The 72,089-nt window shown below is 40.6% G+C and overlaps 1 protein-coding gene, 1 long non-coding RNA gene and 2 pseudogenes across 2 annotated transcripts; 2 read left to right on the top strand and 2 right to left on the bottom strand.

Annotated features, from left to right (window-relative positions):
• The first annotated feature begins 2,160 nt into the window (after window positions 1–2,160).
• Window positions 2,161–3,569, top strand: LOC141408586 (protein FAM90A5-like; annotated as a pseudogene).
• Window positions 3,570–30,845: 27,276 nt separating this feature from the next.
• On the bottom strand, window positions 30,846–59,105 carry LOC135967335 (uncharacterized). Its single transcript, XR_010581356.2, has 5 exons — window positions 59,039–59,105; window positions 52,781–52,954; window positions 40,031–40,096; window positions 33,994–34,227; window positions 30,846–32,336 (listed from the first exon to the last, which is right to left on the bottom strand). It is a non-coding gene; the product is annotated as an uncharacterized lncRNA (long non-coding RNA).
• On the top strand, window positions 35,760–37,390 carry LOC135967536 (ubiquitin carboxyl-terminal hydrolase 17-like protein 6). The gene has a single exon (XM_065531063.1). The coding sequence runs from the start codon at window positions 35,807–35,809 to the stop codon at window positions 37,388–37,390; it is 1,584 nt and encodes a 527-aa protein (XP_065387135.1). The 5' UTR covers window positions 35,760–35,806.
• Window positions 59,106–61,733: 2,628 nt separating the features above from the next.
• LOC135967535 (putative zinc finger protein 705B) lies at window positions 61,734–66,698 on the bottom strand (annotated as a pseudogene).
• Between the last annotated feature and the right edge of the window lie 5,391 nt (window positions 66,699–72,089).

The raw sequence follows: 72,089 nt of genomic DNA, 5'->3' as shown, positions 1-72,089 counted from the left end.
AGACACTGTACACCTCCGTGTGATACTCTTCCTGATATCCAGAATAGGAGAAGATGGTTTTAATGCCCATATCGCAGGAGGTGAACACCCACTCTGTGATATCTTTCCTAGTATGCAGGGGGAGAGAGGATAATATTATTCCCAATATTGCAGAAGATGTACACATGTCCACCCGTGATATTGTCCTTAATAATCCAAGGCACAGATGATGATGTTACTCCCAATATCACAGAAAGTGTACACCACCCAGTGATGTTGTTCCTATGATCCAGGATGGGAGAGGATGATATTACTTTCAATATCGCATGGAGTGTACACGCCCCTGGTGATACTGTTCCTAATTTCCACCAGGGAGAGGATGATACTAGTCCCAATATCACAGGGATTAAAAACATGGGGGTATACAGTGTCTGTGATACTAGGAGTAATATCAACCTCTCGGCCTTGGAATATAAAGAAGAATATCACAGGGTGGATGTACACCCCCTGCCACATTGGGAGTAATATCCTCTCCCTTCCAAGATATTAATAACAATGTCACAGGGCCAGTGAACACAGCCTGCAACACTGGAATTATTATCATCCTCTCCCCCTCCGGATATTAAGAATCATAACACAGAAGAGCTGTACCCTCCCTGCGATACTGGGAGTAATATCATACGCATATTCCGTGAATATTAGGAGCTATATCACCGGGTGGCTATCTATTCATTGCTATGTTGGGAGTCATGTCATACTCTACTACACTGAATATTAGTGTAGCATCACAGGGTGAGTGTACACTTATTGTGATATTAAAACTAAAACCATGCTCCCCCTCTCTGATATTAGGAAAGACATCACAGGTAGCCGTATACACACTGCAGTATTAAGAGTAATAATATGATTAATTATTAAACATCAATGACTGATTTTAACAATTATTGATGATACTAATAATTAATAGGATACCATTACTAATTATGGATAATTATTTTAAATATATGATTATGCATGCTTAAAATTAATTATGAATATTAATGTCACTTAGCAATGCTAGTAGTTCATAAAATTAATCATTATTTTATAAGCAACATCACTTAGTATTGACTTAAGTAACATTAATTGCTGATATCATTAATTACTAACAGTGATATTGCTATTAATTATTAATACTAATCATTAACATTTTTAACCAGTATTAATTTTTACTATCTTTATTATGATTATTATTATCGATGATTCCTATTAATTTCTATTATATTTAATAATAATAATAATTAACAGACTTGTTCCTGATATCGAGCTGCGGGAGGACGATGTCAGGTGGGGAAGCTTCGTGCAGGTTCCCCATGACAGGGGGGAAAGCAACGGAATCCAAATACTGGTCCTTACTTGGGAAGCCAAGAAGGCCACTGGGAGAATCGGAAGGTTGGCACATGAGGGAAGGTGCAGAGGCGGAAAGGGCATAAGAGTTCCGTTTATTTATGACAAAACACAGAACAGGACTGGGCCAGAGACTGAATTATTCCTGTCTCCTGGGGAAAACCGGATACATGGCCTGAACTTTTTCTCTTCTGCAGGCAACAAGACCCGCAGAGGAAGGCTCCCTTCCAGACCTTTTCTGGGAAACCTTTAGAGAAGCCGCTGCCAAATCGAAAAGAATCCATGGAATCTTGGATTTATCTGAGGGTGAGTGTCACCATGGGTCCCTGTTCTTTGCTCCACTAGGTCACGCTGGTTGATTTTCTTTCAGGTTCTCGTGTGTGTGAGGGGATCGGGGAACCCTTCTTCCCTGCCTTCTTGGGGTCAGGGACTCCACGATCCTTCCAGGTCCATTTGATTCCAGGTGAAGGCATCTGAAGATGCCATATTTCCTGTTGCTTTCTTTCTGTGCAATGATGGCAAGCCTGTCAACAACATCTTCCTAGCAGCATGAGGAAATTAGTCCCTCAGGGACCCCAAACATGGAGGAGGCTCACCCTAGGAACATGCATGTTTTCAGAAAAGGCGTCCTGGGAACCCTTGAGCCACCAACCTGCCTTCAGAAGGGCATTAGTCCGTCCCACTTCATGGAAGGCTGAGTGGAGGCGCTTTGATCCAGTGAATGCCCAAGACACAGTCTTTAGAAAAATGGTATTCTTAGATCATAGCTCGAGTGCACTTTTCATGGGTCTTGTCCCGATCAGCACTCACGTTAAGGATCTGTTCCTACTTCCAAGGACCGCCTGTCCATACCGTATTAAGAATTTCCTGCTGTGTGCACCTTGTCTTTGGATGTGGTTGATTTCCATATTGGCTCCATGCTGACGAACTTCTAACGTGTGTGGTCTCCTTTCTTTCAGGTTGTAAGCAGGCCAATGCCGGTCCACACAACCAATAAGAGGCCACGCGTGGACCCTGCCCTCACTGATGGCTCAGCTACGAAAATGTCTGACACGGTATCCGTCTTGGCTTCACTGTCTCCCCTCAGAAAAGCCAGTCCGAGCTCCTCGTCAAGTCTCTGACCAAAGGAACGACAGACAGGGGCTGTGGCCGACATCCCTCAGCCTGGAGTCAGGCAGCAGGGCCCGGAGCCTCTCGTCGTGGTGAAGCCGACACACAGCAGGCCTCAGGGTGGCAGTCGAGAAGTTTCCCAGGCTGCCTCCAAGCCCCATGGCCTGATCCGGGTCATCAGCCCCCAGGCACAAGACAAACGCGCTGCGGTGACCTCACAGTCCTGCCCACCAGCCGACACACACAGCTTGGGCCTCGGCTCCAATCTCAGTTTCAGGCCAGGAGCCAAGAGAGCTACCCAGACTCCGACTCAGGCTTGCCTGAACTTCCCCAAGAAACCGAGAATGGGTTCCTTCCAGATGCCAGAAAATGCCCTCCAGGGAGGTGAGCTGGGGGTCCCGGAGACTCTCCAACCTCCGCCAGCTGCAACCGAACTCAGACCAAGTACATCGCCCCAGATTAGCAGGGGGACACCCGCCCAGGTGCCCAGCACCAACCGGCAGCCTCTGCACAGCAGACCTTGCCTGCCTACTGCCCAGGCCTGCACCATGTCCCATCACCCAGCGGCCAGCCACGATGGGGCCCAGCCTCTCAGAATGCTCTTCTGGAGACTGGAAAACGGATGGTGGAGCTCCAGCCTCCTGACAGCTCCCTCGTTTCCCTCTCCTGAGAAGCCGGGAGCCTTCCTCGCTCACAGCCCTCATGTCTCAGAGAAGTCTGAGGCTCCCTGTGTTGCTGTCCCCCTGAGTGTCCTCTATGAGTACCTTCAGGTTTCCTCCTCCTCAGAGAACAGCGATTCTGACCTGGAGTGAGACTACAGGTGGCCGGGGCTCCATTGCATCCAGCTCCCGTGATTTGGAGGGGTCTGTGGGACTGAGGAGCACAGAGCAGAGAGCAGACTGTGTGTGGTGACTCCCAAGCTCCCCGGCTGGGGTGCTTCTGTGGATGTTGGAGCCCAGGCCAGGCAGGGACCAGATGCAAAGACTCTGCCTCATCAAATTCTGGTGAGGGACATTGTAGTTCGCCGGGATCTCCGGAAACCCGCCACCAGAAGCTTCTGTGCCAGTGATTCATTGCCTCAGAAACTGGGTGACGGTGACGCGCGGGATTCAGACTTCCGCTGTGATGTCAGTAGGAAACCGGGGAATGACTGTGTGTTTGCTCTCTAGATGACTGAATCAGGGAACAGTTAGGCAACCCTGAGAGATGCAGGCCTTCAGCTGTGTCCCGCCCTGACAGCAGTGTTTTGGACGCTGTGAAGCGTTCTGCGCAATGCGTTCTTGGGGTGTTTCCTCAGCCTCGAAAATTGGGCTCTGGAATGCCATTAGAAATAGGTGTGTTTAATTTGTTTTGAAGTGAATAAAATTCTCAAAAAAGATGACGTACTCTCTTTTGACTTTCATTCCGTGTTTGTGTGTAACTGATTTTCCAAGGGCTTGAAAATTTCTTGACTTGTCAGCAATCCAAGTCATTATGTCTCCGAAACAGAGTTGATTGAAGGGACCACAGGTCTTCGCAGGACCTGTGACTTCTTAAACATCCACAGGGGCAAGAGAACCTCAGCCCCACTCTACCAACACGCACCTAGTCAAATTCTGCCAAGTGAATCTCACGCACGCTAACACGTGGGGAGGGTTGCTTGCACCACGAGTCCCCATTTGGCTCACGGCGATGCCACGTGTCGGGTTTCACACATATGTGTTGCACCGTAGTCCATTTCACAGTGGTAGAATAAATGTATTGGCTTTCTGCCGGTTTGTTGGAGACAAAAACCTGTGATGTTCTTGGTTTTTGGTGGGAGAGTTTCACTCTGGAAAAGAAAATATTCTGAAAATGGAGGTTGTCCTAGATTGTATTTCAAGGTGAGTCTACTTGATGCCAGTGAAGCATATTTTGGCATATAATACATATGGTTGTATTATATTTTGTCTCTATTACCTCATTTTAAAAAACCATTTTGTGAAAAATGTCAGAGTTAGATATACCAATGTTAAATTTCTGATCACGTGTCCAGAAGCACTGGAAAATGCGGCCTAGAATGCAAAATTCCCAGCCACTTCTTTGTTGAACTCTCTGCAGAGCGGCATTACATCCAGGGGTTTTCAAGGTGCACTAGTGTGGCATGAGCTGGTCTTTGGCTTCCTGTTGTAGTTGGAATCGTGCAGATTGTTTAGGGGTGGTGTCTGCTTGTCCCATCTTTCCAAATCATCATTAACCTTTCCTCAGCACCCACATGGACTCAGAACTTACCTAGAGTCACAGGCAGGTCTGGGAAGCTGCCCTTGAGCCTTTGTGCAGTCCATGATGGTTCCATCCTCTGATCCGCTGGGGCACATTCTGCAGAGGGATAGGCTGGCATAAGCTGTCCCTACCTTTCTGAAAATCATGGAGATTCCTGGTACCTGAAGCCACATAGAAATATCTGTGGAGTCTCAGGCAGGCCATGGATGCCATTCACAGGCTCCTGTTCTTCCACTTAATGGCAGCAAGAGTGATTCCTGAATTTTCTAATTGACGTCAAAACATTTTGGTGACTTTGTTGTGTCAATGACCGCTCCTGTTTCTGTGGCATCCAGTTCACCTGTAAGGTTTTTGGGGATTATGTGGAAATTCGTGCATTTTTTCAGAGCCTCACTTCATCCTGGATGCTCTCAGGCATGCACAAGCAGATTCCTGCCTTGGTGGCATCTTGGAGCATTGCAGGAGACCCCTTAGGTCTAGGAGGCACTAGGAGGTCCATCAGGAATTGGGAGGGCATGTGTCTGCCCATCTGTAGTGTGAACTTCTATTCACCTTCAGAATGCAGATTCTTCCTGAACTAATAAATTATCTTCATCTTGGTGTAAGTAGCCACAAAAGAATAATTCATACTAACTCCATTAATAAAAATAACTGAAAATCAACAATGAAGTTAATAATGACAATGTTAATTATTATAATATTGATAGTAATAATAAAACAAAGGCATTAGAGATTAGAGATTCCCTTAAGTGAAGGACAATGTGAAGATATAGGGATACATGAGTTGTTTGGACTCAGAGTCCAATGAAACATGTTCCTCAAAGGCAAAGACAAGAAGCATAAGGAAAATATAAAGTTCATGGATGACCACCTGGGCTACTTTGGAACCCATGTGGGAACACTGCAGGCAAAGTGTACCTTGTCCTGGGACTGCCCACCACCCAGCCCCCACTCACCTTCATGAGGTAGGACAGCAGGATAACGGGGAAGGAGTCCATGCAAGGGATGCAAGACTTGTGTCACACCTGATTCAAAGAAGCACTGCTTATGACAGATGTTTCTCTCCTAACACTGTGTCACCTCTAACTGCCTGGCTGCATGTCTGCCATCTGTTCTTCTTAGGTCACAGGAGGGACAGACATTACTGTCCACCTATCTGCATACAGAGCCGTTGGAGGACATTACCCTTGTTGCTTCCTCTTTGAAAAAGGGCAACATACACGGCAGATGCCATTCTCTGTCTCTTTGGAAAACTTTGCCAGCACATTTAAGGTTTTCTTCAGCCACAGAAAGCCACCTGCTTCAAAGTCTCACCCTCCACAAGTGGCAAGCACACAATTATTAATGGAGGCAAGGGATGCATAGGTTTTGCCATTTGATTCAATTGGGACAAATAGGGGAGGTCTTCTTAGCTGAACAGCTCTGTCTGTGCGGCCAGTTGACAAAGTCAGGCTGCGTTGCCATTAGACTTGTCCCTTTGCACATAAGGCTTCCCTCCAATCCTTTCCACAGATGTGGATCCTGACATTACTTCCTAATAAACATCCTGCACACTAAACTTCATCTATATCCAGCTCCCTGGGAACCAAACCTGTGACAAAAGTGAAAAGTTTCTAGGGAAAATATGGTTTCCTTATCAGACAGGGATCAAATTCTGCTGAGCTAGAAAATAAGGTAAAGTCTGATGCCATCTCATGATGTTTTTTATTAGGACATTACCACTGCCAGCAAGAATTATGTGCATCAATTCATGGGGACAAAAATCATATTGGAGTGGGATGAGGTTGTTGTGAGTTGAGGAGAAATTTTGACGAATGAACTTTACCCTCAACTTGAGTTCAGGAGAGGAGATGAAGATGAAAACAGCTGGAAATAAAAGGTGTCCAAAAATATTTTTCTGGTTTTTCAAAAATCAAATTTCAGGTTGGGAGACACTATGTTTAAATTCTAAAAGGATGTAGCATACTGAGAGGAAATAACTATAGATAAATTGTCCTTTTTGTAAATAATACACTTCATGATATGACAGGAGACCAAGGGACACAACACAAATTTGGAGTTAAAGAAACGAACAGACATTCTCGATATTCAGCTGTTATGGCAGAGATGCCAGAATGATGGATGTCCATGTAGCAGTCTTTTTTTTTTTTTTTTTTTTTTTTGAGACGGAATCTTGATCTGTAACCAGGCTGGGGTGCAATAGTGTGATCTCAGCTCACTGCAACCTCCGCCTCCTTGGTTCAAGAAATCCTCCTGCCTCAGCCTCCCAAGTAGCCAGGACTACAGGTGCGCACCACCACACTCAGCTAATTTTTGTATTTTTAGTAGAGATGGGGTTTCACCATGTTGGCTAGGATGGTCTCGATCTCCTGATCTTGTGATCTGCCCCCCTTGGCCTCCCAAAGGGTTGGGATTAGAGGTATGAGCCACTATGCCCAGCCCATGTAGCAGTACTTTTGAACTTAATGGCTGAAAGCATCCACCTCCAATTATTATATTTGCAAAAGAGTACAAACCATGTAATGAATTTTAAAGGGAAGACAAGCCTGTAGGGGCTCAACAGCCATGGCAATGTTTTGAACTTCTTTTTATTAAACACGTAAGAAGTAAGTGAAGTTCTAAACCTAACAGAATTGCCGGGAATTATTTGAAGAACTACCAAGATGACTTAGACACTATGAAATCCTTACGATGCCCTCTGGTGGAGTTTCCTCCTGGAGCCAGTGATTTTAAGCCAGAGGCAAATGTCTCTGCAGGCATAAGAATTCGACCCAAATGTACTATTCAATTTTAAATGAGATGACAATAAAATTATCTGCTATATAGTAACAACTTTTTTTTTTTTCTTTCGGACAGAGTCTTTCTCTGTTGCCTAGGCTGGAGTGGAATGGGGCACTCTTGGCTCACTGCAATCTCTGCCTCCTAGGTTCAAGTGATTTTCCCACCTCATCCTCCTAAGTAGCTGGGATTATAAGCATGTGCCATCATGTCTGACTGATTTTTGTATCAGCAAAATTATTTCTGGGGTGGAGAGTTAGGGACCTTTATTCTCCCACATCCAAAAACATGTTCACCAAATGATCTGTCAATAGAAATAACTGATACCTATATTTGCTAACCTATCTTTTTCTTTCTTTAAATTCAGAACTAGAGTGTGGCAAAGTTATATTAAGAAGGTTCTCTCAATTTTCAACACAAGTGATGGGCTAGGCACTATTCTAGGTGCTACAGATACACATTCACATACCCACAATAGTTTTGCCTTATTACCTCCTACATTCTAATAATGCATCAAAAGAAAAGTATAGATTAGCTTTTTATTTTTTTTTGATGAAGGTTAATTCTGTCACCCAGGATGGAATGCAGAGGCAGGATCTCAGCTCACTGCAACCTCTGCCTCCTGCGTTCAAGCGATTCTCCTGCCTCAGCCTCCTGAGTAGCTGGGATTACAGGCACGTGCCACCATGCCCAGAAAATTTTTGTATTTTTCAGAAAGACAGCTTTCATTATGTTGGCCAGGCTGGTCTCAAACCCCTGACCTCAACTGATCCATGCACCTCGACCGTCCAAAGTGCTGGGATTATAAGCATGAGCCATAGTTCCCAGTCAAAGAGAATAGCTTTAAATAGAAAGCATGAAACCAAAAGAAATGTATGTCCATCAATTTTATACTGTATTTGGCCAGGTGCAGAAGATCGACTTGTAGTATTGTAAGGGAATAAGGTCAGTTCACATCTAATTGTTAGGACAAGTCGCCAGAAACCAAAAGTTGGAGGAGTTGTATCTTTTGAGGTGGGTTGCACAGGCAAGCAGCAAGTTGCTATCTCTCCAAAGTCCTAAGCTGTTCTATTTCTCCTACTGTGGAAAAATACATCTCCTACTTGATTTCAATTTATATAGGAAAATGCTTAATAAAACTAATAAGGGGTACATTCTAGGGACACAGCTAGACCACACATATACTGAATCTTGATTCTGGAAACACATCTTGTTCAATGTAATTGGATTTTCATGACAACAAAAATGTAACCCTGACACAATATTGGAGAGTCAAAAGGAAAGGACATTTTGTACTGAAATTTTTTATTTTAAAAATATGTCCTTGAGTTCTATTAACAATAGCCAAAACCTGGGAACAACTCAAATGTCTATCGAGAGGAAATCAAGAAACAAATTATATGCATATTATAGAGCAATATTGGGCAATAACGGGGGATAATCCACTCTATTAATCAATAACTTGGATCAATATAATCTTTCTCACCCTGAGTGGGGAAGGCTAAGCTAAAAAGTGTCCTGTAATATAAATAAATGTACACAAAATTCTAGAACAGACAAACCTAATATAAGCTAAAAAAAATTTAGAAAAGCCAGGTGCAGTGGCTCATGCCTGCTATGCCAGCACTTTGTGAGGTGGGTGGATCACATGAGCTCAGGATTTTGAGACCAGCCTGGCCAACATGCTGAAGCTACTCCGTCTTTACCAAAAATACAAAAATTAGCCCAGTGTGGTATTGTGCCCAGGAATAGAAAACCAAATACTACATATTCTCCATTGTAAGTGAGAGCCAAACATTGGGTTATATGTTGTTTAGCTCTCACTTATGTGGAAACAATAGACACTGGAGATTCTTAGAGGGAGGAGGGAGGGTTGAGTACAAGGACTTAAAAACTGTCTATTGAGTATTATGTTCACTAGGTGTGTGATGAGATCATTCATACTCTAAACCTCAGCGTCACACAATACATCCATGGAACAAACCTGCACATGTATCCTCTGTGTATAAAATTAAAATTAAAAAACTAAAATGAACAAACAGATACGAGTAGGAATTTCTCAAAAGAGGAGATACAAATGGACGACATATATATAAACAATTCTTACCCTCTCTAGTCATCACGGGAATGCAAATGAAAATTACCATGAAATATCACTTCACACCTGTTAGAATAGCTATTATCAAAAAGATGGATGATAACAAGTGTTGGTAAGGATGTGGAGAAAAGGGAGCCTTTGTATACTGGTGGTGGGAATGTAAATTAGTATGGCCATCTTGGAAAATAGTATGGAGGTTTCTCAAAAAATTCACAATAAAAATACCACTTTGTTCCAACAATCCCACTTATTTTATTTATATACATATATATATATATAAAATGGTATTTTTATATGAAGTGGTATATATATATATATATGAAGTCATTGAAATCAGTATGTGAAAGAGATATCTGCACTCGTATATTCTTTTCAGCACTGTTCACAACAGTCAAGATATATGAAAACACATATGTTATCATTCATTCATGGACGGATGAATTAACGTTTTATATATATATATATGTATGCACAATGGAATATTATTCAGTATTATATAATAATGAAACCCTGTCATTTGTGACAGCATTGATGGATCTGAAGGGCATGAAGTCATGTGAAATAAACCAAACACAGAATGACAAATATTGTATGATTTCACTTGTATTTGAAATCTCAAATAAACTCAGAAGCAGAGAGTAGACTGGAGGTTGCCAGGAGCTGTGGTGCAGGTAAATGAGTAGGTGTGATTATAGTACAAAGTTTTAGATATGCAAACATAAATAAGTTCAGGAGGTCTAATTTACAGCATAGTGCTTTTAGCTATGAATGCTGTATTGCATACTTAAAATATAATAGGAGGGTGAATTTTTTGTTAATTGTTCTTACTAATACAAATAATAATTAGAATGGGAGGGAGAACTTCAGGAGGTGATGATTATGTTTATAATCTTGATGGTAGTGATGCTTTCACAACGTATCCTTATCCTCAAACTCACTGAGATATACACATTAAATAGGTACAGCTTTAAATAGGGAGGTTGGTTAAAAAATGTAAAAAGGAAAAGTAGATGTTCCTTTGCCCTTCTCCCACGCCTTTTTTCTCCCTGATGTCTAGAATTCAGAAATAATAGGTGGAAATTTAGCAGCCAAACTAGGGTATTTTCTAAAGTATAGCAGAGCAGATACCTGGAAGGGACCAGCATCCCTAATGACATTAGAAAGAATCTGTACTAGCCCTGAATGGTGTAACTACAGGATAATTTTGAGTGAAAAAGAAATCAACTTCTGTCTTGTTTAAGTAACTTCATTCAGGCATTAATTTTATAAACATGTAGAGAATACATACTCCTTATGAGTAGAAACAATGTTTATAAATAAAACAATGGTGATAAATAAAAGAAAATAAAAAGCCTTGAAAAAAAGTGGTTTAATAGCTATACATAGTTATTTTGTTGAAAGATTCTGCTGCTAATATTATTCAATATTTTTGCACGCTGGTGCAAGTAAGGAAATTTACATTGTCTAATAAAAATTATTTATCAATTTATAAAACAGTAAACATTTCATAGAATGGGGCTAACAATCTGCATTGCAAAATAACTTTCAGTTGATTTTATGCACAGTAATTATTGAGAATCCCAACAGATCTGGACCTACATAGGTGCTATCAAGACTTAAGGAAGAAAATTTTCCTGACTCAATCCCTACCTCCAGTTATTAACAGATCTAGAGATTCAGAACTCAAATCCAGACCTCCTGCTTCCATGTGCAGTGGCCTTTCACTGTCCTGTTTCGCTTCACTTGTTGAAGAGGATTTGAGAATAAATGACCACGTGATTCAACTCTCTCCTCAGCTCTGAGGAATATAGCCCTGTCCTGGCAAACAAGAAGCTCACAAAGTAGTAGAGGAGGCAAATAGACATTCACTAATCTAGCATACAAGCAGTAGGCACTGTACCATAAACAAGGCACTGTACCATAAACAAGGCACTGTAGGGGTTCAGACCAGGAGCAAAGCAGGGATTAGCAGGGCTAGTAAAGTCTGGGAAGTGTTCACTAACAAAATGTCTAATCATTAACTAAACCAAATTATTTCTCAACATGGCCTAATTAATTGTAACTTAATATAAATGGTTGGTTGCTCATAAACCTTAATCTTTTGCCAAAATATTTGTAGCTTATGTTCCCATTTAACAAGGTTTTCTGGTCAAAACTATGCACCCACATCCTTCTAATGAACTTAGTGTCCAATAAAACATGGACTTTCAGTCATCCCATGAAGGTGATTTTATGTGCATAGTACATCTCTGTCTGCGAATATGCCTAATGAGGTATGGAAGGACACTTATTATCCAAACAAAGACATTCCACTGGTGCTAGAGAGCTACAGACGGAAGTTTTTTCTGCCTACTGGAAATAAAGCCAAGCTTTCTTCTTCCTTCAGCAGTGAGGATTGCTGTCCTCCTCTTTATCATTCTCTCTCTCTCTCTTTTTTTTTTAATGGGCCAAACTCTACCAAATAACAAGATAAACTTTGTGTAAGCCTTGGTAAGAGCAGAGTGTCTGACACCTTATGACCTTATGGTGCTATAATACTCAAAGCAAAAGCAAAATCACGTATGACCAGAAAAGGGAGTCACAGGAAATCTAGAAGACTTATTGGCCAAGAGACCTGCAGCCTCATAGTTCCTTAGCTCTCCAGAAGAACTCTCACGTGAAATGAAGTCAGTGGTGGTTCAAGTGCTTGAAACCCTCGTTACTCTACCTCTAAATGTGAATTAATTAGGCAAGTTTACTAGCAGTTACTAGACCTCAAAAGCAAGATAATCAGGCATTATTCTACTAAATATTGGTCTCCATAACTCCTCTATTTTCTTTAGGAAAAGTTAGTTAGCCTAAGACATTTGGCATAAGGCCTATGCCAAAGCTATGTTGGGGTCAGCCAGGAAGGATTCCTGGGGGTTTCCTTGAAAATATTACAGTAATCAAAGAAATCTTCAACCTATTGCCCTTTAGTACTGTTGGTCCCTTGTACTTGATTTTTCCCCTTAAGTTTTATTCCAATTTCTAACATTACCATTCCCTCTTCCTTCTCAGCAACTAGTCCTTCAAAGTAGAACTTAAACAATGACCAGACATGGCCCTGCAACAGAGCGTATCCTTCTACGTTTAGCATGCAATCATGAATCACAGGTATAAGACCCCTTGAACAGACGTGGTTTTGGTGACTACATGTAGGACTTACTGCTTTTACCCAAGAAGAGGATCAGACATCCTAAGTAGCTCAGAAATTTTTCTGGAGCTCTTGAATGTGTAGAGGCAAGAAAGATTAAGCAACCTGTTGCCTTACATGAGGCATACTATCTTCTTATGTTTTCTTTTGAATTCAGGATTTCAAGGTTGGGGAAGGAGTGGGAAAGTAGCCATGGACATGTGAGAATGTGGATGATCCTTTTACATAGTCAGGAACGGTCAAATTCTATGCTTTATGTTGTTTGCTAAAAGACACTTTCCAAAGCTTTCAACAGAAAATGTAATGGCACACATGCCTATTCTTGGTGAACCCAGACTTTTTGTCTAGTCTGTGATAGTCAATTTTGAAGGACTGCTTAGGGTAATGAATCCTTCAAGTTGTAAAGATGAAGGGCAGTTTTTGGACAATTCCCATTTTGCTGTAGGAAAACTAATCTGGAAGAAGTAAAAGGGAGAGATTGAAGTGGGAGAGAATGGAGGTGGAAAATGAGTTCAGTTAATCAAATATTTGTTAAGCACCCACTGTATGTCGGGCCCTTACAAGGAAGCAAGCAAAGAACAAAAGCATGTGATGGCCTTGCTCCTAAGAAGCTAGAGACCAGTAACTTGGATTGCTATAGAGCAGAAAAACGTCCACAAGCCCCTACAATACAGCACTGGCATAGGATGAAGAAGAAGTTTCTTTCTATGAGATAAATAGCATACAACCAAATAAGAAAGTCAAAAGTTACACAAAGTTCAAAAACCTAAGGCACCAACCTTTAAGAGATCTGAGTGTTGGTGGTGACTTTGGAAGGAAAGTTATTATTAGGATTATTTTAGTACTAAGAGTTTTGAGCTGTCTATCCAATATTTTCATCTGCACCTCTGCTTTGGTAATACTGTGTGTATGTGTGCGTGCGTGTGTGTGTGTGTACGTGTGCCTTTTCATGTGTTTGAAATATATTATCTATCCCACACTCCACATTGGTTTGGGGGTTAATTACATACAGGCTGATCTGAATCTATACTCTTAGGAACGGGGTTAAGCTACTCTACCACATTGTGAAGAGTTGATATGTAAGAGACTATGAACATCTTATAAATTATCTTTAAAATGTTTCCTTTTTCGTGAAGGGAAGAATAAGTATTTGTAAACAAATGCAAAAATTTCTTTAACTAAATGAAAGAACAGTTAGTTAACCTTGTTGTGATTAGCAGAGAGGATAGCTGCAGACACTATAAAATCACTCAGCAACAAGATTTGACAAAACGTTAAAGATGGCTCTATTTTTCCTGTTTTATACAGGAAAATATTAAGGCCTTGGGAATTGAAGTACTTTTCCCAACAGTGGAGTAAATGTCAGAGTCAAGGCTGTGTTTTACATCTCGGTTTCCCCACACATCCCACCCTATGGTTCTGTTGTGCTGTTCCTTTGTGTGACTCCTCAAAGCCTGGTTAAAGGTGATACCGTATCAAATTGTATTAACTCAGTAGCACAAAACACCAGGGAATTGATTTATAAGAGTATTAACCTTGTGGCATTACTGAAGACCCATCTGATTAGTAGTTATCGAGTAGTCACCCTGGCTAAATATATGGGTTTGATTTTTAATTTTGAAAATGAAAAATATTTTAAAATCTATGTCTTACATCCATATCCCCAGGAAATTTTAATCAAGTTTTAAAACTTCCAAATTTAGATAAACTCATGTTTTTTGTTGTTTTAATTTTCACTCAATGAAAATAGAAAAAAAACTAATTGGATAGAACAGCACAGCAGAAGCATTACTTATCGCCAAAAATGGGATGCAACAAGACTGAAGAAGAAAATGCAGGACAGTGCTTAAAAAAGCAGTCTAATGAAAAGTGGGGTCTCTTCAGGGTGTCCTTAGGTAGACATTGCAGCAGAACTGCAAAGTTTTCTTTAGAAGGCTAGGGAAGAGAGGAGGAAACAGAGAAGGGGCAAGAGTGGAAAATAGAATGAGGCTCAGAATACCAAGCGTTAGTGCTGTCCCTATCACCTTCCTCACTTGATCACTGGGTGATCTTGGGCAAGTTTCTTCCTTTCCCTCAGCTCATTTCCTCATCTGGAAGGTAAGTCACTAGACAAGATAGTCTTTGATGTTCATTGTAACTCTAACTGATCTTCCCCAAGCAAATAGCTGGGAAAGACACTGTACCCACAATATGCAAGACACAAGGTTTACAAGCAAAGAACAAATCAAAACAAAAGATGTTTTAAAACCCCTAATGTCACTTGAATTCTTACAAATAAGCAATGGTACATCATACTTTTACAAAGCCCTTCTGTGATTTCATTTTTAAAATCATTTCAAGTTTTATTTTACTTCATATTAAGATAATGGGAGATAAAGTGTTACATGGGTTCATGCAGGAATATATGTAAGAGACACAAAAATCCACAATAGGTAATTGTTATGTTAGTAGTTCCCTTTACTGAGGGGGAGCAGACAAAAGAATGTTAGAAAAAGCTTCATAAAGTGGATTATACAGAATGTGCTTTAAAAGAGTTTGGTATTTTATTGAGTGGGAAAGAGAAATACGAGGAGTTATTGTTCAAGGGTTAAAGCTATGCAAAATGAGTCAATTACAGAGATAGGCTCTAAAACATAGTACCTATAGTTATTACTGAGGTATTTTGTATTTAACAATTTGTTAAGAAGGTCGATCTTAGGGGTTCTGACAACAACAACAACAACAATAAAGGGACATAGGAAACATTTGGAGGTGATGGATATATTATTACCTGGATATTGGTTGTGGTAACAAGAGTAATATCTATGTGCAAATTTGCCAAACTGTATGCATTAATTACGTACAGTGTTTGTATAACAATTTTACTTCAGTTCCTACTATATTACCTGGCAAACAATACTTTATACTTAAAGTAAGAGCAATGATTATTGCATGTGCATGTTGAAAATAATAAAGAAAGCAAGTGACAGTAAGACATCCTGAGTCTTTTGGAAATAAATAGCATTCACCTGCTTTCTCATCCATTGAGATATCACCAGATTTATGTACTTGTGTGTCCCTGGAAGTTTCTTGTGGGAGATTTAGGTATTCTCTTTTCGTTAGGCTCTACTAACCAAGAACAAATCACAGACTCAGACAGCATCATAAAAAGGCCCAGACCCACGATGTCCAGAGACTCCAGGCTCAACCCACATTGATGCTGGCCCTTCAGCCATGAGACTCCATTTGCTTCTTCTTATTCTCCTTCTTTTTTCAATTCTTTTATCCCCAGGTAATTTGGTAGCTGATTACTACAAGGTTCTGCAGATTAGAAGGCTATATCCCTGGCCAGACAAGATCCTAGAATCAGTCCTGTGGGTTCAAGAACCTAATATTTACAGCTTCACTAGGACAATAATAGGGAAAAATAGAAAAGAGACTCATTTAGCAGTAGTTCCTGTTGATAAGATTCCATCCATGTTTTTTGATCTAGTGAGTGGATATAATAATGGATGCTGCTGAAATTCAATCCTGTCAGATCAAACGGCATACATATAAATTTCCATGTCCCACCAAGGCATCTCAAGATACAAAGTAAGAATACAACAGAATGTGACCTCAATGAGATGTCTTTGTGGGACCTCGAAATTTATATGCAGGCAGTTAGATCTGACAGGATTGAATTTCAGCAGCATTTATTATTATATTTGCAGAGGTTACAGTGAGACAAGATCGCGCCATTGCACTCCAGCCTAGGCGACAGAGTGAGACTCCAGAGAGAGAGAGAGAGAGAGAGAGAGAGAGAGAAAGGAAGGAAGGGAGGGAGGGAGGGAGAGAGGAAGGAAGGAAGGAAGGAAGGAAGGAAGGAAGGAAGGAAGGAAGGAAGGAAGGAGAGAGAAAGAAAGAAAGAGAAAGAAAGAAAAGCAAGCAAGCAAGCAAGCAAGCAAGCAAGCAAGCATTAGTGAGGGAGAGTGAGTGAGAGTGAGTGTGTTTGGGCCCCTACTGATGATGCTAAACTATCACAAGCCCACACTCAGCCTTTCAACATTTGCTGGAGATTCACTTGTTTCCTTGTTATCTCCACCAAGGGCAGCTTCCTCCTGCTTCTGCTGCTGCAACTCAGCTAGGCACAAAGCATCTGTGGATCCGTTCTTTTTTCAGCAGGGCTTCATCACTCTGAATTTAAGTTAATTAGCTTTTTTTGAGACCTCAGTTCTGTGTTTTAAAATGAAATCTATGATCTATAGATTATCCAGCTTATTCTCTTTGTCAGGGCAAGAGCATTTTTCTATAACTTTCTAAATTCTTTTTTTTTTTTTTTTTTTTTTTGAGACTGAGTCTGGCTCTGTCGCCCAGGCTGGAGTGCAGTGGCCGGATCTCAGCTTACTGCAAGCTCCACCTCCCGGGTTTACGCCATTCTCCTGCCTCAGCCTCCGGAGTAGCTGGGACCACAGGCGCCCGCCACCTCGCCCGGCTAGTTTTTTGTATTTTTTAGTAGAGACGGGGTTTCACCGTGTTAGCCAGGATGGTCTCGATCTCCTGACCTTGTGATCTGCCAATCTCGGCCTCCCAAAGTGCTGGGATTACAGGCTTGAGCCACCGCGCCCGGCTAACTTTCTAAATTCTAAACAAAAGTAAAAGTTCACTTCTTTTCAGAATCCCCACGTGTCAGAAAGTGTTACTATTATCATCAGTTTAGTGATATTTATGGAATACCAAGTTGACTCTAATATCAGCTTTTGGGTTAAATTCTTTCTTTCTGATATGTAGCCTTTGAAATTTTATTTGCTGCAGATCTCTTGGTAGTGAACAATTTTCATTTTTATCTGTCAATTTCATATTGTGATTTTTGATCTTGAAAGACAGCATTACTGAGTACCCAATTCTGTATTAACAGTTATTTGCTCTCAACATTTGTTGATACTAGTTTACTCATTTTTAGTTTTTGCTTTACTATAATAATCAGATAAATATTATTTCATTATAAATTATCCTTTTTTTCAATGTTTGTATGGTCTGGTGTTTGGTTTTAATGTTTTATAATTTAACTAAAGTGAGTTTATTTTTATATCATCTGTTAGAAATATATTCTTTGAATCAATGGATTTATACCTTTTCTTAATTTCTTTTTGAGAATCTCTTGAAATGGTGAATCCTTTTACACTTCTCTCCCCCCATATTTGAATTAAATAAATGTTAGACCTTGTGTTTCCATGTTACATTCTGGGTATATCATTGAAACATTTTTTTCTTCACTAGTTATCCTCTTACCTGTGTCTAATATATCATTAATAACTTGCATTTATTTTTAAATTTTTTTTTGGAGATGGAGTCTCGCTCTGTTGTCCAGGCTGGAGTGCAGTGGTGCGATCTTGGCTCACTGCAACCTCCACCTCCCGGGTTCAAGCGATTCTTCTATCTCAGCCTCCTGAGTAGCTGGGACTACAGGCACCTGCCACCATGCTCGGCTAATTTATATATATATATTTTTTAGTAGAGACAAGATTTCACCATCTTGGGCATGCTGGTCTTGAACTCCTGACCTCGTGATCCACCCATCTTGGCCTCCCAAAATTCTGGGATTACAGGCATGAGCCACCAAGCCCAGCCAGACCTGCCCGTTTTTTCTATCATCTATATTGTTTTACTATTGTTTTTACATCTTTGTAATAGTAGATTGTTTCTTTAAACAATTGATACATACCTGCTTAATTATTTCTCCACATTGACGATTTCAATACATCTAGTTTTAAAGGGTTTAGATATGCTATTCATTTCATTAACTTTTATTCATGGTGTCTTGCTTACCTGATCATTTTTAATACTGAACTCATTGTTCATCCTTAACCTGACATCATTTTATGGTCTGAAATGAGAATGCTATTATCCAGACTTCCTCTGTGAAGCTGACTCAATGCTTTAACTCAATATAGAAGTTTCAGCATTAACAAACTGGAACTTCTGATGGCCCAAGAGTCAGTAGTACCATCATTAGCATTACTGATCATAGCAGATCTTCCCAGAAGATCTGGGAAACCCTCACCCCCTCCATCAGCTATCCAATACAAAGTGCCCACTGCTCAAGCTCCAGTTCACAGACTATTTTTGTGTTTGAAAGAGGAGATATTTTAAGAACTTGCCTAACCATTTTCAGGGATAGAAATGTTTCAAAGAGATCCTCTACTATATATATGTTCTATAGCAGCAGTCACTTGAGAGCAGCTCACTTGCAGTCATGGCCAAAAGCCTAAATCTTTCTTTCATTCTAGTCACACCTATTTTGTATCTTTTGGGGATATCTCAGATTCAGATGCATTCATAGTATTCTATGATTTGCGACACTACTATAGATTCTTCAAAATGTTACAACATTCCAATGGTAAGTTGGGAGGTATAGAAGGAGAGGAAAAACAATGGGCTCAAATCTCCTCTGACTTCTCTTCTTACAATATGTTTCATTGTTCAAAACTTTTACAACTATATTAATACAGCATTGACAGTGGGCATTCTTCTTTTCCTTCTGACTTTAATAGGATTGAAGGAAGTGTTTTGCTATGAAATTGCTATATGGGTTGTATTCAGATAAATTTTGACTTTATAAAGCCAATATTCTCCTCATTATTTTTAAATGCTTACCAGGATTCACAGTATTATTTTCAGTTCTCCCTGTTTAAAGGCATATTTAAATAACTTGATGACTTGGGAATAGTATATATGTTACTGTGCTACAGAAACAGAAAAACCACCACCATATTATATTCTAAGATACTTGGTACACCAATTGCACCATCTTTTTTTCATCTAAGACATTCAATTCTTCCACAGGTGGGAGCACATGAATTAGCATCATTTACTACTCGTAGCTTTCACTACAGACTTTCAGACTTATGGTGCCTAAAAGAAATAGAATACTTCTAGCTGGGTTTAAAAGCTACAAATAAACATAGAAAATATACACTATTTTGAAAGTATCACTTGAGTGTTATGCATGTATTTCAATATTATATTGCTAATTTTAATTGTTCAAAGTTAAAGAGCTTAAACCTCCCCCTCATGCATTCCTGAATCACCCATTATTCCCACACATACATTGTTTGATACAGCATAAACCTAAGTAAATAAAGATGTGGCAAAATGAAAAAAATAAAATAACGTTATACCATTCTCATCTGTGAATGGCATCAGTAGACAAATGTGAATAAAAGTAATGTGATTATAATTTTAAAAATCATATTTAATAGGATCCATTTATTATTAAATGAACATTAGGCTACTTAATGAATAATAAATCTTTGACACAATGAAAACTCTTAATGCAGAGTGAGACCAAAATGAAAGTAATAACTGTTTTTCTCCTAACCCTTGCTTTAGTTGGTCTTTCCACCAGACTGTCACTTTAAGGATATTATAATAGCACAAAGCCACCAGCTTTACCATTAGAGAGATCTTCATTAAATTATCTTTGTTGTAATAAAGGTTATCTGGAGGAAATACTGGTCTGGACACAATAATAAATGTCAAGCTTTCTAATATTTTCCACTTTTAGACACAAATTGAAAGGATCATTTATAATGTCAAAAATATACTTTTTTCTAACTAATCTATCCTATGACTAAGACGCTATTAGCAATTAAAGTAGATAGAGCAAATCTAAATGTAGAGAGAAAAAGTAATTTCCACTTGTTTGAACAGATGAAAGCACGAATAAATTGAAAGCCTGAAATATTAGCTTGGGGGAATAAAATCACTCGGGGGAGCAAAAGCAGGATATACCAGCCTTTAACTCTACACTTCCCCCAAGAAAAAATTTATAGATAGCTGTGTACAAACCAAAATAGCGCTGGGAGGGTTCAAGGGACCACTTAAGAAACTATAGCAACACAGTGAAGCCAAAAAAAAAAAAAAAAAAAAAAAGAGAGAGAGAGAGAGTGAAAGAAAAAACAAACAAACAAACAAACAAACAAAAAAAATGAATAGCCATATAGAAAAAACAACTCCTGAAATCAGCATACCTGAGACAGCAGAAACATCTTTTTTGGCTAGGAACGAAAAAAGCAGAAAGGGACTATCAGTATCAGCCACAAGGTGGAACCACTATGGCCCTCAGTAACCCTCTCTGGCAGAAGACACTGGCATTTTTGCCCTGCAGTAAGCAACAGCCATTTCTGAGAGAAAATCCATAGGAAAAGATGAAGATGTACCATCCCCGCCCACATCCCTTTTCCCCCACCAAAAATACCGTGACTGTTGTGCCAAACCAGGATCGGAACTACTACCTTTCTTAATCTGCATGTGTCTCTGACATATGAGCAGCAACCATTTCAAAAGCTCCCACATAGAAATGCTCATACTAAATTTATTCTGTTACTTAAGAGTGTTTATGGATTTACATTCCATTTGTGGACTATCTCACTGGATCTTCTTTCCTGCAGTAAGAGGTGGTTTGGGTGCTGCTGAAGGTCATTGTCTCAATTTGTCTGGTGTTTGCAGAAGAGATGTCTGCAAAGTAGTAGAAGATCAAATTGGTGCCTGCCGAAGAAGGATGAAGTGCTGTAGAGCATGGTGGATTCTAATGCCAATTCCAACACCACTTATCATGTCAGATTATCAAGAACCCCTTAAACCTAAGTTGAAATGAAACTGATGTAAAATAAAAATACATCAAAAGTGAAGTTATTTGCATCTAAGAATATTGAAGCATACATATTAAGTACTTCCATCTTGATAACCATCTTGTGTTTTCACTTATCAACATAAATGAATAAATACTAATTTCAAATATACCCAATACTATTTCTTTGTGAGTCATTAACAGATCTTAACAAAACCTTTAAAAATGAGAAAACTGTTACTTTTGTTTTCCAAGATGGTGGATTGAAGGCATTGTTAGCCTGCCTCTTGCACTTGGAAAGACAAAATGGTGTGTAGAGATTCACACTGAACTTTCTTTCAAGAAGCAACACAGGAACTTAACAGGAAAATTGAAATAAGCCACAGACCATTTGAAAGAAGCAGCAGGATGCAGCTTACACCATAAGCTAGGCAGAAAATTTTGAGTTTCCAGGGTGTGAGAGGGGGATAAACTGACTGTAAGATATACACTTCCATTGGGAAACCTATCAATCTAGGCCATGGGGGAAGGCCTTAATCGTACTCACGGCTGGAGTTGATTCAATGAAGAGTGACGAGTATATGAGGAGTGGCATTGGGATGTACTTTGAGTCTCCAGCACGTTCCCAGTTTCTGGCAGGATGGAGGGAAGCCATTTCTGATTCTACCTCAGAGAGGACCTCCCAGAAGTCTGCCAGCTAACTCAAATGGTGGTCACAGGTTGAGAGAACCTCCCAACTGAAATGTTTGATATAATTTTCTGTGGGGACAAACTCCCCAGGCCAGAACTGAGAGGTGAGTGGGACGTGTGATGCAGCAGCAAGCACAGGAGCTGGATGCCCCTGCTCTGCAGGTGGATCAGGAGGGGTTTGGCCTGAAGGCTGCAGTTACTGTCTCAATAGGAGAGGCTTATGGTATGGGTCAGTTTTGAGCTCTGAGTTTAGACTTCTTGAAACTTAGCTAACTACTCCCAGTGGAACACTGTGGGTGTGAGACCTGCCTCGCCAAGGATGTGGGAGCTGGATGGGGCTTACTGCCAAGCTGTTACTCCCCATTCTTCATATGGACTCTCCTTGTACAGAGGCAGAGGCAGCTTCACTTCTCTCTGGAAAATTACCCCAGTGGCCTAAGAACTGTCTTCCAATTCCCACTGGAGCCACTGCTTGTCCCACACGTAGAGAGCCAGAGCATCACTTTACCTGACCTAGTTCCCACTTGGTTTTGCTCAACCACCTACCCTGGTAGATTAACACAAATAACAGAAGAAACTTTTAGAAGCCCTTTGGCTCTATCCGTTCCCTGAGACACCAGAGTACCTCCCATGGGTAACATAAGGCAAGTCCAAATCTCACCACTACCACCACAGCTGGCAGTCTTTTGCAAGCACCACCTCCTGGCTGAAGGCCAACTGACACAGTCCATTAGAGCATCTTGAATTCAGAACATACAATGTCATGACAGGCCGGGGAGCCTCCTCTGCCCTAATTTGGCTCTCTATCACACATTCTCACACACACACACACACACACGTCACACACACACATCAACCTACTGACAAACCGAGGTAAACACACACACACACACACACATCACACACACACATCAACCTACTGGCAAACCGAGGTAAACGCACACACACACACACACACACACACACACACACCCCTGCTCAATTCAGGCCATTATCCCTGATGAACATCGATGCAAAAATTCTCAATAAAATACTGGCAAACCGAATCCAGCAGCACATCAAAAAGCTTATCCACCACGATCAAGTGGGCTGCATCTTTGGGGTGAAAGGCTGATTCAACATACACAAATCAATAAATGTAATTGATCACATAAACAGAACCAAAGGCAAACACCAGACAATTATTTTGATACACGCAAAAATGCCTCTGATAAAATTCAACATCCCTTCCTGTTAAAAACTCTCAATAAACTACGTATTGATGGAACATACCTTAAAATAATAAGAGCTATTTCATACAGCCAATATCATAAAGAATAGGCAAAAGCTGGAAGCATTCCATTTGAAAACCGGTACAAGACAAGGAAGCCCTCTGTAACCACTTCTATTCAACATAGTATTGGAAGTTCTTGCCAGGGCAATCAGGCAATAGAAAGAAATAAAGGGTATTCCAATAGGAAGAGAGAAAGTCAACTTGTCTCTGTTTGCAGATGACATGACTTCCTATTTAGAAAACCCCATCATCTCAACTGAAAAACTTCTTGAACTGATAAGCAACTTCACCAAGGTCTCAAGATACAAAATCATTGTGCAAAAATCACAAGCATTCCATTACACCAACAATAGTCAAGCAGAGAGCCAAATCAACAATGAACTCCCATTCACAATTGCTACAAAGAGAGTAAAATACCTAGGAATACAACTAGGAGTACAACGGATGTGAAGGACCTCTTCAAGGACAACTGCAAACCACTGCTCAAGGTAATAAGAGAGGACACAGACGAATGGAAAAACATTCCATCCTCATGAATAGGAAGAATCAATATTGTGAAAATGGCCATACTGCCCAAACATTATAGATTCAATGCTATACCCATCAAAATACCGTTGACATTTTTCACAGAATTAGAAAGAACTATTTGAAATGTCATATGGAATCAAAGAATACCCCATATAGCCAAGACAATCATAAACAAAAATCACAAAGCTGGAGGCATTACGCTAACTTCAAACTGTACTAGAAGGCTACGGTACCAAAACAGCAGGCTACTGTTGCCAAAACAGACATATAGACCAATGGAGCAGAGCAAAGACCTCAGAAATAACACCACACATCTATGACCACCTGATCTTTGACAAACCTGACAAAAACAAGCAAGGGAGAAAGGATCTCCTATTCAGTAAATGATGCTGGGAAAACTGGCTTGCCATATACAGAAAACCAAAACTTGACCCCTTCCTTACACCTTATACAATAATTAACTCAAGCTGGATTAAAGATTTAAATGTAAAATCCAAAACCATAAAAACCCTAGAAGAACACCTAGGCAATATCATTCAGGACACAGGCAAGGACAAAGATTTCATGACAAAAATGTCAAAAGCAATTGCAACAAAAGCCAAAATTGGCAAATCGGATCTAATTAAACTAAAGACCTTCTGCACAGCAAAGAAACTATCATCAGCATGAGCAATCAACCTACAGGATGGGAGAAAATTATTGCAACCTACCCATCTGACAAAGGTCTAATAACAAAAATTGACAAGGAACTTAAACATATTTACAAGCAAAAAAAAACAAACAACCCCATCAAAAGTGAGCAAAGGATATGAACAGAAACTTATCAAAAGAAGACATTTATCTAACCAACAAATATATTTTTTAACAGCTCAACAATACTGATCATCAGAGAAGTGAAAATCAAAACTACAATGAGATACCATCTCACACCCATCAGAATGGTGATTATTAAAATGTTAAGAAACAATAGATGCTGGTGAGGCTGAGAAGAAAGAGGAACGCTTTTACACTGTTGGGGAAACTGTAAATTAGTTCAACCATTGTGGAAGACAGTATGGTGATTCCTCAAGGATCTAGAACCAGAAACACCATTTGACCCAGTAATCCCATTAGTGGCTATATACCCAAAGGAATATAAATCATTCCACTATAAAGACACATGCACATGTAAGTTTATTGCAGCACTATATACAATAGCAAAAACATGAAACCAACCCAAATGTGCTTCAGTGCTAGACTGGATAAAGAAAATGTGGTACCTATACACCATAAAATACTATGCAGTCATAAAAAGGAAATGAGATCATGTCTTTTGCAGGCACATGGATGAAGCCATCATACTGAGCAAACTAACACAGTAACAAAAAAATCAAACACCGCATGTTCTCACTAATAAGTGAAAGTTGAACATTGAGAAAACAGGGACACAGTGAGGGGAACAACACACAACACGGCCCGCTGGGGACTGGGGGTGAGGGAAGAGAACTTAGAGGATGAGTCAATAGGTGCAACAAACCATCATGGCAAAGGATACCTATATAACAAACCTGTACGTTCTGCACATGTATCCCGTATTTTTTAAATTTAAAAACAGGAAATACTTATGGACATACATACATACATACATACACACACACTTTCTTCCCGGATCTTCATTCCTGGTAAGCCAAGGAACCTGGAGAAACACCAGAATTCTGTCCCTCTGAAAATGCAGGACAGGTCTACTTTCATCAGCATAAAATTTTGGACCAAATGTGGTAACTGCAGGTCCACCCCACAATGAGTAACTGAAAATTGAGGCAGTATTTCAGATCCAAAAAAACTGATGAAGCAATTCGTGACACATTTGGGTTGTTTTTGCCTTTTCCTACTATGAGGAATGGTAGTAGGAAGAAGGAAGAACGGTGTACAAATATCTGTTTGATTCTCTGCTTTCAGAATCCTTTGCTTGTTTGTGTGTTTGTTTGTTATTTCTTGAGACAGGACATCACTACAGTCAGCCAGGCTTTTCCAGTCTGTAATTTTTGTTCTTTCCTTTTGTCAAGTTTTAGATTTTTTTTAATTTCTATTGAATTTTAAGGCATTTTTAGATGTGTATTAAAACATTATCTCACATGCTGTGTGTTACATTTCATTTATTTTCATCGTCCCTTTTTTATTTTATTATTTTATTTTATTATAGTTTATATTCTAGGGAATATATGCACAAAGTGCAGGTTTGTTACATATGTATACATGTGCCATGTTGGTGTGCTGCACCCATTAACTCGTCATATACATTAGGCGTATCTCCTAATGCTATCCTTCCCTCCTCCCCGCACCCCACAACAGGCCCTGGTGTGTGATATTCCCCTTCCTGTGTCCAGGTGTTCTCATTGTTCAATTCCCATCCATGAGTGAGAACATGTGGTGTTTGGTTTTCTGTTCTTGCAGTAGTTTGCTGAGAATGATGGTTTCCAGCTGCATCCATGTCCCTACAAAGGAAATGAACTCATCCTCTTTTATGGCTGCATAGTACTCCCTGGTGTATATGCGCCACATTTTCTTAATCCAGTCTATCATTGATGAACATTTGGGTTGGTTCCAAGTCTTTACTGTTGTGAATAGTGACGCAATAAACATATGTGTGCATGTCTTTATAGCAGCATGATTTATAATCCTTTGGGGCTATAGCCAGTAATGGGATGTCTGGGTCAAATGGTATTTCTAGTTCTAGATCCTTAAGGAATCGCCATGCTGTTTTCCACAATGGTTGAACTAGTTGATAGTTGACAGTTCCACCAACAGTGTAAAAGTGTTCCTATTTCTCCACATCCTCTCCAGCACCTGTTGTTTCCTGACTTTTTAATGATCACCATTCTAACTGGTGTGAGACGGTATCTCATTGTGGTCTTGATTTGCATTTCTTTGATGGCTAGTGATGATGAGCATTTTTTCATGTGTCTGTTGACTGCATAAATGTCTTCTTTTGAGAAGTGTCTGTTCATATCCTTTGCCCACTTTTTGATGGGATTTTTTTTTTTTTTTTCTTGTAAATTTCTTTGAGTTCTTTGTAGGTTCTGGATATTAGCCCTTTGTCAGATGAGTAGATTGCAAAAATTTTCTCCCATTCTGTATGTTGCCTGTTTATTCTGATGGTAGTTTCTTCTGCTGTGCAGAAGCTCTTTAGTTTAATTAGATCCCATTTGTCAATTTTGGCTTTTGTTGCCATTGCTTTTGTTGTTTTAGACATGAAGTCCTTGCCCATGCTTGTGTCCTGAATGGTATCGCCTAGGTTTTCTTCTAGGGTTTTTATGGTTTTAGGTCTAACATTTAAGTCTCTAATGCATCTTGAATTAATTTTTGTATAAGGTGTAAGGAAAGGATACAGTTTCAGCTTTCTACTTATGGCTAGCCACTTTTCCCAGCAGTATTTATTAAATAGGGAATCCTTTCTCCATTTCTTGTTTTTGTCAGGTTTGTCAAAGATCAGATAGTTGTAGAAGTGTGGTATTATTTCTGAGGGCTCTGTTCTGTTCCATTGGTCTATAGCTCTGTTTTGGTACCAGTACCATGCTGTTTTGGTTACTGTAGCCTTGTAGTATAGTTTGAAGTCAGGTAGTGTGATGACTCCAGCTTTGTTCTTTTGACTTAGGATTGTCTTGGCAATGCGGGCTCTTTTTTGGTTCCATATGAACTTTAAAGTGGTTTTTTCCAATTCTGTGAAGAAAGTCACTGGTAGCTTAATGGGGATGGCGTTGAATCTATAAATTACCTTGCACAGTATGGCGATTTTCACTATATTGATTCTTGATTCTTCCTATCCATGAGCATGGAATGTATGGAATGTTCTCCCATTTGTTTCTGTCCTCTTTTATTTCATTGAGCAGTGGTTTGTAGTTCTCCTTGAAGAGGTCCTTCACATCCCTTGTAAGTTAGATTCCTAGATATTTTATTCTCTTTGAAGCAATTGTGAATGGGAGTTCACTTATGATTTGGTTCTCTGTTTGTCTGTCATTGGTGTATAAGAATGCTTGTGATTTTTGCACATTGATTTTGTATCCTGAGACTTTGCTGAAGTTGCTTATCAGCTTAAGGAGATTTTGGGCTGAGAGGATGAGGTTTTCTAAATATACAATCATGTCATCTGCAAACAGGGACAATTTGACTTCCTCTTTTCCTAATTGAATACCCTTTATTTGTTTCCCTTGCCTGGTTGCCCTGGCCAGAAGTTCAACACTATGTTGAATAGGAGTGGTGAAAGAGGGCATCCCTGTCTTGTGCTAGCTTTCAAGGGGAATGCTTCCAGTTTTTGCCTATTCAATATGATATAGGCTGTGGGTTTGTCATAAATAGCTCTTATTATTTTGAGATATGTTCCATCAATTCTGAATTTATTAAGTTTTTAGCATGAAGAGCTGTTGAATTTTGTCAAAGGCCTTTTCTGCATCTATTGAGATAATCATGTGGTTTTTGTCTTTGGTTCTGTTTATATGCTCGATTACGTTTATTGATTTGTGTATGTTGAACCAGTCTTGCATCCCAGGGATGAAGCCCACTTGATCATGGTGGATAAGCTTTTTGAAGTGCTGTGGATTTGGTTCACCAGTATTTTATTGAGGATTTTTGCATGGATGTTCATCAGGGATATTGGTCTAAAATTCCCTTTTTTTTTGTTGTGTCTCTGCCAGGCTTTGGTATCAGGATGGTGTTGGCCTTATAAAATGAGTTAGGGAGGATTCCCTCTTTTTCTATTGATTAGAATAGTTTCAGAAGGAATGGTACCAGCTCCTCCTTGTACCTCTGGTAGAATTTGGCTATGAATCTTTCTGGTCCTGGACTTTTTTGTTGGTAAGCTATTAATTATTGCCTCAATTTCAGAGCCTGTTATTGGTCTATTCAGGGATTCAACTTCTTCCTGGTTTAGTCTTGGGAGAATATATGTGTCCAGGAATTTATCCATTTACTCTAGGTTTTCTAGCTTATTTATGTAGAGGTGTTTTTAATATTCTCTGATGGTACTTTGTATTTCTGTGGGGTCGGTGGTGATATCCCCTTTATCATTTTTTATTGCATCTATTTGATTCTTCTCTCTTTTCTTCTTTATTAGTCTTGCTAGCTGCCTATCAATTCCGTTAATCTTTTCAAAAAATCAGCTTCTGGATTCATTGACTTTTTGAAGGGTTTTTTGTGTCTCTGTCTCCTTCAGTTCTGCTCTGATCTTAGTTATTTCTTACCTTCTGCTAGCTTTTGAATGTGTTTGCTCTTGCTTCTCTAGTTCTTTTAGTTGTGATATTAGGATGTCAATTTTAGATCTTTCCTGCTTTCTCTTGTGAGAATTTAGTGCTATAAATTTCCCTCTACACACTGCTTTAAATGTGTCCAGAGATTCTGGTATGATGTATCTTTGTTCTCATTGGTTTCAAAGAACATCTTTATTTCTGCCTTCATTTCGTTATGTAACCAGTAGTCATTCAGGAGCAGGTTGTTTAGTTTCCATTTAGTTGAGCAGTTTTGATTGAGTTTCTTAATCCTGAGTTCTTGTTTGATTGCACTGTGGTCTGAGAGACAGTTTGTTATAGTTTCTGTTCTTTTATATTTCCTGAGGAGTGCTTTACTTCCAACTATGTGGTCAATTTTGGAATAAGTGCGATATGGTGTTGAGAAGAATGTATATTCTGTTGGTGTGGGGTGGAGAGTTCTGTAGATGTCTATTAGGTCTGCTTGGTGCAGAGCTGGGTTCAATTCCTGTATATCCTTAACTTTCTGTCTCGTTGATCTGTCTAATGTTGACAGTGGGGTATTAAAGTCTCCCATTATCATTGTGTGGGAGTCTAAGTCTCTTTGTAAGTCTCTAAGGACTTGCTTTATGAATCTGGGTGCTCCTGAATTGGGTGTATATATATTTTGGATAGTTAGCTCTTCCTGTTGAATCGATCCCTTTACGATTGTGTAATGGCCTTCTTTGTCTCTTTTGATCTTTCTTGGTTTAAACTCTGTTTTATCAGCGACTAGGATTGCAACCCCTGCCATTTTTTGTGTTCCATTTGCTTGGTAGATCTTCCTCCATCCCTTTATTTTGAGCCTATGTGTGTCTCTGCACGTGAGATGGGTCTCCTGAATACAGCAAACTGGTGGGTCTTGTCACCACCAGGCCGGCCCTATAAGAGCTCCAGACTCTTTATCCAACTTGCCAGTCTGTGTCTTTTAATTGGAACATTTAGCCCATTTACATTTAGGTTAATATTGTTACATGTGAACTTGATCCTGTCATTATGATGTTGGCTGGTTATTTTGCTCATTAGTTGATGCAGTTTCTTCCTAGCATCGATGGTCTTTACATTTTGGCATGTTTTTGCAGTGGCTGGTATGGGTTGTTCATTTCCATGTTTAGTGCTTCCTTCAGGAGCTCTTCTAGGGCAGGCCTGGTGGTGATAAAATCTCTCAGCGTTTGCTTGTCTGTAAGGATTTTATTTCTCCCTCACTTATGAAACTTAATTTAGTGCTTCCTTCAGGAGCTCTTGTAGGGCAGGCCTGGTGGTGACAAAATCTCTCAGCGTTTGCTTGTCTGTAAGGATTTTATTTCTCCCTCACTTATGAAACTTAATTTGGCTGGATATGAAATTCTGGGTTGAAAATTCTTTTCTTTAAGAATGTTGAATATTGCTCCACCCCTCCCTTCTGGCTTGTAGAGTTTCTGCCGAGAAATCCACTGTTAGTCTAATGGGCTTCCCTTTGTGGGTAACCCGACCTTTCTTTCTGGCTGCCCTTAACATTTTTTCCTTCATTTCAACTTTGGTGAATCTGACAATTATGTGTCTTGGAGTTGCTCTTCTAGAGGAGTATCTTTGTGGTGTTCTCTGTATTTCCTGAATTTGAATGTCAGCCTGCCTTGCTAGGTTGGGGGAGTTCTCCTGGATGATATCCTGCAGAATGTTTTCCAACTTGGTTCCATTCTCCCCCTCACTTTCAGGTACACAAATCAGACGTAGATTTTGCCTTTTCCCATATTCCCACATTTCTTGGAGGCTTTGTTCATTTCTTTTTACTCTTTTTTCTCTAAACTTCTCTTCTCACTTCATTTTATTCATTTGATCTTCAATCACTGACGCCCTTTCTTCCAGTTGACCGAGTCGGTTACTGAAGCTTGCGCATTTGTCATGTAGTTCTTGTGTCATGGTTTTCAGCCCTCTCAGGTCATTTAAGGACTTCTTTACATTGGTTATTCTAATTAGCCATTCAGGAAATCTTTTTCCAAGGTTTTTAGCTTCTTTGCTATGGGTTCGAACTTCCTCCTTTAGCTCGGAGAAGTTTGATCGTCTGAAGCCTTCTTCTCTCAACTCGTCAAAGTCATTCTCTGTTCAGCTTTGTTCCGTTGCTGAAGAGGAGCTGCATTCCTTTGGAGGGGGAGTGTTGCTCAGATTTTTAGAATTTTCAGTTTTTCTGCACTTCTTTTTCCCCATCTTTGTGGTTTTATCTACCTTTGGTCTTTGATGATGTTGATGTACAGATGGGGTTTTGGTGTGGATGTCCTTTCTGTTTGTTTGTTAACTTTCTTTCTAATAGTCATGACCCTCAGCTACAGGTCTGTTGGAGTTTGCTCAAGGTCCACTCCAGACCCTGTTTGCCTAGGTGGCAGCAGTGGAGGCTGCAGAAGAGTGAATATTGCTGAACAGCAAATGTTTCTGCCTGATTATTCCTCTGGAAGCTTCGTCTCAGAGGGGTACCCGGTTGTGTGAGATGTGAGGTGTCAATCTTACCCTAGTGGGGGTGTCTCCCAGTTAGGCTACTCCAGGGTCAGGGACCCACTTGAGCAGGCACTCTGTCTGTTCTCAGATCTCAAACACCATGCTGGGAGAACCACTACTCTCTTCAAAGCTGTCAGACAGGGACATTTAAATCTGCAGAGGTTTCTGTTGCCTTTTGTTTGGCTATGCCCTCTCCCCAGAGGTGGAGTCTACAGAGACAGGCAGGCCTCTTTGAGCTGTGGTGGGCTCCACCCAGTTTGAGCTTCCCCACCACTTTGTTTACCTACTCAAGCCTCAGCAATGGCAAGCGCCCCTCCTCCAGCCTTGCAGCCTCCTTGCAGTTAGATCTTGGACTACTGTGCTAGCAATGAAGGAGGCTCTGTGGGCCTGGGACTCTCCAAGCCAGATGCGGGATATAATCTCCTGGTGTGACATTTGCTGAGACCCTTGATAAAGGACAGTGTTAGCGTGGGAGTAACCCAATTTTCCAGGTGCTGCGTATCACGGTTTCCCTTGGCTAGGAAAGGGAATTCCCTTCCCCCTTGCACTTCCTGGGTGAGGTGATGCCTCGCCTTGCTTCGGTTGTTGCTCTGTGTGCTGCATTCACTGTCCTGCCCCCACTGTCCAACAAGCCCCAGTGAGATGAACCCGGTACCTCAGTTGGAAATGCAGAAATCACCCGTCTCCTGTGTTGCTCACGCTGGGAGCTGGAGGCTGGATCTGTTCCTATTCGGCCATCTTGGAACTGCCTCTCATCGCTCCTTTAAGGAACAAAAGGTTTTAGCTTAGATATCTTCCTGTTTGTCAAGTTTTTCTGATTTTGACTTTTCAAAATATGCTGTCATATACAAGAAACCCTTGGATATAAAATTCCATGAATATTTCTCTTTTCTTGCAGTCATCACTTCGGTGGATGTCATCAATTAATCTCTGGGTTATAGCATGTTTTCTTGAAAGTGTTCTGCAGTCTATTTTGGGCATTGAGAATTTCAGCAAACTTAAGTGAATATTTCTACAAATTGAACGCATAGTCCCTTTTGATGCTTTATTATTTGCATATATTGCTTCCACAAGACCATTTCATGCAAAGACTTGTCTTGTCCCCACAGCCAGATCATTGCAACATGATATAGAATCAATTGGTCAAAAATGGGAAGGTTATCTCTGGAGTGTCTATTTGACTCCATTGATCTCTCCATTTTAATTAAGACACAATATGCAGTGTTAATTACATAACATCGCTGCACATTCTCAAATCAGAAAGTGTAGTTCCAACTTCTTGTCGTTCAATCGCGGAAAGAATGATCTTATCTCCCAGATGCACATGCTTGGAAGTACTTCTCAACACACACACACACTCTCACATCCAGACACAAAGATACAAATACACACACAGACACAAACTGTTTAATACGTACACAATTGTTAACTGGCATTGTTTTACATGAAATAAGGCAAATGTGTAGCCACTGTCCTAACTCAGTTCCACTCCTATCATATTTGCCCATAACACTGATTAGTAAATCTGATTCAACTGTTCTATAATCACAATTTAAGCTGTGTCCATTAAATTCCCTGAGGAATGCAAAAGGATACAACCTAAGACACAAAACTTAATGGACTGCTGATATTTCATTGTTAAATTGGGTAATTGATGGGTAAATGTAGTGGAACCGGTGGGTGGGCATTAGTTATATAAGGGGTGAAGCAGCAAGATACTTCATTATTAAAAGGTGTTTGAAAGAAATTGAAACACAGGAGTGTGTGTATTCAGCTGAAATAATATTAGAAAACCCGGAAATAAATCTCACTTGGGGTGTTAAAAAATGGCATTAGGGGAGATTCTGGGTCAATCGTCCAACTGTGCAAACTGGATCTTGGAAGCAGGATCCCTTTCCTGCAATGAGACTTGTTTATTGGTGGTGGTGTTTCAGTGGAAACGATTTTAGAGAATGGCCCCTTCCTTTTGTGTATCTGCTGATTAGATTTCATGGCTGATTAGATTTCATGGGAAATCTGGGGTTTTAAACTCTATTTAAATGTTAACATAATTCATTCAAATGGCAAAAAATCAACAGGTTCTTTGATGTGGAATCATCACAGATCCCTTTCTTCTTAGGTACAGTTATTAAAGTTGACCTACCAGAGTGAAACAATTATGGAGAATGGCCCCTTCCTTTAGTGTATTTGCTGATTAGATTTAATGGTACATTTATCATTAGGTATAGTGATCAAAGTTGACCTACCCAAGAGTAGAGATGTCCAGGACAGAACTCAGGACTCTGTAGAATCACAGAATCTTGGATGCAACACTGTTCAAGCACATAAATATGCTCATTCAGAGTGTTTCGGTGTGACATGTGTGTGAATTGCAGTGTAATGAGCATGACACGCAGACAGGTTATCAAGTGGACTCACCTCAAAATCAGTTATGGGCATTACAGAACAATGATGCCAAGTTCCCGGATCCAGAGGAAAGAAACTCCAGCATCCTGTGTAAAGCCACGGCATCTGGATTTCTCATGCTTCTGGGGATCATGCTCCTGAAAATAGTGACTCCTTCCTCCTTGTGGAGCATCTTTCTCAGCAGCGCTCATTTCTTCTTCCAGGACTCTGTCCAACAGAAAGGGGAAGCCTTCTGATAGAGCACACCTGACCCATGAAAAGAAAAGGGAAAGAAAGGAGGCCAAAGGTCACACTCTCCTCATTCCACCATCCTCCCTAAAATCATCCTGATTTCATGGGCCCTGAGACCGGGGATGCTTCTGTACACCTCGAGGTCTTGCCACCTGGCCTAAATTCTATTCTCTTTCTCATTATCTGAAAAATTTTAAGAAAATCCCTAGAGCCAGGACCTTTATTCCTAGTAAGCCAAAAGTCCCAAAGAAACACCCAAATTCTGTCCCTCTTAGTTTGGGAAACAAGTCTACCTTCATCAGCATGACATTTTCCACCAAATGTGGTAACTGCAAGTCCACCACACAATGCTTAACTGGAATTGGAAGCAACATCTCAGACGATGAAAAATACATGCAACAATCCCTAAGACAAATGGTTTATTGTTCCCTTTCTTACTAAAACAACCGCCAGTTTTAACAACGGTATGCAAATCTCTTTTAGACGCCCTGCTTTTAAATCTCTATGTTTCCTCCTGAGACATGGACTCACTCCCATCACCCAGGCATTTACAGTGTTTAATTCTGGTTATATGCTATTCTCAAATTTACAACTATTTATTTCATCTCTCTCAAATGTTGATCCATTATCACATACGTATTAAAATATTATCTCCCATGCTGTGTGATATGTTGTTTTTATATTCATCCTTTCTTAAATGAACCAAAGGTTTTAGTTGGATTAAATTGTGACTAGTCAAGTTTTCTGATTTCATGATTTCTTAAATTGCGGTCATAGGACCTCAATCACTGGAAATAGAATGTCATGAGTATTTCTCTTTACTTGCAATCATAAATACGGGGAATGTCATCAATTGGTATGTCGGTGATTGCATGATTTCCTGAAAGTCTTTCACAGTCTAATTTGGGCACTGAGTATTTCGTCTAAGTTCAGTGCATGTTTCCAACACTTGATTCTTTATGATTTCGGTATATAGCTTCCACAAGAGCATTTCCTGCAAAGACATGCCTTGGTCCCCACTGGTAAGTCATTTCACTTGAACACAGAATCAATAGGCTGAACATGGAAAGGTTATCGCTAGAATACTTATTAGACTGCACGGATTTCTTCTTTGATATTAAGGAAACAAATACACTATGTTATTAACTGTACTTCATTGATGATTCTCAAGTCAGAAAGTACAGGTCTGACTTCCTGTCCTTCAATGCCTGAAAGGATGATCGTAACTGCCAAAAGCACATAGTTAGAAGCACATCGCAGCTCAAACACACACACACCCAGACATATAAACAAAAACAAAGAAACACTCACATGGGCATGATTCCGCATGCCCACAAGTTCACGCAAGCAAACACATACACACAAACACACACATTGTTTGGTAAGGACAGAATTCTTCCCTACCACTGTTTTAAGTAAACTAACGCATTCCCCAGGAGTTTTAAGTGAACTCCCTGGGGAATATAAGGGGACATACCCTATGACTCATTCTTTAACTGAGCGCTGATATTGGATTGGTGGACCGCGTACCTGATGGGTGGGTGGGGTGTTCGCGGTAGGCGGGGGTGAGTTATATAAGGGCTGATGCAGCCAGATGGCGCGTCATTTGAAGACTCTCTCGGAAGAGATAGCGTCTTTCTGCAACGTGTGGTCCCAGCAGAAAAAGCTTGTGATCCTTGCTCCTGGCGACATGGAGGCCGATTCACTCCACTTGGGAGGTGACTGGCAGTTCAACCACTTTTCAAAACTCATATCTTCTCGGCCAGATGCAGCTTTTGCTGAAATTCAGCGGACTTCTCTACCTGAGAAGTCACCACTGTCATCTGAGACCCAAGTCAACATCTGTGATGATTTGGCTCCTGTGGCAAGACAGCCTGCCCCCAGAAAGAAGCTTCCTCTCAGTAGCAGGAGACCTGCTGCGGTGGGGGCTGGGCTCCAGAATATGGGAAATACTTGCTACTTAAATGCTTCCCTGCAGTGCCTGACATACACACCACCCCTTGCCAACTACATGCTGTCCCAGGAGCACTCTCAACTTTGTCAGCGTCACAAATGCTGCATGCTGTGTACGATGGAAGCTCACATTACATGGGCCCTCCACTGTCCTGGCCATGTCACCCAGCCCTCACAGGGATTGGCTGCTGGCTTCCATCGAGGGAAGCAGGAAGATGCCCATGAGTTTCTGATGTTCATTGTGGATGCCATGAAAAAGGCATGCCTTCCCGGGCACAAGCAGGTAGACCATGACTCTGAGGACAGCACCCTCATCCACCAGATATTTGGAGGCTGCTGGAGATCTCAAATCAAGTGTCTCCACTGCCAGGGCGTTTCGGACACCTTTGACCCTTACCTGGACATCGCCCTGGATATCCAGGCAGCTCAGAGTGTGAAGCAAGCTTTGGAACAGGTGGTGAAGCCCGAAGAACTCAATGGAGAGAATGCCTATCATTGTGGTCTTTGTCTCCAGAAGGCGCCTGCCTCCAAGACGTTCACTCTACACACTTCTGCCAAGGTCCTCATCCTTGTATTGAAGAGATTCTCCGATGTCACAGGCAACAAACTTGCCAAGAATGTGCAATACGCTGAGTGCCTTGACATGCAGCCATACATGTCTCAGCAGAACACGGGACCTCTAGTCTATGTCCTCTATGCTGTGCTGGTCCACGCTGGGTGGAGTTGTCACAACGGACATTACCTCTCTTATGTCAAAGCTCCAGGAGGCCAGTGGTATAAAATGGATGACGCCGAGGTCACTGCCTGTAGCATCGCTTCTGTCCTGAGTCAACAGGCCTATGTCCTCTTTTACATCCAGAAGAGTGAACTGGAAAGATGCAGTGAGAGTGTGTCAATAGGCAGGGAACCAGGAGCCCTTGGCGCCGAACACAAAGACAGGCGAGCAACGCAAGGAGAGCTCCAGAGAGAACCCTGCCTCCAGGTACCCGACTTGGAGGAGCACTTGGTGGAAAGAGCCACTCAGGAAAGCACCTTAGACCATTGGAAGTTCCTCCAAGAGCAAAACAAAACCAAGCCTGACTTCAACGTCAGAAAAGTCGAATGTACCCTGCCTCCCAACGTGCTTGTGATTCATCCATCAAAATACAAGGGTGGGATGAACAACCATCATCCTGAACAGCAAAGCTCCCTGCTGAACCTCTCTTCAAGGAACCTGACACCTTAGGAGTCCATGAACACTGACACACTCACTTCTCTGCAAGGGAGGACCAGGAGATCCAAAGGGAGGAACAAACACAGCAAGAGGGCTCGGTTTGTGTGCCAGTGATCTCAGGAAAAGTCTCCACCCAAACGCAGGAGTGCATGCGCACACACACTGACACACACACACATACACGTACACACACACACCCCCACGAGGGGGTTCACGCACGCACACACACACACCATCACATCACATACACAGTCAATCCGACATAAAGTAATGAGGAGCCCAGGTTTCTGTCTACACAAGAGGGACAACTGGATAGTGATGGCTGCGTTTCAGGATGAGCCCAGACATGGGAAACATCGAGTTTTGCAGTCGTGAGTCTTCTGAACCTGTGGAGGCAGTGTCTGTGTGTTTGTGTTCATGGTAGATGACATTCAGTGTGAATTTCTGAATATGACATATTGCGGTGTAAGATTGCGCATGAGGTTATTGCAGGGGACGGGGTTGACTATTTTCTCTTGGGGTGTGTTTCATTCGTCAGTTGTTGGTGAGCACCAGAAGTTGAAATTTTGCGAACGTGGGACTTCTGTGGATCCTTCTCCCTACCTTGAGTAGTGGAAACTGGGACGCATTTGAAGAGAGGAAGGGTGTTCTTCTTTTGAACCTGCCTCGCCGTTTTTACATTGCTTGTTGAATGGATGTCAGGCGCCCTAGGACTTGTGCCCTTGGTGGAACCCACAGAATGCTGGAGACAGACAGACAGACACACTTGCCTATTGAATGCTCTCCATTTCCAATGAATTGAAGCAGAAAATCATCCCACTGGTATGTGAGTCATTTGGAAGTAAGTCGTATTGATAATAAAGGAAATCAAACACAGGAGCGTGTGTGTATTCAACTAAAATAAAATCAGCAAGTACTGAAATAAATCTCATTTGGTGTGTATCAAAATGGCATTTGGGAGATTCCGGGTCAATCGTCCAGCTGCGAAAGGTGCATCTCTGAAGCACAGTCCCTAAGCTGCAATGAGACTTGTTCATCCGAGGTGGTGTTGCAGTGGAAATGATTGTGGGAAATGGCCCCTTCCTTTTGTGTATTCGCTGATTGGATTTCAGGCTCCGTTTCTCGTTCGGTACAGTGATCCAAGTTGACCAACCCGAGAGTAAAGATGTCGAGGGCATAACTCAGGGCTCCGTACAACCACAGAATCTTGGGTGCAACCCTGCTCAAGCACACAAATGTGCGTATTAACAGTGTCTCTGTGTGACGTGTGTGCAAAGTACAGTGTGATGAGCATGACTGGCAGACAGTATGTTGCCATCATATGTCCCCAACCACCGGAAATAGAATGTCATGAGTATTTGTCTCTTCTTGCAATCATAAATTCGGGGAATGTCATCAATCAGCAGGTCGGTGATTGCATGATTACCTGAAAGTCTTTCACCGTCTAAACTGTGCATTGAGTATTTCGTCTAACTTCAGTGCATGTTTCCAACACTCGATGCTTTATGATTTGAGTATCTAGCTCCCACCAGAGCGCTTCCTGCAAAGACTTATCTTGTTCCCCACTGGCAAGTCATTTCACTCGGATATAGAATCAAGAGCCTGAACATGGAAAAAATCAAGAGGCTGGAATGTCTATTGGATTCCCCGGATCCCTACACACACACACGCACACAGGTGTACAGTCATTTCTACATAACATAATGTGGTCCTCAGGTTTTTGTCTATGTAAAAGGGACAACTGGTTAGTGATGGCCGCATTTCAAGATGATCCCATATCTAATATGTTGTTGTGGAGTTGTGAGTATTCTGATCATGTGAAGGGACTGTCTCTGTGCATGTGTTTTCACAGTAGATGACATCCTGTGTGAATATCTGTAGACTACATTTTGAGGTGTAGGTTTTCCCCTCAGGTTACTGGATGAATTTGAATTTATTGTTCTGTCTTGGTTTGTTTTGATTAGTCAATTGGTAGGCGAGAGTAGGTGAAATTTTGCTAAAGTGGGATATAGGTGAATCATTCTCGTGAATGTGAATAATTGAGACTGGGATGCATTCGTAACATTTGAAGGGTGTTCTTACTTTTTATTCCAACTTTTTTGCGTTTGTTTTCAACTGATCTCAGGTGCCCTGGGTAGAACCTAGGTAATTCTTGGAACAGACAAACAGATGCTGCTAATTTTATGGTGTGAGTTTAAGTTTAATTTAAAGGGAAAATTTTCTCACCAGTATGTAATTCATTTTCAAATAAGTTATACTTATCATCAATGGAATAATACACAACACACTGAAATGTGTGAGTATGAAACTACAGTCAAATTAGAAAGTTCTTAAATAAACTGCATTTCATGAGTAAGGGATGGAATTTTCAGAAATTCGAGATCAACCATCCAGCTGTGAAATCTGTGTCTTTGAAGCAGTATCCCTGTCCTGAGAGTTGTTTTTCTCTGGTGGTATTTCAGTGGAAACTACTTTGGGGAATAGCCCCTTCACTTTTTATATTTGCTTGTTACTTTTCATTGTAAATCTGCGTTTTTAAACTGTATTTAAATGTTAATAGAATCCATCCCAATAAAACATAACCAACAGATCTTCTCATTTTTAATCATCACAGATCAATCTCTTGTTAGTTATGGTGATCAGTTTACTTACCTGAGAGTAAATGACACCTGGGCAGAACACAGGGCTCCATAGAAGTACAGAATCTTGGGTCCAACCCTGTCAAGCATCAAAATGTGTATATTAACAATGTGTCTGTGTGAATTGTGTGTCAAGTAAACTGAGTTTAGTAAAACTTCCAGTAGATTATTAATTTGGCTCACTTAGTAATCAGTGAATGAGCTTTAAAGAGTATCAATGACCAGTGCCTACCCCTTAGAGATAAGAACTTCCAATGTCTTGTGTGAAACCATGGCATCTGGATTGCTCATGATTCTGAAGATAATTCTGTCCCCCATGGTTTCAGAATCACTGCAGGAGGTGGAAACAGATAACACATCAGTCCCTTGCTCTCTCTGCTCTCTTCACTCAGGAAAAGTCTCACTGGGACCAAGGAAAATCCTATCGTTTCCTAGGGAGAAGGATTTTTCTCAGGAGAGAAAATGGTGACTCCTTCCTCCCTGTTGAGCCTCTTCCTCAGGATTGCCCCTTTGTCTCTCCAGGACTCTGTTCATCAGACCTGAGATGCCCCCTGGTTGAGCACATCTGGCCTATGAACAAATAAGGGGAAGGAATGGTTCCAAAGACTGTACTATGCTCACTCCACCATCCCCTCTGAAACTATCCTGACTTCATGAGCCCTGGGTCAGAAGCTGTTTCTTTATATCTCTAGGCTTTGCCTCACAGCCTAAATCCTGCCCCATTTCCTACATCTTGTAAATTTTGACAAAACCTGTAGAGTCTAGATCTTTATTCCTGACAGGGCAAAGGGAGACACACCAGAATTCTGTCCCTCTGAGACTGCAGGACATCTCAGCTTCCATCAACATGAAATTTTGCATCAAATATAGTTACTGCGGGTCCACCTCACAATGAGTAATGGAAGTTGAGACAACATCTCAGACCCTGTACAGTTTTTGACCAAGCTCATTTAGTTTGGCAATGCTTTTACTCTATAAATCAGTTGTGAAAACACTTAGGATTCATGTTATTTAGTCTTTTAATCAGTCTGTTATTATTTTCAATGTATTTACTACACATTAGCTTAATATTTCTGATAAACTTTGTTGCAAAATTCTCAATATAATAGTGGCAAACCAAATCCAGCAATACATCAAAAAGCTTATCCACCAAGATCAAATCGGCCTCATCCCTTGGGTGCAAGGCTGGTTCAACATATGCAAATCAATAAATGTAATTCACCACATAAACAGAACTAAAGACAAAAACCCCATGATTATTTCAGTTGACTCAGAAAAGGTCTTTGATAAAATTCAACATTCCTTTATGCTAAAAACTCTCATGAAACTAGGTATTGATGGAGCATGCCTCAAAATAATAAGCGCCATTTATGACAAACCCACAGTCATTATCATATTGAACAGGCAAAAGCTGGAAGTATTCCATTTGAAATTTGGCACAAGGCAAGGATGCCCTCTCACCACTCCTATTCAATAAAGTGTTGGAAGTTCTGGCCAAGGCAATCAGGCAAGAGAAAGAATAAAGCATATTCAAACAGGAAGAGAGGAAGTTGGACTTTCTTTTCTTGCAGATGGCATGATCCTATATCTATAAAATCTCATCATCTCAGCCCAAAAGATTCTTAAGCTACAAGCAACTTCAGCAAAGTCTCAAGATACAAAATCAGTACGCAAAAATCTCAAGCATTCTTATACACCAACAATAGACAAGAAGAGAGCCAAATCACAAATGAATTCACATTTACAATTGCTACAAAGAGTATAAAATACCTACCTAGGAATACAGCTAACAAGGCAAGTGAAGGACCTCTTCAAGGAGAACTACAAACCACTACTCAAGGAAATAAGAGAGGACACAAACAGATGGAAGAACATTCCATGCTCATGGGTAAGAAGAATCAATATCATGAAAATGGCCATACTTCCCAAAGTAATTCGTAGATTCAGTGCTATTCCCATAAACTACCATGGACATTCTTTACAAAATTAGAAAAAACTACTTCAGAATTCATATGAAACGAAAAAAGAGCCCATATACCCAGGACAATCCTAAGTAAAACTAACAAAGCTGGAGGCATCCTGCTACCTGACTTCAAACCATATTACAAGGCTACAGTAACCCAAACAGCATGGTAGTGGTACAAAACAGACACATACACCAATGGAATGGAATAGAGATATCAGAAATAAGACTGCACATCTACAACCATTTTATTTTGGATGAAAACAAACAATGGGGAAAGGATTCCCTATTTAATAATAAGTGGTGCTGGAAAAACTATCTAGACATATGCAGAAAACTAAATGGACCCTTCCTTATACCTTATACAAAAATGAACTGAAAATGGATTAAAGATTTAAATGTAAAACCCAAAACTATAAAAATCCAACCCCATATAAAAGTGGGCAAAAACTGGGTGCAGTAGCTCATGCCTGTAATCCCAGAAGTTTGGGAAGGTGAGGTGGGCAGATAACTTGAGGCCAGGAGTTCAAGATCAGCCTGGTCAACCTGGTGAAACTCAGTCTCTACTCAAAATACAATAAATTAGCCAGATGTGGTGGCAGGTGCCTGTAATCCCAACTACTCAGGAGGCTGAGACAGAAGAACCACCTGAATCTGGGAGGTAGAGGTTGCAGTGACCCGAGATTGTGCCACTGAACTCCACCCTGGGTGACACAGCAAGACTCTGTCTTAAAAAGCGAAAATAAAAATATTTTAAAAAGTGGGCAAAGGATATGAACAGACACTTATGCAGCCAACAAACATATGGAAAAAAAAGCCCAACGTTACTGATCATTAGAGAAATACAAATCAAAACCACAGTGAGATGCCATCTCATGCCAGTCAGAATGGCGATTATTAAAAAGTCAAGAAACAACAGATGTTGGTGAGACTGTGGGAAAACAGGAACACTTTTACACTGTTGGAGCGAATATAAATTCAAACTCTGTGGAAGACAGTGTGGTGATTTTTCAAAGACCTAGAATCAGAAATACCATTTGACCCAGCAATGCCATTACTGGGTATGTACCCAAAGGAATATAAATTCTCGTATTATAAAGATACTTGCATGCGTATGTTCATTGCCACACTATTCACAATAGCAAAGACATGGAATCAACCCAAATGCCCATCAGTGACAGACTGGATACAGAAAATGTGATACATATACACCATGGAATACTATGCAGCCATAAAAAGGAATGAGATCATGTCCTTTGCAAGGACATGGATGAAGCTGGGAGCCATTATTCTCAGCAAACTAATGCAGGAACAGAAAACCAAATACACATGTTCTCACTTACAAGTGGCAGATGAACAATGAGAAAACATAGACACAGGGAGGGGAACAACATACACTGGAGCCTGTCTGGGGGTGAGTGACGAGGGAGTGCGTCAGAATAAATAGCTAATCCATGTGGGGCTGAATACCTAGGTTACGGGTTGATAGGTACAGCGAACCAACATGGCACACACTTACCTATGTAACAAACCTGCACGTCCTGCACATGTATCCTGGAACTTAAAATGAAATAAAATAAAATTTTTAAAAACTTTATTTTTTCTAAGTCGTGTTTGCAATTTTCAATGTGAACTTTCTAGTAGACATTTATCATATATAGAATTATATAGTTGATTTTTGAACAACTATGGGTCTGCCATTATTTAAAATGCAGATTCTTTATGAGTGTGTGTATATGTACACATATGTGTGTATATATATTTGTGTGTGTATATATATGTGTACGTGTGTGTGTGTGCAGATAGATAGATAGATAGATAGATAGATAGATAGATAGATAGATAATGCTCCTGGTCTTCTGTTTGAGTAGGCTGAGAAGGAGGAGGGGGAGGAGTGATTGTTCTTGCAGTCTCAGAGGTAGCTAGGTGGAAGAGAATCTGTACAAATGAACAAATGAAGTTCTCATTTGTAAGTGTGATTTAAATAATTGTACACCTGGACATAGAAGTGGAATGATAGACACTAGAGATCTGGAAGGGTGAGAGGGTGGGAGGGGCAAATAATAAACAATGGTTCAGATATCTGGATTCCTTGATCCCAAATGGTGTACAATTATTTCTCTTTAATTTGTGTCCATTTACCAGCAAGTTTGAGAGGAGTGAGCCAAGCTCAGAAAGGCATTCAGCTCTAAAATCAGATGTGCATGGCAATGGGCAGAAGTACCCTCTCCCTTTCTCAGAACAAATCCAAGCTTCCTTTATACCCCTTATGTACAGGAAAGTCATGTTCCAAAATGTATTTCTGCTGGAGGCAAAACATTTTATATTTTATGAAAAAAAAAACTTGTAACTTGGTAAAACTTAGAAATTAATATTGGAAAAACAGTAGGGCATTCTCTTTGGGACTTAATCTTTGAGACACTTCAGCAGCATATACAGCTTGTAATTCGTCCTGAGAAAATCCAGATAGTATAAACTTGAGAATGTTCATGAGGAACGGAAAAGTACACATTTACTCACATATTTTACATTAAAGTTTATCAAGGGTATAAATTCAAAAATCTGTTTTACTATGAACGTTCATATGAAAGTACAGACATTCACCTAAATTTTCCTGAAATTATTTAAAAATTAATTTGTCATTGGTAACAGAAACTTCCAAACATCTCCTTTTTACAAGTTTCATTATCCATATTTTCTCTAAAATATTCAGAAGTAGAAAAAAATATATAGATTAAAATAGCTCATATTTTTCAAATTTAAAATAATTGTTCAGTAACTGGGAAGAAAGGTTTACACAAATTGGAAATTCTGTATGTATATAGAAATTAATAAGATGAGAAAATTATGGCAAATAATAGGGGGCTTTAATAAGTTCATGCAAAATAACAATTATGAAAAAACTATGCATGAACTTTTAGCTTTAGCATCAAAACACACATATGCTAGTTTATTTTAACTTTTTTTAATTTTTGAGACAGGGTTTCACTCCTCTCACCGAGCTTGCAGTGCAGTGGAGCAATCTTGGCTCAAAGTAACCTCTGCTTCCCAAGTTGAAGCGATTCTCCTGCCTCAGCCTTCCAAATAGTTGGGACCTTGTCTGGTTAATTTTTGTGTTTTTTGTAGAGGCTAATTTTTGTATTTTCTGTCGAGGCAGGGTTTTGCCATGTTGGCCAACCTCCCAAAGTGCAGGGATTACAGGCATGAGCCACCATGCCCGGACCTGTTTTAACATATGTGAACAGGATTTAAAACATCAGTCTGAAAAGAGCCACATGAATTCTGCCGAACTTGAATTCTGCCAAACCTGAAATAAGAACAAACATCAAATTTATGGTGAAGCTACAAAAAACGGTGAAATAAATTATTCTTTATGAAAAGTCTATGGGAAAAATGACCTGAAGGATCAGTCGTATACAAACGGATACCTGATTCTAAGAAGAGGTAAGACAATGTTGAAGATGAAGCCCACAGAGGAGGGGCACCCATTCCAATTTTTGAGAGAAAAAAAAAAATGTTTCTATGCCCTAATTGAGGAGAACTGACAATTAACGAGAGATATTATAGCCAACACCACAGACATCTCAATTGGTTCAGCTTACACAACACTGACTATAACGTGAAAGTTGAGAAACTTTACATTTGATGAGTCCCGAATACCCTTGTGCCTAGATCAGCTATGGACAAAAGCAGAGCTATTAGTGACTATTTTGAACAAGCAGAATCAAGATCCTGAAGCATTATTTTGAAAAATTATAACAGGGAGTGAAATTGACTTTATCAATAGGATCCTGAAGGCAAAGCACAATTAAAACAATGGCTACCAAGAGGTAGAAGTGCTCCAGTCAAAGCAAAAGCAAACTTCTCAAAAGCAAAAGCCATAGAGGTTTTGGGGATGCTCAAGGCATTTTGCTTGTTGACGTTCTGTAGGATCAAAGCACCATAATATTTGCTTAGTAGGAGAGTTCTTAGAGAAAATTAGCAAATACTTTTGCAGAAAAGTGCCCTGTAAAGCTTCACTAGAGAGTCCCTCTGCACCACAACAACACTTCTGTTCCTTCCTCTCGACAAACACCAGTAATTTTGAAAGAGTTTTCATGGGAAATTATTAGGCATCAACATTACAGTCCTGATTTGGTTTCTTCTGACCTTATTTTTCCTAATCTTGAAATAACTGTAAAGGGCACCCATTTTTCTTTAGTTAATAGTAGAAGACTGCATTGACATGGTTAAATTCCCATGACCCTCAGTTCTTTAGCAATGGACTGAATGGTTGGGATCATCCCTTAATGCAGTGTCTTGACCTCAGTAGAGATTATATTGAGAAATAAAGTTGATATTTATATTTTTATTTTTAATTCCATTTTCACTGACATTTTTAAATCCCTTCACAATTCGCGTTTGTCTCAAAGGTATTTAAATTTAGAAATCATATCAAGTGAGGTTGGTGCCACAATGGCCGAATAGGAACAGCTCCAGCCACCAGCTGCCAGCGTGAACAACACAGAAGATGGGTGATTTCTGCATTTCCAATTGAGGTACCGGGTTCATCTCACTGGGGCATGTTGGACAGTTGGTGCAGGACAGTGGGCGCAGCCCAACGAGTGAGAGCCGAAGCAGGGCAAGGCATCACGTCACCTAAGAAGTGCAAGGGGGAAGGGAATTCCTTTTCCTAGTGAAGGGAAACTGTGACACAGAACACTGGAAAATTGGGTCACTCCCACCCAATACTGTGCTTTACCAAGGGTCTTAGCAAACAACACACCAGGAGATTATATCCCATGCCTGGCTCGGAGGGTCCCAAGCCCACAGAGCCTCTGTCATTGCTAGCACAGCAGTCTGAGATCTAACTGCAAGGCGGCAGTGAGGCTGGGGGAGGGGTGCCCACCATTGCTGAGGCTTAAGTAGGTAAACAAAGCAGCCAGGAAGCTCGAACTGGGTGTAGCCCACTGCAGCTCAAGGAGGCCTGCCTGTCTCTGTAGACTCCACCTCTGGGGACAGGGCATAGCTAAACAAAAAGCAGCAGAAACCTCTGCAGATGTAAATGTCCCTGTCTGACAGCTTCGAAGAGAGTAGTGATTCTCCCAACATGGAGGTTGGGATCTGAGAACTGACAGACTACCTGCTCAAGTGGGTTCCTGACCCCCGAGTAGCCTAACTGGAGAGCCTAACTGGGAGTAGCCTACCGGAGTGGACCTCAAGCAAACTCCAACAGACCTGAAGCTGAGGGTCCTGACTGTTAGAAGGAAAACTAACAAACAGAAAGGACATCCACACCAAAACCTCATCCATACATCAACATCATCAAAGACCAAAGGTAGATAAAACCACAAAGAGGGGGAAAAAGCAGTGCAGAAAAGCTCAAAATTCAAAAAATCAGAGCACCTCTCCCCATCCAAAGGAACGCAGCTCCTCACCAGCAACAGAACAAAGCTGGATGGAGAATGACTTTGACAAGTTGAGAGAGGAAGGCTTCAGTTGATCAAACTTCTCAGAACTAAAGGAAGAACTATGAACCCAGCACAAAGAAACTAACAACCTTGAAAAAAGATTTGACGAATGGGTAACTAGAATAACCAATGCAGAGAAGTCCATAAATGACGTGATAGAGATGAAAACCATGACACAGGAACTACATGACAAATGCACAAGCTTCAGCAACCGACTTGATCAACTGGAAGAAAGAGTATCAGAGATTGAAGATCAAATGAAGCAAGAAGAGAAATTTAAAGAAGAAAGAGTAAAAAGAAATGAACAAAGCCTCCAAGAAATATGGGATTATGTGAAAAGACCAAATCTACATCTGATTGGTGTACCTGAAAGTGATGGGGAGAATGGAACAAAGTTGGAAAATGCTCTGCAGGATATCATCCAGGAGAATTTCCCTAACCCAGCAAGGCAGGCCAACATTCAAATTCGGGAAATACAGAGGATGCCACAAAGATACTCCTCAAGAAGAGCAACTCCAAAACACATAATTGTCAGATTCACCAAAGTTGAAAAGAAGGAAAAAATGTTAAGGGCAGCCAGAGAGAAAGGTTACATTACCCACAAAGGGAAGCCCATCAGACTAACAGCAGATATCTCGGCAGAAACTCTACAAGCCAGAAGAGAGTGGGGGCTGATTGTCAACATTCTTAAAGAATTTTCAAACCAGAATTTCATATCCAGTCAACTAAGTTTCATAAGTGAAGGAGAAATAAAATCCTTTACAGACAAGCAAATGCTGAGAGATTCTGACACCACCAGGCCTGCCCTACAAGGGTTCCTGAAGGAAGTACTAAACATGGAAAGGAACAAACAGTACTAGCCATTGCAAAAAGATGCCAACATGTAAAGACCATCAATGCTAGGAAGAAACTGCATCAACTAACGAGCAAAATAACCAACTAACATCATAATGACAGGATCAAGTTCACACATAACAATATTAACTTTAAATGTAAATGGGTTAAATGCTCCAATTAAAAGACACAGACTGGCAAGTTGGATAAAGAGTCAAGACCCATCGGTTTGCTGTATTCAGGAGACCCATCTCACGTGCAGAGACACACATAGGCTCAAAATAAAGGGATGGAAGAAGATCTACCAAGCAAATGGAAAACAAAAAAATGGCAGGGGTTACAATCCTAGTCTCTGATAATACAGACATTAAACCAAAAAGATCAAAAGAGACAAAGAAGGTCATTACATAATGATAAAAGGATCAATTCAACAAGAAGAGTTAACTATCCTAAATATATATGCACCCAATACACGAGCATCCAGATTCATAAAACAAGGCCTTAGAGACTTACAAAGAGAGTTAGACTCCCACACAATAATAGTGGGAGAATTCAACACCCCACTGTCAACATTGGACAGATCAACGAGACAGAAAGTTAATAAGGATATCCAGGAATTGAACTCAACTCTGCACCAAGCGGACCTAATAGACTTCTACAGAACTCTCCACCCCAAATCAACAGAATACACATTTTTCTCAGCACCACATTGTACTTATTCCAAAATTGACCACATAGTTCGAAGTAAAGCACCCTTCAGCAAGTGTAAAAGAACAGAAATTATAACAAACTGTCTCTCAGACCACAGTGCAATCAAACAAGAATTCAGGATTAAGAAACTCAATCAAAACCACTCAACTACATGGAAACTGAACAACTTGCTCTTGAATCACTACTGGGTACATAACGAAATGAAGGCAGAAATAAAGATGTTCTTTGAAACCAATGAGAACAAAGATACATCATACCAGAATCTCTGGACACATTTAAAGCAGTGTGTAGAGGGAAATTTATAGCACTAAATTCTCACAAGAGAAAGCAGGAAAGATCTAAAATTGACACCCTAACATCACAATTAAAAGAACTAGAGAAGCAAGAGCAAACACATTCAAAAGCTAGCAGAAGGCAAGAAATAACTAGGATCAGAGCAGAACTGAAGGAGACAGAGACACAAAAAACCCTTCAAAAAATCAATGAATCCAGAAGCTAGTTTTTTGAAAAGATCAACAAAATTGATAGACCGCTAGCAAGACTAATAAAGAAGAAAAGAGAGAAGAATCAAATAGATGCAATAAAAAATGATAAAGGGGATATCACCACTGACCCCACAAACTACCATCAGAGAATACTATAAAAACCTCTACGCAAATAAACTAGAAAACTTAGAAGAAATGGATACATTCCTGGATACATACACTCTGCCAAGACTAAACCAGGAAGAAGTTGAATCCCTGAAGAGACCAATAGCAGGCTCTGAAATTGAGGTTATATACAAAATTAATGTGCAAAAATCACAAGCATTCTTATACACCAATAACAGACAAACAGAGAGCCAAATCATGAATGAACTCCCATTAACAATTGCTTCAAAGAGAATAAAATACCCAGGAATCCAACTTACAACACATGTGAAGGACCTCTTCAAGGAGAACTACAAACCACTGCTCAATGAAATAAAGGAGGACACAAACAAATGGAAGAACATTCCATGCTCATGAACAGAAAGAATCAATATTGTGAAAATGGCCATACTGCCCAAAGTAATTTATAGATTCAATGCCATCCCCATTAAGCTACCAATGACTTCCTTTACAGAATTGGAAAAAAACCACTTTAAAGTTCATACGGAACCAAAAAAGAGCCCGCATTGTCAAGACAATCCTAAGTCAAAAGAACAAAGCTGGAGGCATCACACTACCTGACTTAAAACTATACAGCAAGGCTACAGTAACCAAAACAGCATGGTACTGTTATGAAAACAGAGCTATAGACCAATGGAACAGAACAGAGCCTTCAGAAATAATACCACACCTCTACAACCATCTGATCTTTGAAAAACCTGACAAAAATAAGAAATGGGGAAAGTATTCCCTATTTAATAAATGCTGCTGGGAAAACTGGCTAGCCATAAATAAAAAGCTGAAACTGGATCCCTTCCTTACTCCTTACACAAAAATTGATTCAAGAGGGATTAGAGACTTAAATGTTAGACCTAAAACCATAAAAACCCTAGAAGAAAACCTAGGCAATACCATTCAGGACATAGGCATGGGCAAGGACTTCATGTCTACAACACCAAAAGCAATGGCAACAAAAGCCAAAATAGACAAATGGGATCTAATTAAACTAAAGCGCTTCTGCACAGCAAAAGAAACTACCATCAGAGTGAACAGGCAACCTACAGATAATATCCAGAACCTACAAAGAACTCAAACAAATTTACAAGAAAAAAACAAACAACCCCATCCAAAAGTGGGCAAAGGATAAGAATGGACACTTCTCAAAAGAAGACATTTATGCAGCCAACAGACACATGAAAAAATGCTCATCATCACTAGCCATCAGAGAAATGCAAATCAAAACCACAATAAGATACCATCTCACACCAGTTAGAATGGCAATCATTAAAAAGTCAGGAAACAACAGGTGCTGGAGAGGATGTGGAGAAATAGGAACACTTTTACACTGTTGGTGGGACTGTAAACTAGTTCAACCACTGTGGAAGACAGTGTGGCGATTCCTCAAGGATGCAGAACTTGAAATACCATTTGACCCAGCCATCCTATTACTGGGTATATCCCTAAAGGATTATAAATCATGCTGCTATAAAGACACATGCTCATGTATGTTTACTGCAGCACTATTCACAATAGCAAAGACTTGGAACCAACCCAAATGTCCATAATGACAGACTGGATTAAGAAAATGTGGCACATATACACCATGAAATACTATGCAGCCATAAAAAAGGATGAATTTGAGTCCTTTGTAGGGACATGGATGTAGCTGGAAACCATCATTCTCAGCAAACTATCACAAGAACAAAAAACCAAACACCGCATGTTCTCACTCATAGGTGGTAACTGAACAATGAGATCACTTGGACACAGTAAGGGGAACATCACACACTGGGGCCTCATGTAGGGTGGGGGGAGGGGGAAGGTATAGCATTAGGAGGTATACCTAATGCAAATGCCAAGTTAATGGGTGCATCACACCAACATGGCACATGTATACATAGGTAACAAACCTACACATTGTGCACATGTGCCCTAGAACACAAAGTATAATAAAAAAAATCATATCAAGTGTGAAATAAAGAAAATTATATATAGAGAGGGAGAACAGAATCTATAAATATGCATATTTGTGTACATACATCCATATACATACATATGTGTGTGCATGCAGTAATTTTATTCTCCTAAAGCAATGCCTCTGCCTTCCACCCCCACTGTACATGTCCTAGTCCTGTGATGTCCCTAGAACTGAGCACCTGATTTCCTTTTCTGCCTCCCACATGAACAGGGAATAGAAACGGAAACTACACTCTGTGGTTACTGTTGTGAAAATCCATGTCCCCCACAGGCTAGTTTGGCATCTTACATTCCATTTCCCATTGTGAAAAAAGCAAGCAACAAACAAAAACTACAAAAGAAAAAATGAAATATTTGAAAGTCTAGAGCCACAGAGGTTCCGGATTCACCCACCACCCACAATGACCTCCGCCGCCCTCCAGACCTGAAGGCAGTTGCGCCTGAACAGCCTGCCTCTTCACCATCCATGAAAAGAGGTGACCTTAAACTTCAATAGATTTTACTGTGTTCAAAAGGAACCAGGTCAACATTCAAAGTCAGTGGTCTAGCAACTCTAAACTTTGGCCAGAAAGTATTGGAAACATTTAACGTGCAGTGGATGAAGCAGCCTGGCCCCACTGCACACAACACACTCGTGGGGACTCAAAGGAGGATACTCAAGATCCGCTGGGTGGAAGTGAGGACAGACCCAGAAACACGGGGGGTAAGGGGGTCAAACCAGGAAGGCTCAGGCCCTGACCTCCTCCTAGGCCCTGCCCCTCCAGAACTTGCAGTTTTTCTGACCCAGAAGTGGATTTCACTGATGGAAAAGAAGTTCAGTATTTCTGGTCCAGCCCAGTAAGCTGCTCCCGTCGCCCAGCCTTCCACACCCCTGCAGACGTCACAATGCCTACTCCCACTAACCCCACAAGGTAGCTATGCATCGCCTAGAGACGGTCCTTGGCCTGCAACCCCGCGATGGGGCCCAGGGTCTGTGTCCATTTCTGGTTAAAATTGCTCTAAGGCTGGTCGCTGTCTTGGCCTTCCCTGCTTCCTCTCTGTTTACTTCTCCCCTCCTCACCCCATATGAAGATTTTACTCAGGAGATGGATTATCGCCCCTCTTCGAATATCAAGGACACCACCACGACACCGCACTGTCTCCTTGACCCTGGGATTCTGCAGACCTCAGTCTTCTTCTGAGGTCCCCTCACTCCCTACCTCATTTTTTCCATCCTTCTGGGGCCTGGGTCTGCTATACCTCAGGCTTCCTCTTCACAGTCAGAGACGGAAGGAGCCCCCTTCATCCTTGGGCTCTGGCCACAGTTCACCTGCTGCAGGACACTCAGTGGCTTTCAGTAGTTCATCCAGACATCCAGATGGAAGTGGGATTTCCTGGAAGAAAAGCAGGACCCCAGAATTACACTGAATTCTAACACAAGAGCCCAGAGTCCCCTTCTGCATGGGACATTAAGCTGCAAACACTACATAGGCACTTAATGCTCAGCTGCCCTTTTAACATCTGGTCCAGTTGTGTCCCTCCTCCTTGGAATATCTCAGAAAATATATCTCCACATAGAGTTGTTTAAACGCATCATCCTATGTGATTCCAGACCATCGGAGGTACAATGGGTCCTCACCAGAACTTCCACTCTGCTTGGAAGACTTAGAAAATCCTGGGGCTGCTCAGAGGGTCAGATTCCCATTTCTGGGTTTCAGAAAAACTTCAGTCTTCCCCGGACAAGTGAGGAGACAGAAAATGTCTAGTCTCTGGCACATCTTTTGCAAGCAATGGCAGCTCCCAGGAATCAAAACTATCAATGAATATATTTTTGAGACTCTGGTCAAAAGAAGAGTCATTCTGCAATTTCAGGTAGGATGGAGTGGTTTTGTGGCTCCAGAGGTGATTTTGAAAAGATCTGGACCCTCACAAGAACCATGGAGGACATTTCTGGCATTCAGACCAGGAGGAGTGACTGATGGACCTCCAGTGTTACTAGGAAAACTTTTTGTTGGACAGCTTTGCTTTGGCTTTCAGGCCTTCACATAGGTTGCTTAGATCATGGAAGTGCTTCTGCATTTCTGCATAGGCTCAGGATGCCTTCTCAAGTCGTCCCTGCAATTATGAGACAGTTTCTGTCTCCAGAGGTCACTTAGAATAACACAAGAGGCTTCACCTTCAAAGGGACACCAGACAATATAGCCGCAGTTCAGCCAAGATTATCTGTGTTTACATACCTGTAAAGTAACACTCCTAGTTACCTCCATTAACGTGGACATCTTTCATGAATAGAGAAACTCTAGTGATTGTTATATAACAGCTGCCACAAAAATTAACCAATAAAAATAAATGATAAATGAAAAATATTTAATAATTATGATAGTGAACGCAATGACCTAAATAGTAAGAATTTTAATACTGGTGACAATATGAACATAAGGATACAAAAATCAATGTGGAGATTCTCCTAAATATATGAAAAGTTCACAAATTGGGTCCTCCTTGTGTAATTTGGAGTCAGAGTCAAAGAATTTCACTATGAAATGTGTTCCATGACGGCAAACATGAGAAACAGGTAAAAGGAAAGCAAGCCACAGGAGAGCATCGGCTAATAGGACCACTTGTGTGCAAACCTCTCTAGTCAAGGACTACCAGCCAGAGGTGAAGAGAGTTTGGCTTGTGTCTTGCCTACCACTGGGCACACAAAAGCTTTCAGTAGTGCAACCAGATGGCTGGTTTGGCCTGGCTCCCTGCAAAGAAGACATGTATCTCATCCCCACCAGCCCATCAGTCCTGGAACTCAGAAGCCTACATGCATTAAACATGAAGCTCCAACTCCATAGCTGACTTCACCTCCTTACTGTCCTTCTGCCATCTGGTGTTTCAGGTGCTCTCCAGATCTGGACTTCGTGGCTCCCCTACCTTTATCAAGTGAAGTCAGGATGTATCATTCTCAGAGTTCTCCTGCCAGTCCAAGGTGAAACTCACCAATACAGGCATACCCTGGATGGACTTCCTTGGAATATTTAGAAAACAATGAGCTTGCTCGGGGGTGGTGTGAGCTCTAGGAGTAGAGTTACGGTTTCCCATGGAAACCTGAGAGGACTTAGAATAGTCCCAGAGGCCTAAGCAGTCCAATCTGTCCTGGAAACATCAGGAATGATGTACTTGGTCTTCCTGAGGCTCCAAAGTTTTTCTAAATAAACTCAGATGTTACAGAACCATTTTTCTCTCAGGAACTGAAGTGGAGTTATTTGTCTTCTGCCAGCATCTCACTTTTTTTATTATCTAAGTTAGCTTTTGAGCCCAGAAGTAGATATTCCTTGTATCTGATTTACACAGGGAGCTTCCTAGAATGCCCATGCATCTGGATACTTTCTGCATTCACTCAGGTATTCACAAAATGCTGCAGTTCTGCTGAAAATCTATGAGATGATCATTTGATCACCCGAGCAACTTTAGAATGTGTCTTCTATGGAAGCCCTGGAGCCTCCCTTCTGGTATTTCATCCATTGCTGGTACTGAGTACCCAGGGTGAAACCCTCCATCAGACATTGTCAGCAATTCCAGTATGGAGATGGCACTTACGTGATGGGGCTCAAGAATCAGATGGTAGAAGACCAGCCAGGAGGTGAAGTCTCAGTAGGCTTGAGGGCTTAATGTTCGATGCACACCAGACTTCTGAGACTCAGGAAGCGGGTGTGGATCTGTCTGCCCAGTGCTTCTCATCTACAGCCTGGACCAGCCATTTCTTGGGGTGAACTACTGAAAGCTTTTGTATGACCTGTGTCAGGCAGGACTCTGGCCAGACCCTTTTCCATAGTCCATTTGTAATGTATTTCCACGTGGCACAGACATCTCCACTTTGGCCCAAGCCCTCGTGTGGCTCAGAATTATTCTCCCTACTGCCACTCTTCTTTGCCATCATAGAAGATATTTCAAGATGCAGCCCCAAGCCTCTCCCTGTAATCAATAACATGAGGGCTCATATGGGAACAATGTCACAGGCTTATAGGAATATGCTCTTAAATATCTGCTTTTTTATTATTCTCTTCATTAAAATGACATTTATATCACACCATTGTGATTGCTATTAATGTTATTATTATGTGGGTACAGTTATTTATCATGGATACATTTGTGGTAGTTATTAGGCAATGTTGAATAATTTTGTTTATGTTCTGAAGACTGTTGAATTTGCTGAAGATGATTAAAAGACAACCTGAAAACATACATACCACAGCAACCCCAAGACTCCTACTGTACCAGCTGGTGTCCTGTAGAAGAATGGGCTTCCTGACTTATTCTTTTCTTTTTCGGGCAAGTACCTATTCATACCAGCATAGGAGATGGATGAAGTGCACCCTGGTCTTGCCATGGGCTCAGAAAGAATTCATACATATGCTTTATGTGCTAGGAACTCTATGTGTAGGCCTGTGAGCCCTAGAATGCACTTTCTTTCACCAACTAGTCCACCTAAAAGTTTTCTAAGTCAAATTCCCCCTCCATGCTTGGATAGGTCATGAATGGCTTTCTGTTACTCACCTAAGATGAAGGGATACCGCTAAATCAGGTTTGTGGCCAAGAAACTTTTACCTGGAGTGGCAGGAGAGGGACTACCTGTTCACCAGAGTCTCTGCAACATTTTCTTTTTCTTCTTCTTTTTTTTTTTTTTTTTTTTTTGTGATAGAGTCTCGCACTGTCGCCCAGGCTGGAGTCCAGTGGCACAATCTTGGCTCACTGCAACCTCCGACTCCCAGGTTCAAGCGATTCTCCCGCCTCAGCCTCCTGAGTAGCTGGGTTACAGGTGAATGCCACTACGCCTGCCTAATTTTTGAATTTTTAGTAGAGACGGGGTTTCAGGCTGGTCTCAAACTCCTGACCTCGAAATCTGCCCGCCTCGGCCTGCCAAAGTGCTGGTATTACAGGCATGAGCCACCGCGCCCAGCCTCTGCAACATTTTCTAAGTCAGTGCAGTAGTTCTTTGAGCCACTTTTTCAGTCAAAGAACTTGTGAAAAAGTCCTCCAAGAACTTGTGACCTTCTGGAAATTGTCAAAATCTCTACAGGTGTCCAGAGTCATCCAGAGCTGTATTGCAAACCACTGACTGGGTGCCACCATTAGTAAAGCAAATGCAAAATATGCCATGCCTACCAAAAAGAACCCAGAAGCCATGGTATTTAGCTCTTTCCATCTTTCTTGCCTCCTGCAGGTGGGAGAGTACTGAGTATGATGCCCTCCTACAGCCTCTGGAGGACATGCCAGTGGCTAGAGGTACCAGTAGAGAGGGACCATGAAAGAGCAGATGACAGTCAGGTGGCTGGGAATGACATTGTCCTGGGTTTTTTTGCTTGTCATGAACTCTGCCGCTGGGCAAATGTACGGGTCTGGACACGTATCTTCTCTGGATCCCTGCCCCATCAGCCAGCTATCTTATCTCCTGAAAGCTGGTAGGTGTTGGTCAGCATGGTGTTGCAGGACCAGGGTTATATTAACATTCCCTCTTAGGCTGAAACAGCAGAAGTTAACACAGGAGTCCCCAGGTGTGCACATGCCAACCTCCAGATTGTTTTTCTTCTCGTTCTAGATGTTCATCCTTGCTTTCTGGGACTTGAAATAACCCTACACCACCAAATAGTTATGCCTATTATCCACTTAGGGAAAACTTGTATGTCCCAAGTCCATAGGGTTAGTATTATTATCAGTATTATAACCACTAGTACTAGTATCATGATGATCATCATTCCTGTTAATATTCATCAATATTTTTATTAGTACCATTGTTAGTATGGATTTTTCATTATTGTACAGCAAGGAATATAGTTTATCCATTCACAAATGGTGTTCAGTTACTAAAGATGACCACAAGGCATGCTCTGCAGACATATACACACACAGCTGTCCTGGAGACCCAGCTTTGCCACCAATTGCTCTTTCATAAGATGAGCTCCCCCAATACCCACCAGTTTTTCAGGACTCGACCTGAGCTGCTTGGGCTAGACCTGGAAAAGTTTCCTATTCTCAGCTGTACCTGGAAAAATTTTAAAGACTCTTCCAAGGCCCAGTAATAGCTTTTGGCAGCTTCCAAGACCAGAGAGGGTTTCTTGGCCATTCAGAGCCATTCAAATATTCTAAGTATACTCAAGGAACCAGAAACCCCACTTGCAGTCATGAAATACCAGTGAATGGCTTCTGTGAGTCTCTTCAAGTTTCTCAAAGATAACTGCCTGGAAAGGCTGGCCAGGAAGTCACCCAAGCCCATCCCTCTGCAGGATGTTCTATGTCAGCCAGGGACCCATTGAATTGCCATTGAACAGAAGGGTGGAACAGAGACAGCATGCCTGAGCTTCTGGAAACATTCTAAGTGCCCTTGTTGGCCCAGAAAAGACTGGTGCTGCCATACGAGGCACAGATATGGCAACCTAACCACTCTAGGAACCACACAAGATTTAAAGGCTCCCAGGAAGTCCAGGAAGGGCAAACATGGCCTTTTAGAGCCATCAGATTTTATTCTAAGTCTACGTGGGAGACAGTGCACTTGGCTTCATAAAAACACCAGTGGAGGTGATATCACTTGCCCCAGTATCCGGTCTTTTCCACCTCATCTCAGAGCCAGGCAGCCACCATTTCCCAAAGCTGCTGTGCAATGAAAGGGGAATATTCTAGGTGCTCTCCTGTGCCCACGAAATTCTGTGGCTGCACTAAAGGCAGGGGCTGTCCTCCGGAATGCTCTTCAGGAATCTGACAACACTAGTCAAGATTAGAGAAGTTCAATTCAACGTCATACAAAACCAATCACAAAAAAAAAAAAAAAAAAAGCATAGTGAGACAAAATGATGAACACACCTGCTAATAATCATGAATGACAATAACAACAATGATGATCTTAGTGATAATGCCACCAACACTGTTAATAGCAATAACAATAAACCTGAGGTAATGGGTGTTAGGGTCCCGATTCACCGATGTGAAGGATGGCGCCAATTTCTGGCCTTCCAGAAATAAAGGAAAAGTAAACACCTGAAGGAGGAGGAGGTGAACCTGGAGCTCCCGCCGGCCTCTGGGCGCTCCTTGGTCGAAGGAGAGGGACTTGGTCCTGAGCCTGCCCAGGATCCACCCGCACCAAAACTCGGGAGTCCCAGTCCCTGGATGGGCTCAGTCCCACCCAGGCCAGACGCCCCGGAGCCCCGGAGCCCGGGTCCTCCAGCCCTCGCTGCTGCCGCTCCTCGCGGAGCCCGGGCCCCCCGCGCCACCTCAACCTCAGCGCGGCTCTGCGAGGGCAGCGCCAAGGATGCTCCGGGCCCAGCGGGGGCATCCTGCCCCAACGGGATACTGACGCCCTGAGGGCGCGGAACAGCGCGGCCTGTGCAAGGCCCGCCATCTTGGGCCTTGCAAAAAGAGCTGCCTCTTCAACGCCCCCACCCGGAACCTCCCCAGAGGCCCCAGCCCCAAAGCCAGGGCGGCGGCGCCTTCCTCACCCTGGGTAAAGAAAACTCAGGTCCTCCCTGGAGACCCGGCTCGCCGCGGCAAGCAGACCGCGCATGCGCCCTGCATGGCCGGACCGATGGGTTTCATTGCCCTTTGCCGGCCATGAGGTGGCAGCACAGGACGTTTGGCCTTTACTGCTTAGCGGTGGACCTGAGTCTGAATCAATGAAATTCAGGTATGTATTATTCAGTACCTTTCTTTTGGAAGATCAAATGGAAATTGAGTACGATATCTTGTGCTTTAATTAAAGAAGATGGGAATAAAGAAACAAATTCGAAAGTTAGTATACAAAAGTCGATTGATTCCCTCTATGTGAAGGGAAGAAGAGCTTGAATAAGAGAAGCATTCTGTGTTATGCTTTAATGCTGGAGAATTGCCACCATGCATTTGTCAAATCCCGTAGAATTTCACAGCACAAATAGTACATCTTAATGTGGCTCAGGACTACATAGAATGTCAGCCACAGTTTGAGGGTAAATTACATATTTAATTAAATAGATTAAACAATAAATAATGTTATGAGCTCTACCTGGACACAATCCTTGCCTCTCCAACCAGTTTGCCAAGGGCTCGAATTTCTTGCTCGTTATCCTCACACTTGACATAAACCCTGGCTGCTGAGTAAAATCAATCACTTGTGGAGATTTTTAAATATAATGATGTGTCAATTTCAACCATGGATAAGGCCATTTAGCCTTAGTAAGGCCTATCGTATTAAGATTGTGCCTGTTTTGCAAGATTTCAAGTCATCATCCCACTTATTATTCAGGAAACGTTTTCTCTTGAGTTTTAGCTTCAGTACTGAGGCTCCTTGATGGACAATACATTTTCCAATTCTGAGGACAAGGCAGAGGAGGCCCCGTCTGTGAGAACCTTCATTTTGCTTCTGGAAAAGTACATTGAATCAAATATAGGAAAGGCTTGCATGGTGGCTGACAGGTTCGGCTGTTTTAGCATGCTGGTGTTTTACCTTCTGGACAGAAGTAAAAGGAACACAGCTGTGTCTGTCTCTGTGTAATAACTCAGGACTTACCTGAGTAAACTCTGGGGTGTCATGAGATGAACTGCTACCTCCACTTAGAGAGGCTTCAGGGACAAAATTTCAAGAGATTTCTGAGGGATAGAAGAGCAGGGCTGCCTTATTCTCTGATCCCAGGTAACTACTCAGAGACAGAGGCAAAGGCTGGGGACACCCAAATGCATATACTGGGTGTCTTTGATCCAGCCTCCGTTTCCTTGCTAAATCTATGCAATGACACACTGAGAAATCTGGCAAGTGGGGCTGAAGATCCCTGATGTGTCAGTTCCAGGGTTGGATGGAAACAAGTGGTTTTAGTGGACATGGAAGTAAAGGGAGGTGAGCTGTGAGGAAAGAGCCATTGAAGACTGGGGAGACTCAGAAGTTGGGGTAGAATCTCGACCCATAATCCGAGGAGTGCAGATGCAAATCAATTTGTTAGGGCTGCATAAATGAAAGAAGGACTTTACCAACACACTAAGTTTTTCCAACAACCGATTGTATTCTTTGAATATTTGTAAGTATTGATATTTTGGAAATGTTTAATGAGATTTCATATATAATTCTGCATTCAATTTATGCCCAGGTCACTTTGCTATTATACGTTTATGTGCTGCATTTTTATGAATAGACATTTTCTCAAATTTCTGAATTATTTTGCCAAACTATGTGTTAAGAGTTTTTTCTAGAGGTCCACCTTCTTGACTCACTTTTCTGATGAGAAACCTATCAGGTTTCTCCATGGTGATTTTCAATTTTAATAGCTCCTCAATGTGAGAAACTTAATGTTAACTAAGAAATGAATTACCCCTAAAGAATCTTCTCCTTTCAAGATGCTAACCGTGTTTTGTCCAGTGTGAAATCTCACATGTGCCACAAGCGTTACTCTGTGAAGAAAGGATTTCTCTTGATTTTTCAAGGCATAACTTCTCCAGTAAGAAGTGTTTGGTATTCCAAGAGAATTCATTGCCCTTGGAAAGACTTTCCCTTCTTATTTAGCTTATAAAGGATTTCCTCTCTTATTTTCCATTTTAGCAGCATTTTATCACTGTGTTTTCTTGTGAACATCAAGCCTAGTGCTTGGCTGAATGTTTATTCTCAGAAAATACAAATAAAGGGTTCATCCAAGTAAAGTTTTCTTATGTTATTTGACAACAAATTGCACATAAAAACATTTTCACACTGAACGCAGAGCTAGAGATTCTCTACCTGAAAGTCCCACACGTTTTAAGTTATTAAAACTGTTGCTGAAGACTTTTAGTTTATTATGTTGACAGTTTCAGCTCTCTCGTGTCATTTATGATCAGATCACTAACAAGCCTTTGGCACATATATGTCGTACAATTTCTCTTCCATATGAATTTATTGATGTGGACTGAAGAATAAAGGCAACTGAAGTAACGTCCATGTTGATTATAGTAATTCTTCAAAATGTGAGTCCTTTGGCATGTTTAGATGTTACAACTGCAGCTGAAGTCTCTTCCATATTCCTTACATTCGTCATTCCTAACACCATGTCATCTAAAGTCAGAATATGTTCTGAAGACATTTATCATTTTCTCTCCAGGGTGAATTTTCTGATGTTATTTAAGATTAGTACACTGACTGAAGGCTTTCCCACATAAATGGCATTCATATGGCTTTTCTCCAGGGCGTGTTTTCTCATATCATCTAAGGTCAGAAGATAGACTGAAGGCTTTCCCACATGGAAGACAAGCATGTGGTTTCTCTTCAGTGTGAATTCTTGTGTGTCCTCTAAAGCCAGAGGTTTGACTAAAGACCTTCCCACTTTTATCACATTCATAACGCTTTTATCCAAGGTGAGTTCTCTCATGTCTTCGAAGATTAAAGGTTTGAATAAAGCCTTTCCCACACTGATGACACTTATACGGTCTCTCTCCCGTGTGAGTTTTCTCATGTCTTCTAAGGTGAGAACACTGAGTGAAGGATTTTCCACATAGATGACATGCATATGGCCTCTCTCCAGTGTGAGTCATGTGCCATCTAAGGTGAAAGTAATTAGTATAGGCCTTTTCACATATATTACATTGATATGATTTACCTTTAGTATGAATTTGTTTATGTGGTTTAAGATACAACTGATTACTAAGGGATTTTCCACACTGTTTGCTGATGTAGGGTTTCTTTCCACTCTGAGTTAACAAACGCTGAGTCATTGTGGAACTGTGAGTGCAATCTTCTTCCAAATCATTACATTCAAAGGGATCCTCCAGAATGAGAGAGTTCTCCTTTAGGGACAAAGATTAAAAGCTCTTAATGATTTACCAACATACATCTATACATTCATTTCACCACCTTTGAATTCTAGACCAACTATTCAGTGGTAGAGCCCAGTTGAAATCTTTCCAATGTCACTTGTGTGAAAGGAAATTAAATTTCGGCACCCCAAACTCATTGAACCAAAGGGAAAAATCGAGCTGGGAACAGGGTCACACAAACCTGCCTCTTCCTTCTGGTTCCTAAATAGTATGGCTACAAGATGAAAAGCTACATGCTTCCCCATATTTTGCCCACAAGGAAATTCCTCATGAGCTGTTAAAGTTACACCATGGCAATGCAAACTGACAGCTTGTCTTTATAGGCGCAGTCATCCCCAGTTCACCAGACACAAATGCATATCCGATTGTTTCCCTGCCCCATTTTGCCTATGTTTTCTTATATAAAATGCAGCTCTCCTGCATTATTCCTCTGCCTCATTTGTTTATGTCATCTTATGTAAAAAAAATCCAGATTCACTGAGCCAGAAAAAATGCATGAATATTTTTTTCTACGCACCTTTTACATGAAAATTGTGTACTTCTCAATATCCCACCCTTTCCCCCTTTAAATTTAGAGAAAATCATCTTTGGAGAAAGGTATACACCTGTCCCCCAGGTACATGTCCTTAACTCTGGCAAATAAATCTCCTAAAATGATTGGGACTTGTCTCGTCACTTTTCTCGATTGACACTTGCGTACACATTGTCTCCTGCAGACACAGATATTTTCTCTTTTGTAAGATCCCAACTGCAGAGTTATTCCATTGATTGTGATGATATCAATATCTTTCAAAGTCTGAACATGAGCAATGTATATGCACTTGTTCTATTTTAAAGATCTCATGTTATGGTTTAGAACACAGGTCACTTTATTCACTGAATTCAAACTATCAAATTTTTTTTTGCTTAGAAAGCACTTAATGCCAGCCTAATTACGCTCAGGTGACTGTGCGTCATTACTAACTTAACCCATTACCAGGTCTTTAACTTAGATGACTGGTGTACACAGCTATAAAACTCACCATTGTCATACCGGTGGATGCGTCTTTTCTGATAGGATGCATGAATATCGTGTGTTTTTTCTTAAGGGCACTTTCCTTGTCTGAAATAATTGAAAAATAAATTGTTACCTTGGTATTATGGTAATAAAATTGTTTGAAAAACCCCAAGGCCCTTTTACTTTTTTTCGAAAATTGACACTTAGATGTGGCAAATGTGTCAAATGAAGAAAATACTTCAATAGAAGAAACAGATTGTACAGCGTCAGCAATTAGAAAAGTGCTTTAAAATTAAAATGTGAAAAGAGATAAAATGGAGATGAGATATCAGGCAGGTAAATAGAGGGATAGTCTTCACAGGGGTATCGGGAAAAGAGTCAGCATGTGACAGTTTAACCCCAACAGGTACATGAATTATCCTTTTCCCGAAAGTAAAAGAAAAGGCAAGAGGACACAAGAGTAGCATCTGACATATGAACAAAATGATAATAACATCTAAGGAATTCTGCTCCAGTAGCTTAACCTACATTTTAGAAATTACCACTCATTTAATAAAACTGCTAATTAATATTTGACTGATATTATTCATTGACAAAGCACTTCCTCCTGTTAGAGCACAGGACCTTGTTCCTTACCCAGATTCTGGCCTTGGAGAAATTCTCTTCCTTCCCACCAGAGCTCTTTTCCTTGCTCCAGCTGCAAAGTTATATAGGATTTGCTTATCTGTACCCTGTTAGTGGAAACAGTACATGTGTTTTGAGTTCACTGTCAATAAATGTGCATTATCACCAACTGTAAGGCAGGCTACTGAGGAAGAATAAAAACAGTGAAGGTCAGCTCAGGCCACAAGACCTAGAACACAGAAAACTCCCCAGGATTTTTCTGACCCAACGTGAGACTAGAAAATAAATCCAAACAAAAGGTCCATCAGGAAAAGGAAATTCAAAACAGTCAGGACCTATGAATGCTGAGTCCATGCCTAAGTTCCAAGACACAATGCATAATACACAGTCTTTTCAGAAAGAGATTAATTAAACCTCTGCACAGTATGTTTATTATTATTCTCATGCAGAACAAAAAAAAACATTCGATTTACAAAAATAATTGGTGTTCTATACAGAAAAGATATTGCTATTGTTTTCACTAATTGGTCTCAGCCTAAGCATAGCGACTGAAGCAGAAGAGTTATTTAGAAAATATTTAATTTAATACATTGAAAATATTCATTAAGTTCCTAGGTCTGTTCTGAGTATTAGAGACTGAGTACCAAGGAAACCATGAAATCCCTGTCAAGATTACATTCTAATTGCGTGACACACTAAATAAAACAAAATAAAATAAAATAAAATAAAATAAAGATATTTCTTTAGACAGATTTAGAGAGCTCAAACTTTTTTCAGATAAGATCTGTGAGAGAATCAGAGAAGAGATTAGAGTGAGATATGGGGAAGCTGTTCCAACACTTATCGAATGAATGAGTCAATGTGTGTCTACATACGTATGTGAATGTTGAGGGACTCACCGAGGGACACCAGGTGACACACGTTTTCCAGCATTACATCTCTGTACAGCTTTCTCTTGGATGTGTCCATCATGGCCCACTCTTCCTGGGTGAAGTCAATAGCTACATCTTCAAAAGTCACTTTGTTCTAAAACATCACAGACATTTTAGTTTAGACAGAGAATCCCTTTTAATGTCCAGAGGAGGAAGGCTGAAATGACATAGGTAGGAGCTGGGTATGCAGAACACTCAGTGTTTTAGGTTCCAGCCAGTTCATTCTCAATACTAAGCTGGTATCTGCCTTTCAAATTCACTCACAGAGACATACCCACTCTTACTCCATTAAACTTTCCTATGAAGAAATATAGCATGAGATGTGGCATAATATAGCCCAGATATTTTTTAGTAATGTGTTAATCACCTGTACATAACTGATTATAAAATTTTCACTTGAACCTTCATAAATAAAACAAATTTACCATGAATTTCAAGTAAATTACAGATTTGTCACAAGGCAAATAACCATGATTTACTACTTTTTAAACACGACCGTGATTAAATGAATTATTTCTCTAGATAAAACACAGGTTTCTCCCCAATCAAATGGTTAAAAGACCTATTGTGTGTTTTGAATAATCTAAAGAAGTAATAGAAAACATGTTTCCTAGCTAGCAAATATTTATTAAATACAGGTCATTGGTCCCTTATTCATTAAAAAATTAGAAAGTGATGAACCAGACTCCAGCATTCTTCAGAACTGAACAAGTTTTACACAGAATATAGGATTCAATTCATACATATAGTCACTCTAATGTTATGCAATTCAGGTGTTCATGACAAGGCTTAAAGACAGTCCAGCCGCACAAGACAAGACCGCTGAGGCTGCTATACTGAGGAAGTCTTAGTCTGATGATTCCTGTGATATGAAGCCTCCTGTTCTCAACTTTCTCTGGTCAACCCAAACATCAGTTATCACTGCCTCTCTTTTAACTTTACCTTGTCACTTGGCTTGTTCAAGGATAAAAAGGCCTCTTTACTGTTTTGTTTTTTTCTAACCAGCCCTTATAGAGCATTTCCACAGAACTCTAAATTGTACTATATCTACTATATTCCTTCTCCTGAGTGTGCAACCATAATTAAGTAATTGTATTTCTTATATGTTACTTTCAGTTACCAGAAGGCAAAAAGTTAATTATCAAAAGGCATAACGAATGGGGATAAGAATGATAATGACTTCTTTAGTTGTCCTTTTGCAAAGTTTTTAAAAGCATAAATATATTTTATCAAACTCTCCTTTTTCCTCAACACTGTGCAGCTCTTGCCCAAGGCCTATCACACGGGATTTATTGAACTCAGCTGCTAGAACATCAGCCTCATTATTGGGCTGTGATCTTCTGCTCTTCACGCATCTCTATTGCCTGCATTCATCACAATCCTAAGTCTATGTCAGCCAACGGGACAGTTAATGGGTCAATTATTTCCCTATGAGGTTATAGGATGGATAGAAGAAAAAGAAATACATAAATGAGACCTCCATGTCTTTTCTTGTAAATAGCCTGCATAGGGGCTGGAATAAAGTAGTGTAATATTAGAAACTATATTGATAATTTAGGAATCATTGACACATGATACCCAACCTAGAGTCCTGAGAAAACTTAATTGGAGGCCAGATACCTGAAAGTCTCCTGATTGCATTTGGAACACCCAGGCTGGGTGGATTTTGCATCATAAAAACAAAAAAAAAAAAGAATAAAAATGAAACACCCATGCAAACTGGAGAAAACTGCCCATTTGCCAGCAATATGGGTATAATTTCAGTAGAAAGAGCCATCCCCCACTCACTAGTGAATGCATTGTCAAGAACTCAGTTTCTCTCTGTCTTCTTCTGGATTTCCACTTGCAGACGCTTCAGGCACTAAGAAAAGCTGAGGTTGGAGAAAGAACACGGGAGACACCAGCCTTGTACATAATTTTCAGACCAACCTGAGATGAAAAGCCAGACCTTCACTGAAGGGTGACACCACCTGCACCACAGCCTGACCAACAGACACAAACACACAGAGGCCTCTCCTCTTTTCCCATGGTCAAAATTAGGAAGCCTATGACTGTAGTTTCTGACAAAGAAGGAACACAGATATCTTATGAATGAGAGCATCAAAAGCACTGGGTTTTGTATGTGAATTGACACAAGTCCAGATATTCAATTCCCTCACTGATTTTAAAACACAGGGATCCCTGACTCCGCCTACATGTGGAATATGATTTCCACCTGTAGATAAACATTGCGGGATTTCTCAGATTTTATTATCCCAGCTTTATGCCCTAGCAATGTTTCTCCAACACCAATCACAGCCTTCTGAAACCTTACTCCACTTTTACTTTCTCTCAATTTTGACTTTTGTATTTCCCTTTGGAACTCAGAAATCAATCAAGTAAGAATCTGTTTTAGGGTCAAGTGCGGTTGCTCTCGCCTGTAATCCCAGCACTTTGGGAGGCCAAGGCAGGTGGATCACCTGAGGTCAGGAGTTCGAGACCAGCCTGGCCAAAATGGTGAAACTCCATTTCTACTAAAAATACACAAATTAGCTGGGCATGGTGGTGTTTGCCTGTAATCCCAGCTACTCAGGAGGCTGAAGCAGGAGAATTGCTTGAACCCAGGAGGCAATTACAGTGAGCCGAGATCCTAACACTGCACTCCAGCCAGGGCGACAGAGCAAGACTCTATATCACACACACACACACACACACACACACACACACACACACACACAATCTGTTTTAGGATGGGGATAATCAACTCAGGAATTTATTTCACTTGGAGGGTCAACACTCCCATCCTGCTGATCTAGCCCTTAAAATCCCCCGCATCAGAAATTCGCAGCAGTACCCTGCGTCATGGTGTTTTTGTCCTGTGTATACAGTCACAATCCTCTAGGATGCTCAGAAAATACAAAATGACTTAGGGCTGAGAGAAATTTAGCAGCTCAATCTGATATTTTACTAAGGTGGTATCTAAAATTCTTGCAATCATGGTTTATATTAGACTTTGTTAGTTGCAATATCTCTGATTATCATGATACATATTTGCTGAGAAATACTGATGTTCATGTGTATATTCATACGTAGATATGTAGGTATATAGATGGATATGTTTATATGAACGCATGTGTTTGAGACGGGGGGAAACATGCATGTATTATTTTCCTGCTAAAAATATAAAAATAATTAAATATATTTTATGTACAAATGATAATTATGTGTCATAAACAAAAAATTAACTGACCTATTTGTACATGAAATCCAGGAAAAATAAAACGGGTAGCTTTGTATTAATTGTGACATTGTGCTTACAGATATACACAAATTTCCTTATTTAACCCTTATAATAACCCTGCTGATTATAGTTTATTTACCAGTTTAATAAATGATCAACAGAGTTTGACAAATATGCCAAAATTACAAAACTAGAAAATGACACAGCAATACTTTTAATTATATTCTGCCTTGTCACTGCCTCTTCTTGCTTTTTTACAAAATTACTCCCCTAACCAAGGTTCTCTATGATTCTGGGGACTCCAGGATTAAAAATAGACCCCAGTTCCCAAACTTCACTGTGTCTACTTTTACTGCCACATTTTAATGCACATTTACAGACTCCAACAAGCACTTTTCAATATCAACTTTTTTCTTATTCATTGGACTATTTCCTACATCTGTTCATCAAGACTCCAGTAACATATGACTCCATCTGCCTGTCCCTTCCATGAATGTACCTGACAGTACATGTATTATGTAGTCTATAATTCAAGCAGAACAGATATTCCTTCAAAACAATAAGGTATTAGAGAATGCCTACAAAGCTTCAGTGAAACCAGCTGTAACCCTTAATACTATTACCATGTAAACTCTTCCTCGAATATCAAAATAAGATTTGGACTTTAGAGAATATCTGTGTGTGATTATAACCCAAACATGAACTAAAAGTAATTTAAATGGTCATATACAGACTGTGCCAGGGACAAAAAAGGACAAATATTATAAGAAAATTAAAGCACACTTATTTCCTAAAGGACTCTTGTGTGGAATCTATAAAAACTATTTCAAGATATAGAGATTAAATATATTTCAAAACACATACATACACAAGCAATCTTTAGGAGAAATTTTTTAAAACTTATGTTATGAGTCTAAAATTTTCATTAATTCATGGAAAAAATGTATTGACAAACTTCTCACCAGAGCAGGAATAACAACTTACGTATTTGGTGACTTCAAGATAAGAGCCTGCACAGCTTAGTATCTCCCTCCAGATCTCTCTCTCTCTCTCTCTCTCCTTTTTTGTTTTTTTTTTTTTCTTTTTCTTTTTTGTTTTTTGACAGAGTTTCGCTTTTGTTGCCCAGGCTGGAGTGTAATGGTGAAATCTCAGCTCACTGCAACCTCCACCTCCCAGGTTCAAGCTATTTTCCTGCCTCAGCCTTCCAAGTAGCTGGGATGACAGGCATGCGCCACCTCGCTTGGATAATTTTGTATTTTCAGTCGAGACGGGGTTTCTCCATTTTGGTCAGGCTGGTCTGGAATTCCTGACCTCAGGTAATCCACCCGCCTCAGCCTCTCAAAGTGCTGGGATTACAGGCGTGAGCCACAGCGCCCGGCCCAGATCTCTTAAAAAGTCATGAGGAAGGAGCCATTCTGCATCCTCAATATTCCCTTAATATTTTAAGGACACTCATAACGACTAAGAGGCAGACTTGTGACTTCCTAGCCCTTTCAGGGCTATTTAAGCACACCTTAGTGAAGTATTAGGAATGCAGTATTAGGTCTCAAGTTCCTGGACACCAAAACCATGTTCTCCAACAGATCTTCAGTAAAAATAGCTGACGTCTATATTCTTTTGCCTGTCCTTTCCCTTCCTTTTAATTCAGAACTGCGGTCTTGAAAAGTGCTATTATTTAGTAGGTTCTCTCAATTCTCAACACCAGCACTATACAGTGTTGAGTAACATCTCAGGTGCTAGGGAAACAGCAGCCGATATTCTAGCAATGCACAAATAGAAAAGCAAAGATCACCACAGAGTAAAAGAGAATAGATTTTTTAAAAGTATGAAACCAAAACGAATATATATCAGATTACACTATAAATGGAAAATCCTATTATCTTCACTGGATTGCAAGTCAAAACCTGTCATGGCTTCCAACATCCAATATATTCAAAGCAGTTCAGGAATGGTGAAAGTGGAATGGAATTTAAAATTATTCGAAGGTTGCATGTGTGAAAGCACCATGCCCTGAAACAAAATATTTATTTTTAAAGCGCATAATGACCACTTCATACAAAGTTTGTGTAACAAGAGAGAGAAAAAAATCTCACATTTTTAAAAAAGGAATATGCAACATATTTACATATAATAAAATAAAATTAAACTAAAATAACAACAATGAAAGACACAATCTGACCTCTGAAAATCAAGGGAGAAATCTCTTTTAAATAAACTTGGCACAATTTTTAAAGTAAGTTATGAAAAATAATAATACCTGAATATAGTATGTAAAAGTACCAACACAATAAAGCCAAAACAATATCCGTGGAAAAATTATTTGCTGTAGATTACTTTTAAAAATGATCTAAGTACTTTCCTGAAGAAGGTAAATGAATGAAATTTAAAAATTGCCTGAGAAAAATCGGTGAAAGGAAATGAATATAGATAAGCAGAATATAATTTAACTATAAAGCACACAAATAGAATTTAAAAATAAGGCCACGTGCAGTGGCTCATACCTGTAATCCCAGCACTTTGGGAGGTGGAGGCAGGCGGATCACCTGAGGTCAGGAGTTTGAGACCAGCCTGACCAACATGGAGAAACCCCGTCTCTACTAAAAATAGGAAAAAAAAAAAAAAATCTGGCGGGCGTGGTGGCACATGCCTGTAATCCCAGCTACTAGGGAAGCTTAGGCAGGAGAATCGCTTGAACCTGGGAGGCAGAGGTTGCAGTGAGCTGAGATCATGCCATTGCACTCCAACCTGGGCAACAAGAGCAAAACTCTGTCTCAAAGAAATAAAAAATAAAAATAAAATAAAAATAAGTGGCAGTCAACATGCCCAACATGATTTTCTGTGATGAAAGGAATTCTCTGTATCTACATTGTCCAATACAGTAACTACCACACATATGTAGTCACAAAATTTCTACTTTGGCCACAAATTTGGCTATTACTACTAAGGATATGCCATTTAGTTATTTAATTATAATTAATTTACAGTTTATAGCCACATGTGACTAGTAGTTACTCTATTGGTCAATGCAGATCTAGAATCTTGGAGAAGGCAGTTAAAATAATGAGATATGGTCAAAACAAAAATGGAAAAGGTGCACAAATAGTGAACACAGAATATGAGAATGTGAAGTAACAAGTCACACAGTAGAATTTAATAATGAGATGCTGCCTTGATGGGACACATGTCTAATGATATTCAAGGCTTGTCTTGTTACAGGTAGAAGAGCAGGAGCAGGGCAGGAGAGGGCTCTTCCCCTACCCACTAGAAATGTCAGGTGATGGTCTGTTAATGATCACTTTGCCTCTAAAAATGACAATTAGGCAGCACCAGAGAGAGGCCATTTCCTGGTGGTCTACACCTGTTAACATCAAAAATGTTAACTAAATGCAGACCCCAGGAAGAAGCAACTTCTTGGGCATTTATGTTAAGAGACAAAAATGGCAAAGCATAATCTTCTGGGGACACACTCCACTGGAAAAGGAAAGAAAACTTCAGATGGACATGCACATAACTCCCTAAACGCACCGTGCATGCTCAATTCCAAAGGGTAAGGAAAGCAATGTGCATGCCGGAAACTCTCCCTAAAGGAAGAATCATGGGAAAGGGGCAAGCCCATCCCAGGATCAAGGTTAAAGGCCCTTCTGTTTTCTCTCTTGGACCTTCAGGCATCCACTTGGGTCTCTTCCAAGAGAATTTTCCTTTCCTTTCTGTTCTAAAGCCTTTTTAAATAAACTTCCACTCCTGCTCTGAAACTTAGCCTCTTTTTCCGCTGTATGCCCCTCAGTCGAATACTTTCTTCTGAGGAGGCAAGGACTGAAGTTGCTTATGGACCCATGCAGATATGCTGCCAGTAACTCGAATCTCTTCTACTGGTAACAGTATCATTGTAAGGGAATGAGACCAGTTCACATCTCAGTGCTCAGAGAACTCACTAAAAATAAAAAATTGGAGGATGCTGTGAACTTATCTAC

Source organism: Macaca fascicularis, chromosome 15 (assembly GCF_037993035.2).
Source record: "Macaca fascicularis isolate 582-1 chromosome 15, T2T-MFA8v1.1".
Lineage (NCBI taxonomy): Eukaryota > Metazoa > Chordata > Mammalia > Primates > Cercopithecidae > Macaca > Macaca fascicularis.
Note: the sequence above shows the minus strand (reverse complement) of the source record. Positions and strands in the feature narration are given on the sequence as shown.

What these genes read in the sequence shown, in the direction of transcription:
- LOC135967536 (XM_065531063.1), top strand. Translation starts at nt 35,807, where the DNA reads ATGGCGCGTCATTTGAAGACTCTCTCGGAAGAGATAGCGTCTTTCTGC.